General features: G+C 64.4%; 2 protein-coding genes and 1 long non-coding RNA gene across 7 annotated transcripts; 2 read left to right on the top strand and 1 right to left on the bottom strand.

Moving 5' to 3' along the window:
* Positions 1-3,779: 3,779 nt before the first annotated feature.
* QSOX2 (quiescin sulfhydryl oxidase 2) lies at positions 3,780-28,760 on the top strand. 2 transcript variants are annotated; one of them, XM_021081048.2, is made up of 12 exons: positions 3,780-4,127; positions 14,074-14,174; positions 15,087-15,135; positions 15,878-15,983; positions 16,138-16,198; positions 17,376-17,521; positions 18,086-18,220; positions 18,398-18,527; positions 20,343-20,465; positions 21,317-21,467; positions 23,688-23,876; positions 26,220-28,760. In XM_021081048.2, the coding sequence occupies exons 1-12, from the start codon at positions 3,797-3,799 to the stop codon at positions 26,771-26,773; spliced, it is 2,076 nt and encodes a 691-aa protein (XP_020936707.1). In that variant the 5' UTR covers positions 3,780-3,796; the 3' UTR covers positions 26,774-28,760. The 2 variants fall into 2 exon arrangements, with proteins under 2 accessions (XP_020936707.1, XP_020936706.1); XM_021081047.2 differs by having other exon boundaries at positions 16,108-16,198.
* An 847-nt stretch (positions 28,761-29,607) lies between these two features.
* Positions 29,608-31,601, bottom strand: LOC146407342 (uncharacterized). The gene is made up of 3 exons (XR_014842668.1): positions 31,465-31,601; positions 30,543-30,646; positions 29,608-29,733 (listed from the first exon to the last, which is right to left on the bottom strand). It is a non-coding gene; the product is annotated as an uncharacterized LOC146407342 (long non-coding RNA).
* Positions 30,174-38,270, top strand: LHX3 (LIM homeobox 3). 4 transcript variants are annotated; one of them, XM_021081033.2, is made up of 6 exons: positions 30,174-30,394; positions 34,548-34,719; positions 35,354-35,556; positions 36,268-36,419; positions 36,503-36,674; positions 37,395-38,234. In XM_021081033.2, exons 1-6 carry the CDS (start codon positions 30,307-30,309, stop codon positions 37,811-37,813), a joined length of 1,206 nt encoding a protein of 401 aa, XP_020936692.1. In that variant the 5' UTR covers positions 30,174-30,306; the 3' UTR covers positions 37,814-38,234.
* The last annotated feature ends 25,858 nt before the right edge of the window (positions 38,271-64,128 follow it).

The raw sequence follows: 64,128 nt of genomic DNA, 5'->3' as shown, positions 1-64,128 counted from the left end.
CTGGGTGTTGGGGGCACCCGAGTTTGATAGCCCATCTGCCACACGTGCCGAGTGTCCTTAACCACAGGCCTTGGCCCTCCGAGGCTCGGTTTTCCCTTCTGTAAAATGGGTGTACCCGTAGCTCATGTCATCAGCCATCAGATGTGAGCTTCCCAATGTCTTAATCCCTGCAGCGTCAGAGGTGGATCTTAGTGCCCAGAGGTCCAGAAGTGCAGGCGCCCCCCTCTCCTGCAGGGAGACAGGGCAAGTAGGAGGAGGGCACCGGGGGTTGGGGGCTTCAGGCAGGAAGCAGGGCCTGGCTAATCCACTCTCAGACACAACTCACTCCCTGGTTTTAACGTTTCTGCATTTGGCCGCATTTTACAATCCATGGGTGCCTTTTTTTCATTAAGTCGATGTGTGCCATAGGCCAGTGGCCCTTGGATTTGAGAAACCGTGGCATTGTTTTTCGGGTGCAGCCTCCCCGTACTGGGCTAAGGCAGCACATCCCTGCCAGAGAGCGGGGATCCCAGAGCCCTCCCCTCCCACCCCTCAGCCCCTGGACAGGGAACACACAAGCCCTAAAAGAAGAGCCGTGAGTGACTGTGAGACTTGATGGGGAGAGACCGCGTGGCCCTTCCAAGCGGCTCTGGGTCTGTGCGCCCCTAGAACTCCTGTGTTGAAGCCTTAAGCCTGGATGTGATGGTGTTAGGAGGCACCTTGGGAGGTGGTCGGGGTTTGACGCGGGTGGGGCCCCAGGATGGGGTGAGTGACCTCAGGAGAGGAGACACGCCCCTCTCCATGCGCGAACTCGGTGCCCCCCCCAGTCTGCATCCAGGAAGTGAGTCTCACCAGAAACTGACCCTGCCTGCACCCAGATCTCGGACGTCCAGCCTCCAGAACTGTGAGAAATAAATAAGGTCTGTCGTTTAAGTCACCTGGTCTGTGGTGTTTCGCTGTGGCAGCCGAGCAGACTAAGACAGCGTTCCAAAGCTAAGTCCCTCCGGAGGAGTGAAGCAGGTGTGGGCGTGGTCTGCAGGGTGCCGGCGTCCTTCCCACAGCCAAGGGCACCCCACCAGGCAGGAGGCCTCAGGCAGCACTGGGCCCCAGGGCTCCGGAGGGCAGGCTGGAGGGCCCCACAGTGGAGAGAGAGGGAGGGAGCTGCGCCAGGCAGGTGAGGGGTGTGGGACCCCTTTGCTGTCCATCACCCCTGTTAGCTGGGGTCCTGGCAGGCTGGATTTCTTCTTCCCTCCTCCGGGTCCCCCTCCCCCGCCCTCGCCATCCTGGCCTGCAGCTCCCGGCTCATCCCTTTGCTCCCCGTTCCAGCGCCATTCCCGGGAAGCGTCACTGGTCCCTCATTGCCTCTTCGTTCTGGCCTCTCTTTCGCCAAACACATCCGGTCACCCTTTGCCCCCTGCATCTACTCAGGGCCGTTGTCTGGCCACCAGGGAGCCAACCTGCCAGGCCAAATCCACTCGCTCTGGATTCCCAGCCTTGATCTCCACGCAGCCATCTGCCTGCTCCCATGGCCCTCCCGCTGCTGCCCCTTTTCGTCCCCTCCTCTCCTCAGCCTGCAGCTGCAGGCCCAGGGTTCAGCGTGTGGACGGCTCCCTCCAGTCCCCGCTGCCTCCCGTGAGGACCTCAGCCAGCCCGACTTACCCTCTGAGCCCTAGACTCACACGACGAACCTGTGGCCTGATGCCAACTGCAGATGCCACGAGGTCTCTGGAATTGAACAAGCCCGGGCCGAGACCTCCACGCTCACCCCCACACTGCTCTCACCTCCTTCCCTGCAGCCATTCCTCCCAGCCAAGAGCAGCTCCAATCTTTCGGCGGCTGCTGCCAAAGCCCTGCAGGCAGACGTGACCTCTCTGTCACAACCCTGGGTTTAATCCACGCATCCTACCCTCACACCACAACCAAAGTCTAACCCTGCTCATCAGCACCCCTTGCCTGAGCCCCCCCCGTCTCTTCCAGGGGCTGTGATGGCCCCTGCTTCCCCTCCAGCTGCTTCCATCGGCAGCCAGAAAGGCAGAACCAAAACCTTCCTCTGCGCCTGGCGAGCGAGGCCCCTCGCTGTCCTGCTCTTGGCTGCTCTTCCAGCTCCCCCTCTTCCCCAGTTCCCCGCGCTTCCAACACGCTCCACGCCTCTGCTCAGGGCCTTTGCACATGCAGGTCCTCTGCCTGGGCTGCCTGCCACTCTTCTCACCTCCTTCACCCACAGGGTCTCTTTCTCAGAGAGACCCTCCCCCTCCCCCGCCACCAGCTCCGCTGCTTTTTATAGCACTTATCTCCAGCTTCCTTGCTAGTTTGTTTTGGTCCCTCTCCTGGAATGCAGACGCAGTGGCTAGTCTCCAGGGATGGGTGCAGAGCAGAAGTCCGGCAAAGGTTAGAGAAGGAAGGTGGCAGCAGTGAATGGGCAGAGGGCACCGGTGCCTCGTCCAGGGCCCCCTTGGTTTGGATCATCGCATCCAGGGCTTTCCAACCTTTGTCCGAAACGGAAACAAAACCCTTTTCAGACAAAGTCTTACACAGAACCCTACAATGTAATGAGCAGGGAGACAATTGCTTTAGTATAAATGAAGTCTAGGAGTTCCTGCTGTGGCTCAGCGGTAATGAGTCCAACTAGTATCCATGAGGACGTGGGTTCAATCCCTGGCCTCTCTCAGTGGGTTCAGGATCTGGTGTTTCCGAGAGCTGTGGTGTAGGTCACTTGGATCTGGGGTGTCTGTGGCTGTGGCTGGTGGCTACAGCTCCGATTTGACCCCCAGCCCGGGAACGTCCACACCATAGGAACACGGACTAAAAAAAATGTAGTCTATGTTCACATCATATCATGTACTTAATTTAACAGCCAATCACCCATAATTGCAAAGTGGCCTGGAACATGAGAACTTGAACTTCCAGGCCAATGGATGGCGGATGCTGACTCATGTCCGCTCCCTAGTCCACTTCCTTTCTTTTCTGCTTTGGTCACACAGTGCAGAGAAAATCTTGACAAGCCTAACAGTTAGGAATAGCAATTGAAAAGGACAGGTATCCTAGTAAATTAAGCAAATAAATCATGGGAGGCTTATCTAGGTTTGCAGAGGAATCAACCGTGCAACTTGTAAAATTTGGCTCTGTAACATCTGAGTTTGCGCAGCTGTTTTGCTACATGTTCTAAGAGTTAGTCTCATACTAAAAAGTCAAGGTCAGGGCTGCACACTTCTGAAACCCCAGGTAGGGCTGCCAGATAGAACAGAGGCCACCCAGGAAATGAGAATTTCAGTTAAACAGCGGATCCCCGTTAAGTCTAAGTATATCCCGTTAAATTTGCATTTCAGGTATGGGACTTACGTAGACTTCAAAAACAAGTCGCTGCTTCTCTGAAACTCACTTTTAACTGGATGTCCGGTACTTTCCTTTGCTATATCTGTCGAACCTACCCCAGGCTCGCGGGGAGGGTGGGTCCACTGAAGCGGGGAAAGGAGTGGGGCGGGGCCTGGAGGGGCGGGACCGGGCCTCGGGGGCGGGCCGACGAGGGGCGGGGCCTGGAGCAGAACGTGGGGGCCGGGGCGGAGCGAGCGGGGTGCTGAGGCGTGACCAGGCGCTCGGGGCGGGGCAGGAGGCGGGACCAGGCGCTCGGGGCGGGGCGAGGAGGTGCCTGGCCTTCCAAGGTCGGGACAGGCGGGGGGCCTAGGAGGCGGGGCTGGGGGCGGGCGGGCGGGGCCGGGGCGGGGCCTGGCCTCGGCGGCAGGGGCGGGGCCGGGCGCGCGCGGCGCACGTGACGGCGGTTGCCAGGGTGAAAGGTCAGGCGCGGCGCGGCACTCCCAACATGGCGGCGGCCGGGACGGCGGCGTCGGCGGCGCGCAGCCCGGGAGCCCCGGCGGGGATGGCGGCTCGAGTCCGGCGCCCGCCCGCGGCGCGGCCCGCGCGGCTGCCCGCCCTGCTCGTGCTGCTGGCGGCGGCGGCGGGGCCGGGAGCGGGCGGCGCGGCGCGGCTGTACCGCGCGGGCGAGGACGCCGTGTGGGTGCTGGACAGCGGCAGCTTGCGCGGCGCCACGGCCAACAGCTCAGCCGCGTGGCTCGTGCAGTTCTACTCCTCGTGGTGCGGCCACTGCATCGGCTACGCGCCCACCTGGCGGGCCCTGGCCGACGACGTGCGAGGTGAGGCGCACCCCCGCGCGGGTCCGACCCCGGCCTCTCGGCCTGGCTCCCGCGACCCCCGGATTCGCCCCTCCGGCCCGCGGCAGCCTCTCAGCCCCCTTTCCGCGTGGCTCTACTCAGGGACCCCTGTCGGCCGCCGCTGGCCTGCACCCCGGGGACCCCGTACGACCCCCGTGCGCTCCTGGGACGTCGGCCGTCTCAAGTCGGAAAGACAGCCCTTCTCAGTCCACAGCTGGGGGCCGGGAGGTCGTCCCATGCGTCCTAGCTCCCCAGACCCCTTGTTTTGAGTCCCTAAGAGCTTCGGCGAGCGCCCAGGCCTTTGTCGTAGCTGCGCCCTCTTCCATCCTGCGTCCCATCGCTGGAGTGGCTCGAGTTCTCACTCTCTGGGGATCCCCACTCCTGTCCCAGGCCCCCTCCCCTTTAAGCCCTCTTCCTCCTCTGCTGGTTTGCTTGGCCGAGCATATGGTGGCTACTCGAAGTATCCACACCTCAGGCGTCCAGCTGCGCTGAGACTTCTCCGTAGAAGCAGAAGAAAACCCTCAAAGCGTTTCATTGGTTGGTTGCTGGTACACAGCCGCGCAGCCTTTGATAAATCTGTCATCCACCCAACTTCTGCTGGTGTTCCCACGCGGTCTTGATACCGGCACTTCCCCGGCCTTGCGAATTGCGAATCAGTCCCCAAGCGAGCGGCCGGCTCTGAGTGGCAGAGGTGGAGGGCGGGGGGTTCGGGGCGCTGGCGCTGAATGGGGTGCGCGCCCCGTCTCTCAGGCGGGAAGCTGGTCCCCAGCGAGAGGCGGCTTGGCAGGCCGCTTGCTGGGGCGGAGCTGACCTCTAATTATGTATTTGAGCGGCTGAGAGGCTGAGAGTAACAAGTTGCAGGGCTGCTTCCTGCACCTGGGCGTCACAGCCAGTCTTGCGACTTTCTCACTTCTGGACAGATGCGGAAACGAACCTGAAAAAAGGGCTTCTGCGCCTGGTTGTAAATGACTATCTTTAGATGCTTTGCGTCTTGCCTTGGGGGTTGGGGCCCCTTGATCCGAAAGGGTTCGTTTTTTGGTCTCATGTTTTCTTTAGTCCCTCGTGTTCCGACCCTGGTCACAGCAGAAATCAGAGGCAAAGTGGACAGTCCGCTCCTTAGTAGGTTTTTTTTTATTTTTCCTAAGCCTTTGCTTTGATACCAGGCAAATACTTTAATAATACAGACGACTTTTCAGTTCTCTCTCGTTATTTGGTGGCGGAAACAAAGATATGTAAATTAAAAAGCAGGTAGATTTGGCAAGATGTTTGGCTCCTATTTTGTGCGTGTTCCGAGTTTTTCAGTGTAGTGGCTGAAAAAGGTAAAAGCTGTAAACTAGGTTTGACTCTGCAAACCCAACAAGGCGGGAGCCTTGAAATTTGTCCCCGGGACTCAGAAGGTAATTTATTTTTGAAACTGGAACTGGCCAAATCCATACCTAATGGTGTGATTAATTTAACTCGTAGTTAAATAAGGTTCTCTTCAGAGAGCTGGACGTCCTCCAAGTCAGAGCAGGAAGTACAGGCCTGAGAGAAAAGGGAGAAGTGGCTGAAAGTGAGAAACAGCTGTGGCCCCAGAGACGGGAGGAGAGCCGGGGGTCCTGAGAGCCCAGCTGCCCCGGGGAGGGGCCCCAGCACCAGTGCTGACCGAAAGCAGAGCCCTTGGCTCTGGGGAGTGTCCCCCCCTCAGGGACCTTGTGGGCCCAGCCCGAACCTGCTGGATCAGAAGCTGGGGCCGTGGGGCCCAGCCTCCTGTCGGCACAGGCCCCAGGGGTGGAGGATCCCTGCTCTTGGGGACAGTAACCCTGCAGGACACCCGCGGGAAAGGGCCCATGGCCGGCGGGGCTGCGAAGCGTGGCATCTAAACTCCCCTGGCGATGGGGTGCACGGGAGCGCCCCAGGGAAGGGCCCGTCACTCGGGCCCTCGCCTCCACGCGACTGACCCCGGGCCCTTTCTGTGCCTCATTTCAGCGAACCCCTGGGGAGCACACTGGGGACTGCCCCCGCCCCCGAGGAGGTCAGGGTCAGGGTCAGGGTCAGGAAGTCGGCGCAGCCCCTCTGCTCTGCCTTGCTTCCCGCCTGGCCCTCCCCCAGGGGACAGGTGCCCCGCGCCCACGTCGTCCGGTGTAAGAGTGGTCCTTGCTCCCGTTACCACCGCTTCGGCTGGTCAGTCCCTCGTGACTCGGGGTGTCCCCTGAGCCCCCAGGGCGCGCAGACTTCGGACCAGGCCTGTCGCTGGGGGCCTCTTCCGACCCCTCCTGAAGCACAGTGATGAGCCAGCGGAGGCAGGCGCGCCTCTAACCCCCCTGCTCCCTGCTGTCCGCCCTCCCCCGGCTGACTGGCCTCTGCCACTTGCTCTGAAGGGGCTCCCGGCCCGGGCCCGAGGGAGGGGGTCCCCTTCCGCTCGCTTGGGGGTACCTTTGTTTTCCTGAAAGATTTGGATTGAATTTTAGCTCTTTGCTGACGTTTTCAGGATTTTGAAAATAATCGTTTTTTCCTCATTAGAAGGTGGCTTAACAAACAAAAGGTCTGCTGTTGGCGGCTTGCAGTGTTTGTGTGGATCCGGCTTGGGCCTGTCTCTTCTGAGTCCTTTTCAAAGCCGAGCCGCCGCTGTGCTCCTGGAGATCCCTTTGCCCGGAGCTGTGGTGTCGGCTGGGTCTGTGGTGCGGCCTCCTCCTGTGCCAGGAGCCGAGGTGCCCAGCAGGCGGCCCCCACCCCTGCCAAGGCTCTGGCACACTTAGGAGAGCTCCTCGGGGCAAGGTGTGTCCCGCCGGAGGCCCCGGGGCCTGTTCGCCTCCGGGAAGAGCGCCAGGGAAGCAGGCAGGTGTTCCGTCACTGCCCCAGGATTCTGGGTGAGAGACGCGGGGGGCCCGGGAGCTGGTAGGAGGCGCCCCTCCTCTCGCCATCCGCGCGTGGCGCGTGGTCACGGCGTCGGGTGACAGGCCAGGTGGGCCGATGGCCCGCTCCCGGGGTCTGCGGAGGGCGGCCGGCCCGTTCTCGCTGCCGGTGGTGTCGACTCAGTCTCGCCTCCCGTCCGGCTCTTCCTCACCACGTGGCGTCCTGGTCAGCGTGGCCGCGGGGCTCGTGGACGTGAACTAGACCCCGGGTGGTTCCCTGTTCCCTGGAAGGAGGAGGGGCCTGAGGGCGAGGTGCTGATGGCAGCGGGAGCTCAGCCGGACGCGGGAGAGGCGAGACGAGGCTGTGAGGCAGGCCGGGTGCGTCCCCGTTACGGGCTCACGGGAGCCTGCTGGGGGCCGACTGACCCCCCTGCCCCCCACGACTTGTCCGTGAGACCCAGGCTCCAGAGGGACCCCACTGCCGAGGAGAGCTCGGCCAGCTCGCGTGGGGAGCCCGGCTTGTGAGGGCCGCCAGCCCCGCCGGCCTCGTGCCCTCGCGCCGTGATGCTCGGCCTCCAGCCCGTGAGAGACGGTTCGTGTCCAGCTTGCTGCTTACCAGTCAGCCTGCAGAGCCCACGGGACCACACACCGTGTCGGTTTAAGCCCATGGGGTGGACGTGGGGGTGGAAGGATCCTTGAAACCCAGTCCTGGGCCCTCTGCCCACGACGAGGCCAAGGCAGAAAACCCCTGCCCTGGCAGCCCGGGGGACTCGTGGAGACGTGTGCTGACCTCTGCTCATTAGCATGTGGCTTGGGTTCTGCCCAGGCCCCTGTATCCTAAACTGGCTTGAACCTGGAGCTTATCTAGAAAGATCTTTGCTCAGCCAGGCAGGGGCCTGCATGGGGCTGGCATGTGGGATCCGAGACGCCAGCCTCCCCCGACCTCCGGAGGGTGAGGAGGCGAAGCGGGGCTCGGTGCCTTAAACCAGCACCCGCTGGCGTTCTCGTAACCCTGAGTGGTTCGTTCAGCTGTCCTGTGAGCATTTTCTAGAACCGATGGATGCTTGACCGTAAACCAGCCGTTTTGAGAGGTTTTATTAGAACTGGACAGGTAATGGTGAAACGTTTCATCCTGTTAGGTTGAGATCAGGAGACTTGAAATAAATTTCAGCCCGCTGTGTGTGGAAGCTTAATTCCTCCCAAGTGTTGTTTAAGCCCGTGGCACTGAGACGAGGCGTGTGAGCGGTGAGGCGTGGGCGCAGGCCTGACCTCTGCTCCTGCCATGCCCCGCGGCCGCGCTGCCTCCCAGCTGGCCCTCCGCACCCCTCCCTGCCGTTTGGTGAGGGGAGCGGATGGCCGAGGCCGTGCCTGTCCTGAAAGCAGGCCGTTGGCACTCAGCTCAGCGCACCTCTCTGCTTTGGGTGGGGGGGGGTCCTGGCAGGGGGGAGACGGGGGTGGGGAGGGAGGGGCACCCGTTGAAGGCGCGGATCCCCTGAAGCTAAAGCTTTGACACGTTTGCATTTGATGCCGTGAAATCGACGTTTCCCTTTTGTGTCGCGGTGAATGCCGTCCATCTGCCAGGGCGCAGGGTGACTGCTGGCGCCCCAGAACCCAGGGCTCCCTCAGCTGCGCGGGAGGCGTCACGTGCCCTGCACCAGGCGGGCCGCTTCGCGGGCCCTGCTGCTGGAGCCGAGCCCCGGGCCGGGCAGGGGCTGCCTCCGCACGCACTGGCCGCCTCGCTGTCCTCTCCCGGCAGCGTGCGCCCCAAGGAAGCGGTTAACACGTTCTGAGTGCGCTACCTGCCCCCGGCCCCGTGACCGAGGCGGGCACGGTCCCTGTGCCCCCTCACCCCCCGAGCCTGTACATCAGAGGGGAGCCCCGGACAATAAACAGAACCAAGCACGTGAGCAGGTGAATTGCCGCTGACGCGTCCAGGAAGGGGACCAGGATGCTTGGCTTGCACGGGGCGGTGCCAGAAGGGTTCGGAGCAGCTGAGTGAGGGGCCTGCCACGTGGAGGGGACAGTGAGTGTGAAGGCCTGAGCCGAGCAGGACTGTTTCATGTCCAGAGGGCCCACGTCTGCTAGGGGCCACCGTCGCTCCCGCGCTGTCCTCAGGCTTGACCAGCAGGGAGAAGGGCGGCCTTTGGCAGGTGTTGGGAGAACCGAGGGCCGCAGGCTCCCAGGGGCCAGCGCGGGGTGCTTCTGGGAGGGGCTGTCGGGCTGGGGGCGGGTTTGGGTGGGCAGAGATGGTAGAGGTGGTAGCAGTTGTTCCCCAGAGAAGTCACGGGTGCAGGACTTGGCTTCAGGTTCACCGCCAGGAAGAAGGCCGCCTTGCAGGTGCTTCTGCGCAGGTGGTTTTGGCACAGCCTTCGCAAGTGCCGTGCCTCGGCTCCAGGGCCTCAGCACGCAGTCGCATTTGTCCCTGTGCTTGGCCAGTCACTGTCCAGTTGGGCTGGTTTTCTTTTCTGTTCCGTTGTTAAGAAACGTTATTGCGGAGTTCCCGTCGTGGCGCAGCGGGAATGACTCTGACGAGTATCCATGAGGACGTGGGTTTGATCCCTGGCCTTATTCAGTGGGCTCAGGATCCCGTGTTGCTGTGAGCTGTGGCGTAGGTCGCAGACGCGGCTCGGATCGGCTGTGGCTGTGGCTGTGGCTGTGGTGTGGGCCGGTGGCTACAGCTCCGATTCCCCTGACCCCCCAGCCTGGGACCCTCCATATGCCGCAGGTGTGGCCCTAAAAAAAAAAGGCACTGTTATTTCAGACTTGGACATGTGACGGGAAGGCGGGGCTCGTGTCCTCTCAGTGTCAGATTTGGGCTTCATTTCACAGGCTCCCGCGGGCTGGCTCTCAGGGGCCGTCCCGTGTGTGGCCTTGTTAACTGCTCTTCGTCAGGGGCTCAGGCCGAGGCTGCCGAGAGCTCACAGACCTCGACGGCAGAGGGAGGGTGGCTTCCGTCCAGTGGGAACAGGCAGCGGAGGGTAGGCGTCCCCGGCCCTGGCGGCCGTGTCCTCTCACTCCCCTGGCCAGGCCCTTTGGTGTGACCCCTGTTCCTTCTGCACGTGTGTGGGTAGTGCCCCGGGCGTCTTGAAGAGTAGTCCCCACTGTCGGCTTGGGGTGGACGCGGTGGAGGAAGCCTCATGCTGGTGAGCCTACCAGGTCTTTGTGTATCACAGGCGTCCGAGGACCTGTCGGCCCCGCGCAAGTTTTCTTCAGCCCCCGCAAAGCTCCTCCCCAGCGGTCAGACTGCTGAGCCGCCGCTGCTCTTTGGCAGGTGACGGCCCGACTCTCCGTCACCACGCGGGATAAGCCACTGGTGAAAACCTGAGGGAGACCAAGGTTTTTCTTTTTCTCTTTCATTTTTAAGCCACCAGCAGGTGTGCCCTGTGTGTGTGTGTGTGTTTATGCTACACCCACGGCATGTGGAAGTTCTGGGCCCGGGATCGCATCTGAGCCACAGCTGCCACCTGAGTCACAGCTGCGGCAACACCGGCTCCTTTACCTCGTTGCACTGGCTGGGATCCAACCCGCACCGCCACGGAGGTGACGTCGGATCCTTAACCTGCTGCGCCACAGCGGGAACTCCAGCTGTGCCCTCTTTTGAAGGGTAGGGTCCCCCTCGCCCCCAGTTCTGAGGGCGAGGTGGGCGCAGGGAGGCAGGGAGCCCGTGTCCTCCTGGGCCGTGATTTGGGTGGCGTGCCCGTGGCTCTTGGGACAGACCCCTCCGGGGTCTCCGCCCTGCCAGCCACTCCCGTCCCCCTCCTTCCTCGGGCTGCGCTCAGTGGGACACAGCCGAAAAGGATTTCCACGGCTGCCCTGGGCAGGGCCCCGTGTGACCTGCCCCGCGCGCAGACCACTTAGGAAAGAGGGCTCCCTTTCAGCACATCCTATAACCGGAGGCGAGGCCATTACCTACCTGGTCCCCGGGGCCTCCCCGACTGCTGCCCGAAGTGCCAGCACAGCTCCTGGCAGCACGCCGGCCCTCGGCCCCGGGGACCCTGAGCTGCTTCCTCGCGGGCTCAGGGCCCGTGGCCAGGGTCCTGCGTGGAGGGTGGGGCGCGCGCTCACGAGCGGGCTGCCGCCTGGGGATGGGCCCCGGCCTTGGGGGAAGGTGTGAAAGATGCTGGGGGCGTGAGGGCAGCGCGTTCCCCGAAGACCCTCTGTTCTCTGTGTTGGGCGCATGTCACGCAGAGGCTTTTTCGGGACGTCGCGTGATGAAGTGGCTGCTTTACTCTACGTGTGACCATCAGGGTTTGGGGGACAAACGTTCACCTGCACTGAGTTTGGGGTGACCTGGTGAGACTCAGCCCTTGGATGGCAGTGGCGCCCGGCGCCTGCCGGCGCCTGCTCTGAGGGCCTGGATGCAGGCCACGGTCGGCTTTCTGCCCTGCCAGCTCTGCTGCTCCTCTGTCCTCGTGTCCAGCAGTCCCCCAGGCAGGTGGCCTGTGAGCGAGCTCGTAACCCTGCTTCGCTTTGGAAGCGAGGTGGGCAGGGGTGGCCCTTGCCGTGGGGGCTGCGCCTGGGCAGGTCAGGGAGGCCCCCCGGGATGCGGTGTTTGTGTGAGACTGGAGAAGGCAGCCCCGCGCAGGCCAAAGGAGAGTGTCTGTCCACCCAGGGAGTGGGCTCGTCGTGGGGCCAGTGTCATCCATGCTGACCATCTCGGTGGCCAGGGTGGCTGGGGCAGGGGCCCGGTCCCAGGGGCAGATCTGAGCCCTCGCCCCGGTCTTGGCCCTTGGAGCGGGGGAGCGCCAGAGCCCGTGGTTCCCCTGGACCTGGCTCTTCAGCTCTGCGCCCGTGCGGGGAGCTGCAGAGCCAGGGCAGATGCCCTGGCTGCGGCCTGTGGCCCGGCGCTGTCTGGGAGTCCGGAGTGTGGCTACGCAGCCGGGGTCGGCTCTGTCCAGCCGCATATTCGCTGCAGCCTGGTGTCCACACGGAGCTGTGCTGGCACCTCCGGGAAGGTAGACCGAGAATCAGGACCCGAGGCCCGGGGTGCTCGCGCGCAGCACGCATCCCCGCGAGCGGGCTGAGGCTGCTGGGAACGTCTTTGTTGTCTTGCATCACTTTCCGTTTCGGGCCGGCTCCCCTGACGCCGTGTCCCACTCTCCGGGGCAGTGGGGCCCTCTGGACATCCTCGCTGAGCCTCGGAGCCTGCGGTTGTGAGCCAGGGAAGAGGTGGGCGAGATGGAAGGGCCGAGAAGCTGCGATGGGGCCTGGGGGCGTGGGGGGCGCCGTGCAGCCAGGCCGCCGGGCGGAGGGGCCCCCCTCAGCACAGGACCTGCTCCCTGCTCGCCCCGCGGGCGCTGCCTCTGCTGCACTAACTGGATGAGGGTATTAACTGTGCTTCCGTGGTTCCCGTGATTGGAGACGCCCGAAAGGAGTGACCCACGATGGGGAGGGTTCTGTGATTTTTTCCCATCCTCTTAAAGTGGCCTCAAGACAGGAGTCACAGACTCGCTGAGGCCGCGCAAGGGGCCCTGTTCAGTCATTGGTTGTGAAAGGTGCAGCTCGGCTTTTTTTCTTTGCCTTAATCCTTTGCCTTATATCAACGTTGGTCAATCGTTTTTATAATTACTGAAGAAAAAGACACTTTCTTTTGGTCTTTTTAGGGCTGCCCCTGCAGCATTTGGAAATTCCCAGGCTAGGGGTTGAATCGGAGCTGTAGCGAAAGGCATGTATTTTTAAGCAAAGGTGTCAGAGGTGTTACGTTAGTTGGGGAAAAACCAATTATTGAATTGCTAATGGACACAGGCCTTTACGCTGTGTAGTACTTAGTGGTGGTCAGTTTCTCCGTCCAGTCAGGTTGGTTGGTTTGGTTTGGTTTTGTTACTTAGGGCCGCACCTGCAGCATATGGAGGTTCCCAGGCGAGGGCTCGAATTGGAGCTACAGCTGCCGGCCTCCACCACAGCCGCGGCAGCATGGGATCCAAGCCACATCTCTGACCTACACCACAGCCCATGGCAATGCCGGAGCCTTAACCCACTGAGTGAGGCCAGGGATCACACCCGCAACCTCGTGGATGCGAGTTGGATGCGTCACCGCTGGCCGTGGTGGGAGCTCCAGGCAGGTCTAGAACACAAGCTCTGCAGTCTTCGAGCCCAGCAGTGCGCAGAGTGACCGCGCGGAGCCGTGGTGTCTGCAGTGTCTCGGGGACGCCGGTTGTGGGGTCCCCTCTGAGGTCACGTGGCTGTAGAGGACGGAGCCGGATTCCCCGTCCCCTCGGGCCGCCTCAGCGAGCCTGCAGAGGCCGCCAGCTCGGCCCCTTGCCCTGGGAGATGAGGGTGGGGCGCCGGGGTCTTACCACCTGGGAGAAGCGGGTAGAGCTTGTGAGGAGCAAGCCTCACTTGTCACTGCGGGGGCGTCACGCTGGTGACGGGAAGGGCCGGGCCGAGCCCTCACCCGAGCCCGCTGCGCCTCCTGCAGCCTGGGGAGCGGGGGTTCAGAAGGAAGGGAGGCTCGGCCGCCCCACCCGGGAGCCAGGCTCCCTGCGCGTTTACAGAAAAGCCCGGGCTGGTGCAGTCACGGGGCTGCGGGGTGGAAGCCCCCCGGCGGCGTGGACCGGGCCGTGTTTGGACCCGAGTCAAACTGAGGAAGAAGTGGACGCCTGGGAGGTTGGACCCCCGACCGGATCCTGTTGCTGTCGTCGGGTGTCTGCCTGGCCCCGCGTGCTCGCGGTGGTGACCTGGCTGGAGAAAGGGTGCCCAGGGCATGTGCTGGTAGCTGGCGGGCTGGCCCGGCGCCAGCGGCCGTGGCCGAGGACTCGATGAGCCAGGGATGGCTGCGAGCCGGCAAGTGTCCCTTTAAGGCAGGGAAGCCTGCGCAGTTCCGGCTGCCCCTTTTCACACGTGTTTGCGGCGTGGGAGGGGCCTTGGGGACGCCCTGGGGTCACCCCCCCCCCCCGGGTTCTCCCTCGGCCGTGTCCCTGACCCAAGAGACCAGCGGCCAGACGCTGCCGGCACCTCCCCGCCCGACCGAGAGCCTGGGGACGTGCCGGCCCAGCAGCCGCACCGCGTGGGAACGCTTCTGGGCAGACGCCGCGCTCGGGGCCACCATCCTGCTGGCCGGGGCGGCGGGGCTCACGGGCTGCTCCCCGTTCCAGATTGGGCCGCCGCCGTCCGGGTCGCCGCGCTGGACTGCGCCGAGGAGAAGAACCACGAGGTGTGCCGCGCCTACGACGTCCGCTTCTACCCCACCTTCCGGGTGAGCGCGCCCCCCGCCCCCCCCCCCGCCTCCGCCTCCCCGGGGTCGCACGTGCCACGGTGGGGCCGTGTGCCCATGGGTGTGCCGGGCTGGGCTCTGAGAAGCTCGGGGCTGCCCTGCCCCAGCCCCAGCCCCGGGCCCCGGCTCCGAGGAGGCTGCCCTGGCCGCCCCCACGCCCCCTGGCGGCCCACGTGACCTGGATTGGCCACGTCGAGGGCGCTCGGCCCTGCGGCTCCAGCCCCCCTGTGTCCTCTTCCACTACAGAGGGCGGCGGCGCAGGTCACCTGTGGGTTGGCGCGGCTGGGGTCCCAGCGCGTGCCCGGGTGCCGGCAGCGGGGTGTGCCAACCCCTGCTGCTGGGGGCATTGTCGTGTGTGTCGCCCCCTCTGCCCGTGTCACTTGCTGTTTTCCCCCCGGCTCGTTTGTGCTTTTCTGACGATTTACCGAAGTCCTGGGTATGCGCCCTGCTCAGTCCCTCCGTAGTGAGACGGGGGTGTCTTCAGCCCGATGGCCGCTTTCTCCCCGACTTTAATGTGTCTTTAGTGGGGAAGGGGTGTAACTGTCATGTAGAAGCCTTTCCTTCTGCCCAGAGACACACGTAACACCCGTCTTCCTGCCGGACGTCGTGTGGGTCGAGCTGACGCTCCAGAAGCACCGTCAGCGCCGTCGGGAGGCGCCGTCCGCTCTTTCGGGCCCTGCGGGCTCAGGGTTCGGGTTGGCCCTGGGCGCCTCCCAGAAGCTGCTGGGAAGCAGGAAGACCCACAGAGACACACAGGCACGGGCTCGGCGTCAGGGCCGTGAGCTTCCCGGAGAAAGTCGGCCGCGGCTCTAAGACGACGAGCGCCCTGCCGCCTGGAGAGTCAGCATTCACACGGATACCAGCTGCTTATTTAGTCTCTGTTGCTCTTCCTAGTATTTTAAAGCATTTACGAAGGACTTCACAACTGGAGAGAATTACAAAGGTAAGGCCGTAGGCCTGCGTGGCCCCCTCTCAGATTCCGCCCTCCCGGAGAGGCCTGGGACAGTGAGGGTGGAGGCCCCCGGCAGCACCAGCATCCCTGCCTCTCCTTTAAGCAGCTGTGGCTCCAGCAAGGATTTGTTATTTTGTGCTTTGCCTGCCTTGGCAAACATGGCGGTGAGATTTCTCGTTTCTTCTTTTTTAACGGCTGTACCCGCGGCCTGTGGAAGTTCCCAGGCGAGGGGTCGAATCGAAGCTGCAGCTCCGGCCTACACCGCAGCCACGGCCACATCAGATCCAAACCCACTGAGCGAGACCAGGGGTCGAACCCGTGTCCTCACAGACACTTGTCAGGGTCTTAACCCCTGAGCCACAGCAGGAGCTCTGAGGTTTCTTTTTTAAAGTAAACTTTTTTGTCGGAAGAAAACCTTTGGAGACGTGCACACGGCACAAGTGCACCCATGGGTGTTTGTGAACGAGCCACCCCCCCCCAGCCCAGCCCCCAGGTGAGGTTGGCCCGCCTGTCTCTGACGGGTCTCGATGGACCCGTGCGGGTGGCCTCCGTCTCCATGATGTGTGTGCAGCCGGCCCAGGGCTCCCGTGTCCCCGGGTCCCCACGCTGGCCGCCGCGAGGCCTCCCGGCCCACAGACCAGTGCCGCGTGTGCCCTGCGTTGTGGGCGGGCCGCTCGGCTGGGGCTCCCCGGCGCCCGGTCGGCCTGGGCTGTGACCGGGTGCTTCCCCGCAGGGCCCGACCGAGAGCTGCGGACGGTGAGGCAGGCGATGATCGACTTCCTGCAGAACCACACGGACGAGAGCAGGCCTCCCGCCTGCCCGCCTCTGGACCCCATTCGGTGCGTGGCTCGGGGAGAAAGCCGCAGGGGGCGAGGGCGCTGCGTCGTGCCGGTAGCGGCCAGCGTCGTGGGTGCTGGCGGGGACGGCCGGGACCGCGCTGAACGCCGCCTCTCGTCCTCAAAGGCCCAGCGACCTTCTCTCCCTCATCGACAGCCCTGCTGGCCGCTATGTGGCGGTGCTGTTTGAAAGCGACGGCTCCTACCTGGGACGTGAGGTACTGTCTCGTCGTCGCCCGGCCTGTTGGGTTCCCATGTTCCAGTCTCACTGGTTCTGGGGACGGTGGCCTGGACTCGGCATCCCCCGGTTTACAGGCGGCTGTGGGGACAGGGAGGGCCTGGGGGCGGGGAGGCCCAGAGGGTCCCTCAGGCCTCGCCGGCAAGGCTTGTTGGGTGCCCTCTTCTGAGCTCCCGGCTTTTGTGCCACGTCCACAGTCCTGTCAAACCTCGTTTCTGCTGTGAAGCCTGTTTCGCTGTCATTTCACGCATGTGGGACCGATGCCCTGGCCTTTGGCTTCAAGCGGGCAGGAGAACAGGGCTCTGTGCCCCCGCGTCTTCCAGGGACGCCAGGGCGCACCTGCCTCCAGAACTCGGGCGTCCGTTGCGCTCTCTCTGCCCTGACCCCGACTGCTTTTCTGCTCCCGGGCGCTCCGGGATGGAGCAGGCCTGTGCTGGGCTCTGGCCCCCGCCCCTAGGGTCCTGCGTTGGGGGCCAGAGGCGTCCCGGCCACGGGCTGTCCCTTGCCCCCACGCCCTCCCCCCGCAGACCCGTGCCGGGCATGGCACGGCAGCGGCACCCTCGGCTCACAGGGCCCTTCCAACCCGGCGCCTTAGTGAGGCCCGTTCGGTACCCACGCCATCCCTTCTGAGAGGTGGTTCTGCGCCTGGCCGTGCGGGGCCCCATGGGCCTGCCGCTCTCCTTTCACACCATCCTAGCTCCCAGATGCCACCCTGGCATCCCCTGGCGCCGCGACCCCACTGCTGCGCCCTCAGCCTCCGCGGCACTGGGCGGGGCCGCTCCGGGAGAGGGGACGGCCAGCTCCGAGCCCATGGCCCTTGGGCTGGCCGCCGGGGAGCCTGGTCGCCGGCGGTGCCGTCAGCCTCCCAGACACAGGCCGCGGGGGTCGAGGGGAAGCGGAGGCTGGGACGCACCCCACATGCGGTGGCGAGCGGCCCTGCTCGGGGTGTGGACGCTGCGGGACGCCAAGGCGTGCAGGTCAGGGCCCGCTGTGGCCGCCTGCGGGAGCCCAGGGAGGGTCCCCGGCGCTGGCGGGCGAGCAGGCCGAGGGCAGGGTGGGCTCCGGCGGCGTTCGGGCCGCCCCTCGGGGCTCTTTGTGCCGTTGCCTGGGGACACGGCCGTCCGCGGGGCGGGTGACGGCCCTTCCCCGCTGTCCAGGTGATCTTAGACCTGATCCCGTACGAGGCCGTCTCGGTGAGGAGGGCGCTGGGTTCCGACGCGGCGCTCCTGGCGAAGCTCGGCCTTTCTTCTCTGCCCTCCTGCTACCTCATCTACCCCAACGGCTCCCACGGACCCGTCACTGTGTAGGTTGGGTTTGGCGGGAGGAACGTTCCCCACGGCCCCTGGCAGCCCCGGGCCCTGCGAGCGCGGGAGCTCGCTCGGTCCGGCTCCAGGCCCCACGCTGGCTGCCTGCTCCCCCTGGAGGAGCCCTGCCCAGGCGGGAGGTGGCACGCGGCACCGCGGCCTGGCTGCCCGGCGGCCTTTGCTCCCTCCCGGGTGCCGTTGGCACCTCATCCACCCCGTGCTGCCTCGGGTTCTAGTACTTGCAGGTGATGTTACCTTAAAACCCAGACAGGGATCAGTGCTCAGCACACCTGCCCCTCGGGGCTGTGGGTGGGTTCGCCTAACGTTCTCAGAGGGCCCAGCTCCCCGGGGCGCGGGCTTTGGCACCGTGCTGCTCCCCAGCCGCACATTCCTGGGCCGGAGGTCCCCGTCACCGCCCAGTGATGGAGGGGGGCTTGTGCTGGACCTCGAGACCCAAGGCAGCCCCGGTGCCGGGCGCCTGGTCCAGGCTCCTGCAGGCGCGGGCCGGCCGTCCAAGCCCCGGCTCTGAGCCCGCGCCCCGCCCCCCCCCCCCTTTCTCACAGCGGGAAACCTCTCCGGTCCTTTTTTTCCTCTTATTTGAAGTCGCTGCCAGGTGTGAGGAAGAAATCGCTTTTGTCGCCCGAGAAGCCAGACAGGGAAGAAGACTCTGGGACCGTGGCTTGGAGGGAGTTTGACAGGCAAGTGTTCCCCCGGCAGTAAGGGGCTGCGGGTGCAGGACGGGCCACCACCCCACCGCCCGTCCCCCAGGAACCCTCCCTGAGGTCTCGGGGGGTGGGGGGGGAGCCCCGCGGGGTGTGGGAGTCAGAGCGCGGCTTTGGAAGGGGGGTGTCCGCCTGACTGTGGCGCCCACCCAGGTCAAAGCTCTACACGGCGGACCTGGAGTCCGCGCTGCACCAGCTGCTGAGGGTGGAGCTGGCCGCCCACAAGGCCCTGGCCGGGGCCGAGCTGCAGACACTCAAGGACTTCGCCACCGTCCTCGCCAAGGTGCCGGGCCTGGGCCGCGGGGTGCCAAGGGTGGCGGCTGGGGGTGTTTGCTCCGCTGGCTGTGGGGACACAGGCCGCCTGGGCTGACGGGGGCCCCCTGCTCCCATCACTTGGCCCGACCGGCCACGCACAAGTCACCGGGGTCACCTGTGCAGGGCGGGGGCGGGAGGCAGTGCCGTCCTCAGGACGAGCAGGGGCTTCTGGGGCCTCTGGGGCTGGGGGGGGCCTCTGGGGCCGGGCGGGGTCTGCGGGGGCTGGTGCCTCGCAGGTGAGTGGGAGGCTAAGGGGAGGCCTGGCGGGATGAGAAGAGGGCAGGGGGCTGGGGGAGGGGAGGGAGGGAGGGCAAGGCTGCTGTGCTGGGACCTGGGGGCTCCCGCCCTAGCGGCCTGTGGAGCAGTGGGGGCTGGCGTGGGGAAGTTAGGGGTCACCACAGTCTCCTCCTGCCGAGCCCGCTCAGCCCCAGAGCCGAAAATCCAGGGCTTGTGGCTGTCTTGGCCCGGGGCTCCTACGGTGGCCGGCTGGGCTTCAGGGAGGGGTCCTGCCCTTCCCGGGGGTGGGCCCGAGCCCCAGTGCCCTTGGCCCAGCAACCCCTCTGCCCACTGACCTCTGAGACGGCCCAGGCCACCTGCTGGTCGGCTGTGCTCCGGTGTCCCCGGGAGAGATCTGTTCCCCAAGGGCAACCCTGAGTGGCCTGTTATGCAGGAGACAGGAGACCTGATGTGAGAAGGTCCGTTTGTCACACGTTCCTCTCTGACCCAGTGACTCATCACACTTGGGCTGGTCTGGCTTTACTCACCAGGAGTGAAAAATGAAGGACATAGGATTTAGGTTTAAAAGAATAAAGGGCCCCACGATAGGTTTCACATGAACGAGCGCCGCCTCTTCAGACGGTTCCCCGAGCCCCTCAGAGCTCGGGGCCCTCCCGCTGCTCCCGCTCCTGTGGGCGCGCGCCTGCCCGCTGCCCATCATGTGACCCTCGGGCCGTGGCCACCCCTGCACCCCGGCGCCAGCCGTTAGCGCGCCGCGTGGGCTCTCTCCGAGCCCCGAGGCCTTTGTCCTGCAGAGCCCGAGTCAGATCACACGACCAATAACTTTTCTCAGGTTTGCCTAGATGTCAGCTTCTGGGTGGTGGGTACTGGCGCCCTGGGACCACGCAGGGAAAACCCAGATGGTGCCGAGCGGGACGTGGGTCGCTTCTGCTCCATCCGTTTGTCTCAGCAGCTGCTTTCACGGGTTTTCAGCCTCAGCGACCCTCACCTGCGCGTTTAACGGGCCCCATCGAGTGGAGGGCGCCCCAGAGAAGGACCGCGGCTCCTTGAGCCGAGGCCCCTCCTGCGCCCGGCTGACACAGCAGCCGTGTCCACACGCAGCCAGGCAGCAGGCTGCCCTTTGCGCGGGCACCTCCGTGGCATCCCCCCTGTCCCGGGTGGGGACACAGTCAGAGACGGCCGAGGGGGCGGGACCAGCGAGGGATGAGGTTCTGGAGGGACCGCAGAGCCCGAGACAAGGTGACAGAAGAGGCCCAGGGTGGCCGTGTCGTCTGTCGTTGTGAACCGGCTGCCAGGCACGAGGACCAGTGGCCGTGGGCTCGGGGGAGGCAGAGGGCGGGGCACCGCGCGGGCTTTCCCCGCAAGGACCCCTGTCCTGCCCAGGTCCCCTGTCTGTTGGGGGAGACTCTGGTTCCTCCAGAGACCCCCACCCCGCTCTCCGTTAGCGCCACTGCGTTCGAGGGGTGGGTCCAGCCGGGAGGCTGTCCGGGCCCCGCGCGGTCGGGCCCTCTCCCGAGCAGCCCCTGAGTGGGCTCCCTCTGCTTAGCTCTTCCCCGGGCGGCCGCCGGTCCGGAAGCTGCTGGAGACGCTGCAGGAGTGGCTGGCCAGCCTTCCGCTGGACAGGATCCCCTACAACGCCGTCCTCGACCTGGTCAACAACAAGATGCGGGTGAGGCTCTGCTCCGGGGGGCCCGGGGGGCGCTCGGCCCTGACCCGCCTTCTCTGTGGTGTCCCCGCTCCCGCGCCGCCCCCGGCGCCGCCCCTGCCCCCAGCTGTCCCGCGCAGGGTCGGGGCCTCAGGCGGCGCGGCGCTGGGGCGTTCTGGGCTGTGGTTTCTGTTTTCAATTTCTAGCGTCTAGCGACCCCTTCTCAATTTCCCACCGAGAGACCCGGCAGGGACAGACGGGTTCCAGGAGAAGCGGGCGAGGGTCGAGCTGCCACGCAGGCCGTGCCAGCGGCGAGGGTCGCGGGCTTGGCACCTGAGGCTGCGGGCTCAACAGCCGGGCTGCCTAGCGTCTCGCGTGTTCCACCAGCTCCGGCCTTGCCCTCTCCTCCCCGGGACCTGAGCCGTGGGGCAGGAAGGTGGGCCCGTGTGGCCCCTCCTGGGCTGTCCTCGCCGCGTCAGGCCATCAGCTCACTGGCGACGTCAGGATCCTGCTTGTTGTGCCAACAGCCGTCAGGCGGTTGGCTCTCTCGGTCGTGAGTCTCGTAGGGTCGTGACCGAGGGGGGGCGGCCGTCCCTCACGCTGACCCCTGCCGACGCATCGAGGGCACAGGCGAGCCCCTCTCCTCCCAGACCGAGAAGAGCAGGGCGTCGCGGGTGTTGGGCGCCCTTCCTGAGACAGACTTTTCCCTCTCGTTTGTTCACTGGATGTGACCTCACATGTGGCGACATGTGTGGCGCTTGGAAGATGTGCTTCCTGTGCAGCCGCCACCCCCGCGGCCCGGACAGGGGTGGTGACCAGCTGTTTTTCTTTCAACGATCCCGTGATCTGTGCCTCCCTCTTTCTTCGTTTTTCAGATTTCTGGCCTGTACCTCACTCGCCGCGTCCAGTGGGTCGGATGTCAGGGAAGCCGAGCGGAGCTGAGGGGCTACCCGTGCTCCCTCTGGAAGCTCTTCCACACTCTGACTGTCCGAGCCGGGACCCACCCGGACGCGCTGGACGGCACAGGTGAGCCGCCCCGGAGCGGGGCCTGGGTGCCCGGGCCGCCTGGCGCCGGGAGGTGGGGGGGGGTGCGCCAGAGGTCGAGGGGCCCCCGGGCCCGCCTGGGGGTGGAGGCCCCGAGCGCAGACGCCTGCCCGCTCAGCTCTGCGCCCGCCAGTCTGCGGGAGGCCGAGGCCGCGCTCGGCCGGGAAGGCGTGCGAGCGGGTAGGAGGCACCGGGAGGGCGTCTCTGATGAGCCCCTGCCCCGGCGGCCTCTCCACCAGCCCCTTCCCCGGGTGGGGATCCGTCCTTCGGCCGCAGACTGTCCATCGCTCGCCCAGGAGCCGCCAGGGCCGCGCAGAACAGACAGTAAAACGCGCGCCGGGCTTGTGATCCTCTCTGAACTGGGAGGCGTGTGCACGTCCCGGTGAGGCGGCCCCCGGCAGCGCCGGCCTGTCTTTGAGTTTTGTGTCTGAAGCCGCATGGGGTCCCGAAGGCTGCACTGGTCCGAGCGGACTCTGGACGCCCACGGTCCGGTGCTCTTGCTGGTAAAGTCGCGCAGCTCTTCCCCGGGACCTTGTGCTGTGTGACGGCCTGGGGCAGACGCCCTGGCGCGGGACACCCTGCTCGGGTTTGGGCAGGCGGGTCGGCTTCCGCAGGTCGGGCTCACGGCGGCCCAGCTCCCCCACAGTAACCCTGGGGCCTCGGCCGAAGGGCCTGGCTGCGCTTCGGCCGCATCCCGCTGCTCACACAGGGCCCGTCGGTAGGTCTCGTCCAGCCCCGATCCGGGCGGAGGTAGCAGCAGAGCTCGGCCGGGCCACGCGGCCGCGTCGGCATTGCCGCCCCCGGCTCTGCCCAAGGTGATGCTGGGTTCCTGCTCCCGGGGTCTGTGGACAGAGGTGGCCTTCAACAGAAGAGTCCCTTAGGAGTCCCAGGACAGGGGAGTGCGTTTTCGGGGGAGAGCCCGGGGCTCCCACTAGCATGTGGAGCCAGCAGCTCCGCGCTGCCTGACCGACCGCCAGCCAGACCACCGGCACCCACTTCCGAGACGGGCACCTCAGCGGTGGGGACCCCGAGCACACGCGGGGGGCGTGGTGACGGCGGGATGGAGGCCGCCAGCCGGCCGTCGGCGGCGCAAATGGGAGCAGCCCCGAGGCGTCTGTCTCCCGCCCGGAACTGGGTCAGGCTGGGGCCCGGATTATGTCTTGGAAGGTTTTGCCTCCTTAGCACTCGCTAAACCCCGCCGCCCGCAAAGCCGGCCCGTCCCCTAATCCCTCAGGTGGAGTTTGTGCCCCTTGTCCACTTTAAAGATTAGGGCGCCCGCGGGAAGGGAAGGAGGATTACCCAGCGCGCGGGCAGATGTCGGCCGGGCCTGTCCCCAGCCTGGGCGCCGGGCAAGGCGGCGCCTGCTGGGTCCGCGGGAAGCCGCCCGGGGTGGGGACGAGCCGTAGGGCCGCCTGGTTTCAGAGGAAGATCCCGCTAGGGCTGCTGTCACCGCGGGTTCGGGTTCAGAACGATGTCTTTTGTTTTTTTTCTAATTATTTTGCTGCCTTTCTTTTAATGCCGACGTTTAATCTGTCTTAATCTCGCGGTCTCGTTTGTTCACTCAATCCCCGTATTAGTTGTCTGAACAGGACTCGGGCCCCGCCCTGTGCCGCTGCCCCGTTTCCTCAGGGGTCCTCCTTTGAGCGGAATGCTGGCTGCGTCCTGCTGGGGGCAGGGGGGTCACTTTCTTCAGCCACCTGCTCCTCACTCCTGGGTCCCGTCAGGGTCTGTGCGCCTGGTACATGCCAGAGGGTTTCTCCCCACGGAGAGGCTGCGTTTTCTTTAAAAGGGTGCAGGGGTGCAGGCCTAGGAGGGGCCTGTGGCCTCATGGTTCAGGATCCAGCGTTGTCCCTGCTCTGGTGCAGGTTCAATCCCTGGCCCGGGAAGCTCTGCGTGCCGCGGGCACGTGCAGGCCTTCACCAGCCTTGCCGCCCTGCTGTTCCCAGAAGGAGCCTGGCTCCTGATGGGCCGTGACTGTCGCAGCCCCTCCTGGAGGAGCAGCCGCAGCGAGGGGCTGGCCGCAGGCCCAGAGGCGCATCTCGAGGCCACGTTCATGCTGCAGCTTGGGCTTGGGGAGGGTCTCCGGGTAGAACCACCGCAACATTCCGCATGCGTGGCGGCCCTGGCACCAGCCGTTCCTGGCTCCCCCGCTGCCATGCCAGCGCCGCGGTTCCGGTCCGACCCGCCATGGTCCCTCCGCAGGCTTTGCAGGCGACCCCCAGGCCGTTCTGCAGGTCATCAGGCGGTACGTCCGCGTCTTCTTTGGGTGTAAGGAGTGCGCCGAGCATTTTGAGGAGATGGCCGAAGAATCGATGGACTCCGTGAGAACCGCAGACCAGGCAGTTCTCTGGCTCTGGAGGAAGCATAACGTGGTCAACGGCCGCTTGGCAGGTGAGCGAAGCCACGTCCGGCGCCCGCGCTGGCGCGGTGGGGACTGCACCTGCTCTTCGCTGACACACTGCCCACCACGCGCCAGGCTGCCTGCCCGCGAGGCCCGCCGCCCGGTCACCTGCCGGGAGCAGGGGTCGTTTCACGGGGACCCTGGCCGGGGAGCTGCCGGCCTCGGCTTCCTAGCGTCGTCGCTCGCTTTAGGGCTCCTGGGCTGCGTGGAAACGGAGGCGTCTCTTTCCACCCACCAGGTCCCCGAGAGCATTTGGCAGCGGAAGGGTGGGAGTGTCATTACTTGTCAGTGAGGAATCCTAGGGTCCTTAAAACCTGCTCTCAGACCGCAAACCAAACCTCTCAGAGTGGTTTTGTTTAAAAAACAAAAAACAAACTAGGGCGCGTGCGCTTTCTCAGCGTTAAGTAATTCAAACTGTTCCTGAATCAGTGGCAGATTAAAATTAGGCTTAAAAATAATCCACTGAGGAAGAAATCTTAATAGAGATGAATAGAAAATACCACTAAACTGCTGGTTTTATTTAATCCACTGCGGCGTAAAGACCTAGCACAACTAAGGCACTAAAGGGAATTGGTTTTTCTCCGCTCCTGGAGCTGATGGCTCCAGCTCGGGTCACGGGGCCGCGGTGCCTTGTGTCTGCGGGATTTGTCCTCTGCCTTAGGCTGCAGGTTAAGGCGCTTCCGCTGTGGCCTTGGCACAGACATCTCCAGAGGCAGGTGTCAGCCCCTCACAGGTCCCCGAGGTTGCCCTGCCCGGCAGCCCTGAAGCCGCGGGGGAGACGCGCTGGCCTGGGGGCCGCTGGGGCTGGGGCCTGCAGCTCTGTGACCGCCCTCCCTGGACGCCATCCCCCGCCCCCCAGGCACACCTCTGGCCTCTGGATTGGGGCCCAAGCTCCTTGGAGGCCCTGAGACCTGGCCCGGATGCTGCCCGTCCCGCCAGACCACAGGGTGCTGCACGGGGATGGCCTCTGGCCTCGCTTCTTGGTCTGGGTGTGCGTGTCCAAACCCCCCCACGAGACACGACCCCCAGGGGTGCACCCGGGCAGTGAGTGGCCGCACCGCCCTCCCACCCCGCCCGGGACGCGGCCTGCAGTGCACAGGCGGCGGCGGGGAGGTCGGAGGAGAGCGTCTCTGCTGAGTTCAGGCCTGCAGCCAAGGCGCTCTCCTCCCGTTGCTCCCAGGAGCACTCCCTGGGGGTGCGGCACCCCCAGTCCGATGGGGAGTTCCAGGGCCCCGGGCCCCATGGCCGCATTTGCTGGGGCAGGGCCTTCACGAATGGAAGGGAGACGGGTGCTCGGAAGTGCAGCTGTGGAGCTCCCTGGCGGCTCAGCCGGCTGAGGGACAGTGTTGTCACTGCTCTGGTTCGGGTTGCTGCTGTGGCATGGGTTCGATCCCTGGCCCAGAACTTGTGCGTGCTGGGGGTGTGGCCAAAAAAAGTGCAGCCGCGCGCCTGGGGGAGCTCCCTGGCTCTGGCTCAAGGTCTTGCCCCTCATGGCTGAGGGCCCAGCGTGCGTGGCCAGGGAGCGCCCCGGGGGTCAGTGGGGGTGGGGGCAGGCGGGGGACTGTGGCCTGTCAGGCGTGCTGAGGCGAGCGACGGCTGAGCTCTGTCGCCGAGCGGTCGGGGTCAGGAACCTCAGATTGGATTGTCTGAATCGCATCCCCCACTCCGAGGTCCTCCGGCAGGTGTGCAGGGCCTGGGCCCCGACCCGCTGCAGAGTGACACCTGTAAGGTGGGTCCCGGGTGGCGGGTTGACGCTGTCACCAGGGCAGTGCCACCAGCTGCCGAGCGAGCCGGGCAGAGCTGTGGTGCGTTTGTGAGCGTGGGGCGGCCGGCAGGATGCAGGCCGAGGTCTGCACGGGGGACGTGCTTGGCTTTCCCTGGGTGACCGGGTTCTGTCCTGGAGTGTCTTCCAGGGTCCCCTGGGGGTCCTGAGGAAACGCCTGGACAGCGCGTGTCCGGGGCGGTGCTCCTGGTGCTTTGTGGGGCTGGGGGCTTGGGCGGACGCCCTGAGCGGGCCGCGAGGTCAAAGGTGCAGAGCCGGGGGCTTGGCCTGGCCCAGGGGGGTGGCTCGGAACGAGGTCTGGCTGGGGGAGTGGCCATGTCCGAGTGTGACGTCCCCGTGCTGCGGGGAGGGGCACGGCCAGTGCGGGCTGAGCAAGCAAAGGGAAGGCGGGACCCCACCCGGAGGTCGGGGGCCAGGAGCGGGGTGTGGAGGGGGTGGGGGGTGCGGGCAGGAGGGATGCCGGGTAGACTGGGGCCGGTGCTGGCCTGCGGCGCCAGGAGAGGGCCGTCAGCCGCCGGAAGGGCCCTCACGGCAGCCCCCCTCCTCCCAGGCCATCCGAGTGAGGACCCCAAGTTTCCCAAGGTCCCGTGGCCCACTCCGGACCTCTGCCCCGCCTGCCACGAGGAAATCAGGGGCCTGCCCAGCTGGAACGAAGGCCAGGTGCTCCTGTTCTTGAAGCGGCACTACGGCAGCGACAACCTCGTGGACACGTACTCCGAGGACCTGGGAGGCGCCGGCGAGGGCGCCCCGGCCGAGGGCGAGGGGCCGGAGCGGGGCCGCACTTCCCCAGAGCAGCCCCGCGGAGCCCTGGGCGCCGAGGGCCTCCGCGTGCCCAGCGAGCTGCCGCCCGGGCCTCACCTGTCAGAGCGGTGGCGCCAGGGCCCGGCCGCGGACCTCGGGAGTCTGAGCGGCGCCGAGGGCCGCAGGGGGGCCGAGGCGGCCGCCGCCGCCGCCGCCTTCCTGGGGCTGGGCTTCTCCAGCCTGGACATGAGCCTCTGCGTCCTGCTCTACGTGGCCTCGTCCTTGTTCCTGATGGGAATGTGCTGCTTCTTCCGGCTGCGGTCCAAGCGCTGGAAGGTCAGGCTCCACCACCCGTCCGTGTAGACGTCTCGAGACCATGGACGCGCCTTCGGGGGAGCCCGCGGCTTCCGTCTTGAGAGCAGGGATCTGTCCGCGCACCAGCCCTGAGGGCCCTCCGCCGTGCCTGCCTCTGCCTCTGCCCGCAGGGCTCACGCCCGCACCTGGCGAGGGACTGTTGGCCTTGCTGGCCCCTCGGTGGCCACCTTGCCCAGACCCGGGAGCGGGGGCTTCTGTTTTCTCTCTTCCAGGTCTCAGAGCGGGCGGGGGGCCCTTCCCCCGGCTCTCGCAGCCTCGCTGCCCTGGGACCTGAGAGCAGCCCCCCGCCCCCCAGGCCCCCAGTCGCCTCCCCGGCCCGCCTGCTCCCCGAAGCCAGTGGTTCTCAGTGGTTCACCTGTGTTCGTGCTTCTCCACTGTGTGGTTATTTCTGCTCGAAGCAGGAGAAATCTCCCTGGACGTCGAGGCAGCTCAGGACCAGAGAAGGGACGCCCCTCCCCGCCCTGCTCTCCGCAGGCGCTTCCCCTCCAAAGGCGGATGGGGGGCGGGGGGGCTGCGGGCCGGGGTGCTGCCCCTCGGGCTCCAGAGGCGTTCTCCTTGTTCCCGTGGTGACAGGCGGCTCCGAGTCCCCTCTGCCTGCCTGTGGGCTGGGCAGACCTGCTGGAGGCCCTGAGAGATGGGGTCCCCCACGTGAGGGGCTGGCAGGGGCCTCCGAGGGGGCCCGTGTCTTCCCCCTCCAGCACCCACGCGGCACAGCAGGAGCCCAGGGCTCAGCGGCAGGGCGGCGGTGGCGCCCTAAGGCCAAACCGCATTTGCCTGAAGCTGTTCCACCAGGTGTCCTGGTTCCAGGCCAGGTCCTCAGGCTTCAAGGATTGGTTTTCTAACATTTAATGGTTTTAACACATCATTTGTAAAACCCAAAACATTTAGAAGTAAATTCGCCCCTGAAAATGTAAACAAAGACAGACACTGTGGCAGGGACACTTCCTGAGATCCTTTGTGGCTGTTGGTTTGTCTCACAAGCTCAGACGTACGTGTGTGAGTGTGTGTGTGGGGGAGACCACGATGCTGTACCTGTGCGTGCGTGTGTGTGCGCGTGTGTGTGAGTGTGTGCGTGCGTGTGTGCGCGTGTGTGTGTGAGTGTGTGTGTGAGGGAGACCGCGATGCTGTACCAGTCTTTCCACTCTGCCTCTTTCTCTTCCACCCACTTAGGGTGTTTACTAAGTGCAGCCGACCACGTGGTGTGTCCTACGACACGGATGCTGGTGTGACACCAGCAGCGTGGGGGGGACTGTCAGCTTCTGGTCACTGTCCGTGGGGGGCGCGGGCCGCAGGCCCTCAGAGCAGGGACTGGCTCCTGAGCTGCTCCCAGAGGTTTCTTGTTTGACGCTTTCTCAGCCCTGGAAGCCTTTGTGTTTTAAAGCCGGCTTGTCTTCCTGGGCGTGTGCCTGCGTTACTGAGGTCCCTGGGCAGCCTGACGCAGGATCCAAAGGGAAATACTTCGGACCAGTCCTTAAACGGCCTTTTGGTTCACAGCCAGTGTCTTTTTCTCCCCAGAAGTAAGTTTCTTTGGGCGGAACTGGGATGGCGCCTTGCTTACTTTCTAGAACCCGCCTGAGGGTGATGGTGGCATTCAGGGTCATAGCAATGTTGCAGTTGGAGGGACAAGGTGTGCACAGGCCTGTCGTGGTCGGGGGAGGATGTGCCAAGGTGGCCCGGGGCCCTGCGGCCCGTGTGCCAAAGCGGGAACTCAGCCTCACGTGCTGCTCAGAACCAGACGCTCCCTTTAGGCAGAGGTTCAATTCTCTTTCCTAAAGTTGTGAATATTGAGACTAATGAACATAGTAGCTCGATAATTTAAATGTATATTTATTTTTAATGGAAGGATTTTGATTAGAAAGAAGCTACTTGACGTGGGAATGTCAGTGAAATTTCCTACTTGCCAGGGACACAAACATTTTGTATGTATGTAAAACTCTAATGTGCACATTTTAAAAATAAATCTGATGTTTGAAAACATTGTGATTCTTTTGGAATAAGAGCTGGCGTTACCAGCGACGGGTGTTGGGCAGGCTGCTGGCCAGGGTCTCCTCCAGTGTAGGGACTGGACATCCGAAATGGTAGGCTTGCTTGCTTTTTTTTTTCTTAATCTTATGGCCCCACCACGACATGTGGAAGTTCCCGGGGCCAGGGATTCAATCCAAGCTGCAGCTGTGGCAACACCAGATCCTTTGACCCATTGCGCCGGGCCGAGGATCGAACCCACCCCTCTGCAGCACCCTGACCTGTTGCAGTCAAATTCTTAACCCACTGCACCACAGCAGGAACTCCTGAAATTCTAGTTTCTTATGAACCACAGGCCAAGAGTCAGTGGGAAGTGAAAGGTGGGCAGTGAGGGAGCGGATCTGGGGCTGAGCTGGACTGAGCGCCGGGACAGCAGCCTCGGTTCCCCGCACGGAAGCGGGCAGGTGGTGGGGCTCAGATGATGCACGTGAATCTCCCCAAAAGGGCACCTCTGAGGACCCCAGGTGAAGGGTGCCACCAGCCTCCGCTCTCACTGGGCACAGCTCTCCCAGGCTGCCCCTCTGCCGCCAGACCTGAATGGCGTGCCTCGTGCCCACGGCTTTGCCCTGACACGTGCGCCACCTCGGGTTCTGGACTAGGGTCATTTCTCCTCCCCCCGCCCTCCCCTGTTGTGCAGTGGGGGACCTCCAGTAGTCGTGTGTGTGGCTTTTAGGGAGACCGCTTGGCTGCCCTTTTGCCTTCCCAGGCGGCCGCTGGGCGTGCCAACCAGCCGGGGTGTGAGTGATCAGTGGGCGCCCTGCCTGCCAGCCTGGGTCTGTGTGGGGCTGGTGTAGGCTTACCATCCGGTAGCCGGTCATCCAGGGTCTTGGCCCTCACAGCCCTTGGGTCCTTCTGAGGAGTTCTGTTGGGGGCGCCCGGGTGCACTTCCTCCTGGCTGTCCTGGGGGAGTGGGCCTGGGGCTGGGCCTGGAGGGCATTGTGGGTTGGGGGTGGAGGGCAGAAAGTTTCTTAGGCCTAAAGCAGCAGTTGAACCGGGCAGCACCTGGAGCCCGAGCCTCAGCAGAAGCCTGGGCCGGAGGCCACTGGGGCCAGAGGACCTGCAGCCTGGGCGCTGCCCTTGCAGGAGGCCGTGAGCGGGAAGGAGCGGGAGCGGCGGGGTGGAACACCCGCTTGGGGCGAATCCCCAGCATTGGGAGCTCAGGGCGGAGCCGGCTGGCGCCGCCCGCCCAGGCGTGGGGGCGAGGGGCGGGGGAGGGGGCGGCGGGCGGCGGGACGTGGGGACGCCGGCCCCGGGGAGCCCGGGCGGCGGGCGGGGTCGGGCGAGGAGGAGGTGGGCAGCCGCGCGCCTCCATCAGCACCGCGGACAGCGCCGGGCACAGAGGCTCCCGCCTCTGACCACGCAGCGCGGACCCCGACGCGCGCGGCTCCGACGCGCCCAGGGCCTCGGGGAGCGCCGAGCCCTCCCGGGGGTCGCAGAGGAGGAGGGAGGAGCGCTGCCCGTGCCACTTGGGCCCGGCCCGGCCCGGCCCCGCCGCCGCGATGCTGCTGGAAACGGAGCTGGCGGGCGACCGAGATCGGCCCGGGGCCCCCGCAGCCGCCGCTGTCTGCACCTTACGCGGGACTCGGGGTAAGAGCCCTCACGTGCCCCGCAGCCTCCAGCCTGGGCAGGAGGAGCCAGAGGGGAAAAACGGCAGCGGCGGCAGAGGTGAAGGGAGGGACAGCGGGAAGGAGGGGGCTGCACACCCAGGGCACGGAGGGAAGGGGTCTGGAAAGACCTGAGAGACGGAACCCGCGGTGGGCAGAGGGCCTGGAGCTCCATGCGATGTTTTGGGAAGCCTGAACCCTCGCTTGAGGGCCCGTGGCTTTCTGTTTCCGTGCCCTGAGAACAGAAGGCACCGTGAAGGGGGCGGGTAGAGAAAGAGCCGCCTAAATCCAGAGACCCCACGCCTCTCAGCTCCCACACACAGCCCAGGCCTCCTTCCGCAACCCTAATGCCAGCTCAGAGATGCAGCACAGAGGCCCCTGGGTCGAGTCTCCTGCCTAAACCGCCCTCCCCAGGGGCCATTCCATCGATGGCAAAGACGTTGGGAGATAATGGAGGCATTGTTGGCGGGCCGGCCAGATGCCCAGCGCATGGGCCCGCCCGCCCCTGCTCCAGTCAGACCACACATGGCTCGTCCCAGGCAGGCCTCTGCAGCAGCTGACACTCAACGGCCGCCGACGGCCCAGCATACCCAGCACCCTCTCAGCTCCCTGGCTCAGACCCTCTCGCCCTGTCCTTCTGGGGAGCAAGCTTAGGGCAAAGCGAGGGGGCAGGCACATGCTCCTGCTCAAACTGAGCCGCAGGGTGGCTCAGAGCAAAGAGGAGCTGTGCTTTTCCTGCCGAGATCCTTCCAGGCCGGCCTGCAAGTTCGTGTACAGACCAGGCGACTGGAGGCCAGGAGGGGGCAGGGTGATGCTGGGGCATCACTGGACTCCAGGCGGAGCTTCCCGTCGGGGCGGGGGGGGGGGGTGGCACCAACCTCTGGTCCCCAACACTTCCTGAGGTCCCTTGCCCTCACCACGCCCTGCGCTGCCAGGGTCCACACTGCCGTGTCCTGACGGTGGGTGGCTGCGGGGGGCTGGCCTGGCCTGGGCCTGCCCTCTGGGGTAGGCGAGCATCTCACATGATGAGGACGGTGGGTCCTGCAAGCTCACCTGTTTGGACTGGGGGCAGGGTGTGGGAGAATCGGGCACTGAGCCTTCCTCCTGTGCTGCGGTGGAGGGGAGTCAGAGTGGCTCCTGGCTTTCCCAGCTTCGTCCCTCCTGACCTGGAGTCCATCTTGGCCGCATCCCGGAGGAGTCGGAGCGAAGGACGCTGGGTTTCCCCTCCGGAGACTCACCCTCCCTCCCTGCGCCCACTCTGGGCTGTAGTTTCCAGGGGGAGGCCCAGAAGCTGCTCAGAGCTGGCAGGTCCCAGCTCGGGTCTGGCTCCTGGTGGCTTCGCTGAGTCCTAGGGCGGCACACTCACCCTCTTTGGGTCGGGGTGCGCTCGGGCGGCTCGACATTGTGACCAAGCCTCCCAGCTCCGGCTCGCTCTCGAGTCCGAGCCTCAGTGGCGGTAGGACCCGGCTCCCTCCCCTCCGTCCCCGCCCCGCTTGGGCCCCCAGCCTACCCGGGCGAGCCCGGGCCCAGGCCGCAGCCCAACGCCGGCGCCGGGGCTGGAACTTGCACGGCCCGGGGAAGCGCCCTCGGGCAGCCCCGGCCCGGCTCCTCCCCTGCGGCTCCGGGCCCTCGGGGCCGCGCCAGAGCCCCGCGGTCCTCCGCGCCGAGGCGCGCAAAGCCAGCGGACGCCCCCGACGCGTCCCCGCGACCCCGGCCCCGCCCCGCGCCTCGGCCCCGCCCCCCGGCCGCTCCGCCTCCGCGCGGCCCGTGGCTCCGGGCCCCTGGGCGGCCGGCGGGCGCAGCGCCCAGCAGCGCCGGGAGACGTTGGCACGCCGGCCCGGGGCCATCGAAGCCGTGGTCGCACCGGGCCCCCGGCAAGTCCAGGGACCGAGAGCCGCGGCGCCAGGCGGCGGGACCCATGGAAGCGCGCGGGGAGCTGGGCCCCAGCCGGGAGTCGGCGGGCGGCGACCTGCTGCTGGCGCTGCTGGCGCGGAGGGAGGACCTGCGCCGAGGTGGGTGCCCGGCCGAGCGGCTGCGCCTGGGAGGGCGGACCCCGAGGAGACCTGGAGGTCCTCGCTCCTCTCCCGGCCTGGCCACGGAAGCTGCGGGAGCCGGGGATCGCGGGCCGGACCGGGTGTCAGGGCCCTAGCACAGCTCGTCCCTGCCTGAGCCCCTGGAGCTGTGCTGTCGGGCGTTTGGTCGTGGCGCTGGTGCTGCTCGGGCCAGGGAGCGCTCTGGGTCCCAGGACCGATTTCGGACACCCTCTCCCTGATGGGGAGAGTGTGCAGAGAGCAAACGTGGGTCCCAGTGACCACGGGGAGGAAGGTCCCCACGAAGGCTGCTGGTGCCCAGACCGTTCACCCTTTCCAGGGGAAGAGAGTCAGATGAAAGGGCCAGCGTGGAGCTGCGTCCTGGCCGTGGAGGGTCCCCAGCTGGGGTTTCGGGGTCCGCACGCACAGGCACCTGCTGTGTTGGCCCACTCAGGGCAGTCCTCCTACAGGCAAGCCCTCAGCTTGCGGGTGGCAGCAGCCTCGCTCCCACCGCCTTGGCGCTCTCGAACTGGGGCGGTTCGCTGCAGGCTTCCAAGCAGGCGGGACCCACAGGACTGGGAAGGAGGTGGCCCGGGGGTGGGAGCAGGGGGCGGGGGCAGGTGGGAAAGGGGTTGCATCCAGGCTGAGGGGTCTCATCCTGCTCCTGCTTATTTATTTATTTTCCGACGGTTCCTGGGAGGGGCGGCCACAGGAGCTGGGAGGAAAAGGTGGGAGGGCCGAGAGAGAGGGAGGGAGGGGCGCGGGCTCGGAGCGCCACGGCGCGCAAGGTTCTGTTGGGCCCCGCCAGCGCTGACGGTAGGAGACCCCGCCAAGGCTGGAGTCGCCATGCAGCGTAAGACCCGGGCCGCCGGCGCTTCGCGAGAGCGCGAGGGGCGCGGCGGGAGCGGCTTTTGCCGGCCGCGGGCTCCAGGGGTAGCACGGTCGGGGCGCTGTCCGGGCCGCGGTGCTGAATCTGCGCCGCGCCGGCCTGTCCAGCCACCAGCCGGTGCCGGGGGTCCTCGCCGTCCTGCCATCGCCAGCCCGGATGGGGGGCCAGGGTGGGCAGCATATTCCCCAGGCTCTGCTCCCAGGGCCGCGGTTTTGTCCGACGCGGGACCCTGTCCTTCGCGGGTTTCCTGGGCTGTGGGAGGGAGATTGATCCACTTTCTCTCAGCCTGGAGCAGAGGTCGAGCCCTCTCTGGCCCTTCCACCCCCTGCCGGGCCGGCCTAGGGCTGGAGGGGTGTCCCGCAGCGAGGTAGCGAGGTGAGCTCGCGTGATGTTTGAGTGGTTCCAATTCCTGCTCATGGCTCTCTCCTCTCCGGAGACCTTTTCCAAATTAACGGGGAGTCCTCACCCCATGGACACCCTGAAAGCCGCTCATGAGCCTGTGGCTCCGGAAGGCAACCCCTGCCTTTCCCCAGCCTGGTTTCCCTGGCGGCCCGTAGTCCCCGGGAGCAGAATTAGCAGGAACCCAAGTGTCTCTGTGTTGGGGTGGGGGGCAAACCACCTACTGTGTGCTCGTGAGTCCAGTCCACTCAAGTGCCAGCAGGGCCTCCCAAAGACGGGACGCCAGTTTTTACTTTGGTGGCCTGCAGACAGGACCCCGGGGCTGAGCAGCCACACCTGCAAGGTGTCTCTAGGTACCACGACGCCTAATTGTGCAGGTAGTGAGGGCGCTTGGATGGTGAATGCCCCGTGACCCCCACATGCCTGGCCTCTGGGGATGCTGAGGGCCCGACGTCCAGCCCAGCCTCTGAGAGAGCCCTCGGGTCGGGGTTTTTGCTTGAGCTCAGCGTGCCCCTCTGTGCCCTGGAAACATTTTACAGTTGATGAGCTCAGGCCTGTGGGGTGGCCTGGGCACCTTCCTGCCCAGGGGCCTGTTTCTAAACCTAGTTCATCTGTCCTGAATTTTAGCTGTGGGCCAGGCTGAGGACTTCCACGCCCCGCACTCGCACTCCCTGAACCTGAGCTCAAGCCGGCCGGGGACGAGGGTGTGCAGGGAAGGCAGTCCCCTCCGCGGCCCTGGTCCTGGGGGCGGGGGTGGGATGGTGCCTTCGAGGCCCCCCGATCTGTGCCCACGACCACGGGGGCTCCTCTGCCTGCAGAGATCCCACTGTGTGCCGGCTGCGACCAGCACATCCTGGACCGCTTCATCCTCAAGGCTCTGGACCGCCACTGGCACAGCAAGTGCCTCAAGTGCAGTGACTGCCACACGCCGCTGGCCGAGCGCTGCTTCAGCCGCGGAGAGAGCCTCTACTGCAAGGACGACTTCTTCAAGTGAGACTGGCTGCCGCTGGGCGGAGGGGTTGCTACGGTCTGCCCCGGGGAAGGGGGCCACCCCGAGGACCCCCCTGGACCCCCACGATAACCAAGGCCGGAGCCCTGAAAGCGCCTCTCTCCAGACCCCTTCCTGCTCCCCAGGCTGGGTGTCCTGGGGCTTCTCGGTTGGCGGCTGGGCTGGCACATTAGCAATTTTTCAAAGTAATGAATTTTACGAATTGTTGAAGCGGTTGTTCAAAAGAGGCCCCCAAGTTTGTAGAACTCTGCTGGGCTCACTCTCTCTTCATTTTGGGCTTGTTTTTGTCCTTAAATGATGGGGATGGGGCATCCACCGGACACAGACCTCGGAATCCAAAGGACCTGCCGCCCGCCGGCCCTGCCCCTTCCAATGCCCCTTCCTGATCCAGCGCCGAGGCCGGCCGTGCTCCCCGGGGCCTCCGGATCCCCTTCCCCGAGTCCGTGCGGCTCTGCCGCGCTGCCGGGGCTGCGGGCAGGCGACCAGGGGCAGGGCCGGGCGAGGCTCCCCTCCAGGACCCGCCCTGCGCGGCGCCGCGCGAGCTGCTTGCTCTCCGACCCGCTCGGGGCGAAGGAGCCGCCCGCCGCGCTGAGCCGCGCCTTGTGCGTCCCGCAGGCGCTTCGGGACCAAGTGCGCCGCGTGCCAGCTGGGCATCCCGCCCACGCAGGTGGTGCGCCGCGCCCAGGACTTCGTGTACCACCTGCACTGCTTCGCCTGCGTCGTGTGCAAGCGGCAGCTGGCCACGGGCGACGAGTTCTACCTCATGGAGGACAGCCGGCTCGTGTGCAAGGCCGACTACGAGACCGCCAAGCAGCGAGGTCAGTGGCCGGCGGGCGGCGGGCACCGGGGGCGGCCGGCGCGGGGCCCGCCCTCTCCCTGCCCGTTTGCGAAATGGGGCGGAGGCCAGGCCTGGTCGCCGCGGAGGGATCCTGCCCCCCGGCGCCCTTGGCGAAGCGCTCCCGGAGCGGGAGCGGGTCAGCGTCTTCCCACCCGGCCGGGGCGCAGGGCGCGCGCCCGCCCGCAGACCCCCGAGCCCGCGTGCCTGGGGACCCGGAGCAGGGCCGCTCCGGGGGAGCCGGGGCCTGCGGTCTTAGGGGGCCGCCTCTCTCGCTCGGGTGCGCCGGGCGGGGCGCCGGGGGGGGCGCCGGGGGGGGGCTGAATTGTGCGCAGGAACCCCGCGGGTCTGAATGATCCCCCCAAATCCTGGCGGGGACGAGCCGGCGCTCCCCCCGCCCTCGGAACCGAGAGGAGCCCGCGGGGGGCGGACGGGAGGTGGCTCCAGGGCCTCAGGTCTCTAACCAAGGCCGCCGCAGCCACCACCCCACCCCCCGCCGCCCCCGACGGCGTTTTCGAGGTTTTTCTCCACGGCTCCCAGCGTCCGCGTCCCGAGAAACCCTCTGGTCGCAGCGGCCGAGGCAGGCGGTCGCGGCGGGGGCGGCATCGGAGGCCCGGGCGGGCGTCCGCGCGCCGGGAGGAGGGTGGGACCGCGGGGCGGGAGCAGGCCCAGCTCACGGCTCCCCGCCGTGCAGAGGCCGAGGCCACGGCCAAGCGGCCGCGCACGACCATCACGGCCAAGCAGCTGGAGACGCTGAAGAGCGCCTACAACACGTCGCCCAAGCCCGCGCGCCACGTGCGCGAGCAGCTCTCCTCCGAGACCGGCCTGGACATGCGCGTCGTGCAGGTCAGCGCCCCGCCGCCCCGGAGGGCAGCCCCCCCCCAATCGGGCCCCAGACCCGCGGCCGCTCACCCACCCCCGCCCCGCAGGTGTGGTTCCAGAACCGCCGGGCCAAGGAAAAGCGGCTCAAGAAGGACGCCGGCCGGCAGCGCTGGGGCCAGTACTTTCGTAACATGAAGCGCGCCCGCGGTGGCTCCAAGTCGGACAAGGACAGCGTCCAGGAGGAGGGGCAGGACAGTGACGCCGAGGTCTCCTTCACAGGTACGCAGGCCGAGCGGCCCCTCACCCGCAGCGCCCACAGCAGCCCCCCCAGAGTCGGGAACAGCGCTGGGGTGATTGGCTGCAGGGAGCCTGGACATCTGAACGTCTCACTTAGAAAACACGCGCTTATAGACGCTGGTCCCCCATCGGCAAGCCCTGTGGTTTGGCCTCTCAGGCCCGCCGCTTTCCCCCTGTGACCCGAGGGAGGGAGGGGCGTCTGGACGACGGCGTCTTTGCCCTCCCCGGGCACTTGCCGTGACTTTTAGGAACGTGGCCGCAGCAATGTTGGGGTGATGAAAAGTTGGGGGGAGGGTCCGCCCTCCTCTCCGGAAGCTGATCATCTCCTTTTCCCAGCCCGGGGAGACCCCCCACTCCTTACGGTCCATCCTCAGAGAGTTGGCCCCGTGGCGTGACCTTAGGTCGCTTACCCAGCCTCTCTGGGCCTCGCTTAACTTGTTTGCAACAGCAGGATGGCAGCATGGGTCACCCCTCCCCAGGCAGCCTTGGGGTCTCACTGGAACCTTGGGCGCTGGGTGGACTGTTCCTGGCCCCCTCCCGCCCTGCAAGCCCCCTGTTTCTTAGGCATCGCGTGGGACTGAGCCGAACAGGTGCAGAGGCGGAGGGCTGAGAGCCTTGGGGAGACCTCACGCCTGCGGGGAGCACTGAGGGGGCCAGACGTGGCGGGGGGGCCCTGATCAGTGTCCTCTGCTTCCACTGCAGACGAGCCATCCATGGCCGAAATGGGCCCTGCCAACGGCCTCTACGGCGGCCTGGGGGAGCCTGCCCCTGCCTTGGGCCGGCCCTCGGGGGCCCCGGGCAGCTTCCCGCTGGAGCACGGAGGCCTGGCGGGCCCGGAGCAGTATGGAGAGCTGCGCCCCAGCAGCCCCTACGGTGTCCCCTCGTCGCCCGCCGCCCTGCAGAGCCTCCCTGGCCCCCAGCCCCTCCTCTCCAGCTTGGTGTACCCGGAGGCTGGCTTGGGGCTTGTGCCCGCGGGAGCCCCAGGTGGGCCCCCACCCATGAGGGTGCTGGCAGGGAACGGACCCAGCTCCGACCTATCCACGGGGAGCAGTGGGGGCTACCCCGACTTCCCTGCCAGTCCCGCCTCCTGGCTGGACGAGGTGGATCACGCTCAGTTCTGACTGAGGCCCCAGCTCCGTGGAGCACCAGACACGAGCACTGCCCCTGGCTGGGTGGTCGGGAGCCGCGCTCTCCTTTCCCGAAGCCCTGGGCCTCTAAAGGACACAGGGTCACCGGCGGGGCACAGGCTGAGGACTGTCCAGCCCGGCGGCCCTGGCCCCGGGCAGAGGGACTTTCTCCCGGTCTCGAGGCTCCTTCTGGGACAAGGGGCGGAGCCCACCTGGTGGCTGCTCAGCAAGCCTTGTTTTGTAAGCAGATTCCTCCCTTTATCAACCAAAATTAACTGAGTGCTTGCTGCTCTTTCTAGACCGGAGTGGTCAGCCCCCGAAGCCGGGGAGGGGGGCTCTCCCCAGCCCAGAGCAGCACAGCCCTCAGACTGGAAGATGCTTTAATTTTTAAAATTAAAAAATAATACGAACTGTGCTTCCATTTCCCAGCTTCCTCTGTCTGAGTTCTGCCGCCCCCCGGCCCTCCCACTTTAGTTCGGAGCGAGGCCTTGTCTGTCCAGGCGGCCGGGGGGCGGGGGGGGGGCGGCAGTGGGGAGGCCACGCCTGCGTCCTTCCTGGTCCCTCTGGGGACCTCGCCGCCACCAACCTCTGCCTTCCCCGGGATCCGCCTCACTCCTCTCCCCTGGGACACCTGGCTCCAGATCTTTCTGTCTTTCTGACTCCACGCCCCCGGGGGAGAGACAGGCTCTAGGCCACGAGGAGCCCTTGCAGCCCAGACTCGGTGTTCGCCGCTGCCTGCGCCCAGTCTCAGCCGCCCTCGGGCCCTCAGCGTCCAGGCTAAGCCCAGCCCTCCGACGTCCGATTCCGTTGCCAAACAGCTCCAGCTCCCCCCTCTAGCGAGCGGGCTCCAGCTGCCGGAGGATGGGACGCCCCGCTGGAGAGGGCTGGGGGGCCCTCCCCCTGCCAGATGCTCGGCCGCGGACACAAAGGCTGGCCGCGCGTGAACTCAAAGGTATTCCTCCAGCCCGCGTCCCAAGCTACCTGTTGGTTCTGTGAAGGTCCCCTGGCTTTTATTTATTCTCTGACCATCAGTTCTTCAATAAATTTGTCAGTTTCAGTCGCCGGAAGGTTCATATCCTTGGCAGGGAATGGGGTGCAGGCCGGGGGTGGGGCACGGGAGGGGGGACGGTTCTTCGAAAGCGGGGAGCCCCCTTGGAGTAGCTCTTGGCTCCTGGCCAGGGATGGCACCTGGTGTGAATGGGGGCCCCTTTGTTTCTGGATCTTGGCTAGACATCTGAGCATGGGAAGGAATGGGGGAGGACAGACCGTCCCACCGTGGGCGGAGGTGCTGGGCTCCCCTCTCTGTCCCCAGGAGGGGCAGGCGCTGGGGCGGCCGGGTGAGCTGATGGCTCCGGGTTTGGAGCTGGCTTCCGCTGGGGGAGGGGCACTGCCCTAGTCAACTTGTCAGGAGAGCTGTGGCCATGGGGGTCTCTCCAACTTGGGTTCCAGCCCTAGCCACCTGCTAACTTGCTGTGTGACCCTGGGGAAGTGACCTGCTCCCCCACCCTGCTTTCCTCCTGTCAAGGGGAGACAGGTGACAACCCCTCCACGGGGAGACATAAGATGGTCAGTGACCCCCGCCCCCCCGCTGTGGGTGCTCACTCCAGGGCAGAGCCCTGGCTCTGTGTCCTTCACTGCACCCTGGGCACTGAGGTGGGGGGGGGCGGAGAACAGGCCCCCAGTTATGCACCAGATCAGACAGAGCATGAGGGATCAACCGAGGGTCCCCCACGTGGGAAAGGGTGGGGGGAACTCCCCAGATGTCCCCTTGGCCAGGCAGTCCAAGAAGCTTTGGTCAAGTCACCCCCAGCCCCAGCCACCTCAGCAGGGCCAGCTCCCAGGCCAGGGCCTGCTGCTGCCTCGAGGACTGGAGTTTGTGGCCCCTCTGGGAAGAAGGCTGCTGGCAGCCCCCCCACCCCCCCGCACATGTGGGCGGGGGTATCTAGGGACAGAGGCGTTCCAGGGAGTGGGGAGGCCCTTAGGAGAAACTCGGGGGAGGGAAGAAGAGGGTTGCATGGCCATTCAGCCTGGAGGTGGCCCCAGGGAAGAGCTGCAGGTGCTCTGAGCAGAGGTGGGGGTGGGAAGCGCATTAGCCCCCGGGATCCATGGAGAGCAGAGGTGTCCCAGGCTGGCCCTGGACAGGTGGCCAAAGGGACATGGCCCAGCCGCAGGCGGGGCCGGTCCCCGGGGGAACCACTTTGGACTTTTTCCCCGCCAAGGGAGTCCCTCGAGGGGAAAGGGGCTGAATTTGGGGAGGGGGCCCGGCTGCCAAGGGGCGGACCCTGCCTCCCCTGGCAGCGCCCCCTGGGGCATATAAATCCTCCAGTCACGCCCCCCACCCCGCAGCCTGGAGACCTCCCCTAGGCCAATGGGGACCTTTCAGGGGCTGACAGGTTAATAAAGTGCTAAGCGTCCCCACGGGGCTCTCTGCCGGTTTGCTCACTCCAGCTGGTGGACGTCGGGACGGCGTCAGGGCCCCAGACCCAACCCCCAGGGCTCGGGGAGGAGACCGCCCAGGCTGCCTCCGCAGGAGGAGAGCGCGCGCCTGGCGGGTGGGGGCTCAGCTGTGTCGGACCCTCGGTGACCCTGACAGCGCTCGTTTGCACACCTCGCGGGTCTGGTCCCCCCTCTGAGAAGGGCACCTGCCCTCCTGCTCTCCCTTTCAGCTCTCCACCTGGGCAGCCACCTATTCCCATCTGCATCCCCGCTCAGCCCACAGACGTGAGCCCAGACTGGACACCCCCAGAGGGGAGGTGGGGCGTGGGCAGACCTCAGGCTGCGGGCGCTCTGCAGGGAAAGGCGGCCGCTCCATCTTTCTGGAACTGTCTGCGGGGTCACCTGGAGACCTCAACTGACCTCCCGAGATGGATCCTGCTAACCGGGCGGAGCATCTAGGTGCTGGCGGGTGTCCGGCCAGAATGCGGGTGACGGGCACCCCATCTTCTTAGGGAGCCAGGCGGGTGGCTCCCAACCCTGAGTCCTAGATCCAGCCCTGGGGTCTCGGAGGGGACCCGCCCACAAGAGGCCAGCCCGCTGCTGGTCCAGGCCGCTCCTGCCAGCAACCGGCCCGGGGCACCTCCAGCGAGAACTGGAGCAGGAAAGGGCGCTACGAAGCCGGTGGGCGCAGGGCAGGGGCGGGAGTGGGGGGTGGATGGGGGGGTGGCTCTGGGGCGGGAAACCCATGCATGTTTGGGGGAGGGGCGGCACCGCATCCGCCCAGGACCGGGACAGAACGCCTCAGGCAGGAAGCATCCTGGCGGGGAAGTAGGATCCGCTCAAGCGTTTCTCCTGGGGGGCAGGGCTTGTTCGCTTTTAAAAAACAATAAGCTCTGTAGCACCGTAATTAGAACAGCCACTGTTAACCCAGGCAGGACCCTCATGTTGGCACATCAGCACATTCTTGTTAACTTTTGAACCTGGCGACGTGTGTACCTGGTCAAAGGTAAGACCTGAATGATAGAAATGATAAAATCAGCCAGTACATAAAAGGACCTCTTTCCTTTTAAATATAAAACGTGCACAGGGGAGGAAAGCTCAAAGGACCCTCTCTCTCCTGGGGACCAGGGGACACACCGGCTCCCCTTCCAGCCTCAGCTCCTCCTCCCGCCTGCCTGCAGAAAGGGTGGGTTTATTTCGGGGACTGCCCCCCCCAGGGGGGCAGGAGTGGGCTGGGGGTCCAACCCCCTGGGGGTTGCCTGGCTGAGTAGCAGGACGATAAATCAGTGGGTTTTCAAAGGAATCAGTCTGGAGCGCTGCCTCTCCGGGCCTGTAATGATCAATTCTTTAAGCCCATAATTGTTTAAATTACTCTGAGCAACATAAAACATTAATTTTAAGAAATTTAATAGAAAAAAGCTCTTTAAATCCGCAACGAGATAAATGGCACCCGGCATTTCGACCTTTTTCCCACCTTGGTGGCATTGAATAATCTGAAAGTTATTTACATTTTCATTCTTTGTGGGAAGTGTTGACAAGCTTTTGGCCGTGGGCGAGGTGTGCGGTGGCACGGAGCGCCCCCCTCCCCCCTAATTAATGGGGGAGCAGCGACTTCATAAGCAGAATTTTCATCCGTCTGCCTGGGCGACCTGTGGTGACGGCTCCCGCCCCGCCCCCCCCGTAGCTGATGCAACACGACTCATTTTTTACCATAAAAATATTCGCTCCAGACCAGCAGAGCCCCTCTTCCAAAAATAGATGCGGACTAGGAAGCCGCTGTCACGGGCATCGCACGGATGGAGTCCAAGGCCAAACCTGGGAGGGAAATACAGATTCTGCAGAACCCACAGTCCGCGAGGCACCTGCGTGCTGCGTGTTCGCGAGTGTGTGGAGCGGGTGTGAGTGTGTCTCAGGGGGCGTGGAGGAGTGGCCACCAGCCCCCCTGGACACCCCCTCAAACCCTCAGTCCCACGTGTTCCCAAGAGCCTGGCCAAGCTCTTGGGGCTCCACCCTGCCCACACCGCAGAGCCAGGGCAAGGCTAGGTCCAGGGAGCCAAGAGCCACAGCCTGCAGAAGTCCTGGGTTGCCCGCTGAGTCGCACCTGTCTGTCAAGGACCCCCATAGAGCACAGGCTGGGGTAACTGACCCTGGGACCTTCCCGGCTGTGCGGCTGCCTCGTGGCAGCTCTGTGACGGTGGGTGAGCTGCTCAGCCTCTCTGAACCACCAAGAGCAGCAAGTACAGCCTCCTTGCCAGGCTAAACAGGCTTATCAAGGCGGTGCCGGCAACAGGCTCGGGGGGTGCCTGGCCACCCTCGGGGCGGCACCTAAGCCACTTTCTCAGGTTCCGAAGGCGAACCCCATAGACCTGGAGGAGGCGGAACCCCAGCAGACCCGCCCCACCTGCCTGCCCAGGCCTCGGCCTCGGGGTTTCACGCAGCAGACATACTCCAGCGACACACACACTTAACGCGTTGCCCACCCCTGCTCCCCGAGTGCAAGGACGGGTGAACCGGGGGCGGCACCTCCAGCACCTGCTCTCAGAGGTCAAGGTGCCCTGGCCGGGTTGGATCAGAGCTGCCATGAGACTGGGTAGCCCAGGATGTTTTTCCTAACTTGTGGGTCCCAGTTGCCGCCAGGGAAACAGCTTCTGTGTTGAGGTTCTGGGCCCTGGTGTGCCCCGTGCTTCTGCCGGGAGCGTTTCCAAATCTAGGCTGGGGGGGGGGAGCCCAGAGGGGTCAGAGGCAGCTCAGGTCCCAGTGCCCTGCTGCAGCCCGTGTCTGCCCCAGGAGATGCTTCTACACACCCTCAGGACAGCGGGGGTGGGGGGGGGGGAGAAACTGGAGCCCGGGCAGGGCTGGTGGGACTGTTCAGGGTAACGCCACTGTGGAAGATGCCTGGGGGTTCCAAGATGCAAACACAGGGAGCTCCCGTCATGGCTCAGCGCTAAGGCACCCAACTAGTATCCATGAGGACGCAGGTCCGATCCCTGGCCTTGCTCAGTGGGTTAAGGATCTGGCATTGCTGGGAGCTGTGGTGTAGGTCACAGATGTGGCTCGGATCTGGCATGGCTGTGGCTGTGGTGTAGGGAGGCAGCTGCAGCACTGATTCAGTCCCTAGCCTGGGAACTTCTGTGTGGCGTGGGTACAGCCCTAAAAAGAAAAAAAAAATGTAAACACAGGATCAGGAAGCAAGCCCCTGCACGCCTACATCAAACCCAAAGGACCTGGAAATGGACGCAAAGACACCTGCACAAGCATGTTTGCAGCAGCCAAAAGGAGAAACGGCCCAATGTCCTCAGTACGAACTTTAACTTGAAAACGTGCGTCACACCATGGGATGGAGTTTAGCCACAGGAAGGAAGGGCGTGGACACGCTGCGAGGCAGGCGATCCTTGGAAACAAGGTGCTGGGTGAAGGAAGCCAGACGCAAAAGGCCACATGCCATATAATTCAGATTCTATTCAATGTCCAGAGCAGGTGAGTCCCGAGACAGAGAGCGGACTAGTGGTGATGGGTGGGCGGGGTAAGGAGTGACTTCTAAAGGGTTCCAGGTTCTATTTGGGGTGATGGAATGTTTCTGGACTAGATCTAAGTGGTGGGCACCTCGTATGCTTTAAAAAGGTTAATGTGGGAGTTCCCTGGTGGCTCAGCTAGTTAAGGACCTGACATAGTGTCTGTGAGGATGCGGGTTTGATCCTTGGCAGTGGGTTAAGGACCTGGTGTTGCCAAAAGCTTCTGCAGAGGTTGCAGATGTGACTTGGATCCTATGTTGCTGTGGCTCTGGCATGGGCCAGCAGCTGCAGCGCTGATGCAACCCCTAGCCTGGGAACCTCCATATGCCACGGGTGCGGCCCTAAGAAGAAAAAAAAATTTTTTTTTTGTCTTTTCTAGGGTCTTACCCATGTCATATGGAGGTTCCCAGGCTAGGGATCTAATTGGAGCTGTGGCCATCTGCCTATGCTAGAGCCACAGCAATGCAGGATCCAAACCGCATCTGCAGCCTACACCACAGCTCATGGCATCCTTAACCCACTGAGGAAGGCCAGGGGTCGAACCTGCAATCTAGTCGGATTCGTTCACCACTGAGCCACAACAGGAACTCCAAAAAAATTTTTTTTTATTTTTTCATTATATTTTATTTTTTTAATTTTGTCTTTTTGCCGTTTCTTGGGCCGCTCCCGCAGCATATGGAGGTTCCCAGGCTAGGGGTCTAATCGGAGCTGTAGCCACCGGCCTACGCCAGAGCCACCGCAACGCAGGATTTGAGCCGCATCTGCAACCTACACCACAGCTCACGGCAACACCAGATCCTTAACTCACTGAGCAAGGGCAGGAATGGAACCCGCAACCTCATGGTTCCTAGTCGGATTCGTTAACTACTGCGCCACGACGGGAACTCCAAAAAATTTTTTAAATTAAATGGTTACTGTGGAGTTTCCTGGTGGCTCAGTGGGTTAAGGATCTGGCATGGTCACTGCCAAGGTGTGGGTTCGATCCCTGGCCCAGGAACTTCTACATGCTGTGGGTGCAGCCAAATGGAAAAACTAAAGAAAGAGAAAAATAAATAAATATGTAACTTCTTGTTATGTGAGTTTCACCTCGATTTTTAAAAGGGGGCACCACTCACCCCTCCCGGCCGGGCCGGCCCACAGGCTGTTGGCAGAACCGAAATGCTGTGGTTACTAAGGACAGCCTCCCCCACAGCCCCTCCTGGCGCCGGGTCACGGGCCGGCCGCCCCTCTGCCAGAGGCTTCCCTCTCCCCGATGGGTCCCTGGACACCCCTCCCAGAGACCCTCGCCTCCGCTCCCCTCCCGCCCAGGGTCTGCACACAGGCTGCCGCTTCCCCAGGGGCAGGGGGACAGGGCACTGTGCTTGGTGTCCAGGTCCCCACGTGCAGGTCAGCGGGACCCTCCTGAGCTGGGTACAGCTGCCTGGTGACAGCGGCTTCCAGCGAAGACAGGAATGGAACTCAAGGCCCCGCTCCCTTTGCAGGAAGGGGCTTGTCCGGAGCGGGAGTGCCTTTCCAGCCCCAGCCAGGGCCTGGCGGTCCTTCGCGGAATGGCTCTGTTCCTGGCCCCCTGTCCAAAGCGCCCCAGGAGGCCGCTGGCTGTTGTCCTCAGGCCAGCCGGGCCACCAGCCTGTTTGACCTCCAGAAAGGTCAGAGGTCGAGACCTGTGATGTTCCGAGTGCTGTGGGGACATGGGACACACCCTCTCTTCACACGCTGTGCCCCCGCCCAGGTTCTTTCTTTGCTGCGGGAACAATGCCGGCTGCAGGCAGGCCAGGGGTCCGGCGCTGGGGCAGCCACTGCGGCCTCTGCCCTCTGGAGGGCAAGCCAGTCACCACCAGCCCTGAGCTTGGGGACAGGTCCCCAGGTGACGGTAGGTGAGTGACGGGAGAGAAAAGGAAGGGCCCTGGAGCCCCTGCCGTGCACCACCTCACGTGACACCTCCCTCCTGAAAACCTGCGGCCAGCGTGCTGGCCCTTAGGAGGGAGCCCCCAGCCCCGCGCCCGCCTGGTGCCTGGCATCCGGGGTGGGGTACAGTGACAGCTGCCCTCGCCGTCTCCCCTGGCAGTGGCCCCAAGAGCCAGGCTTGTCCTGGGGCCATGCGTCTCCTGCACTTTCTGGAAGATTCCTTTTCGGCTGGTCGGCCAGAGACCTGGCAGTAGTTTGCTCCCAAGCTCCCCCCGCCCCGCCCGAGGGCCTTTCCTTGGGGTGGTGCGGCTTTGGCTCCCTGACCAGTGCTTTGTTCAGAGCTAATCTTTAGAATGACAAGGTTTAAAATTTAATTAGCAGCTTCCACTTATGCAAACTCTCCTCATTAAACTAAGTGTCCTATTAGTTAAAATGAAGCCCGGTGGGGGTGGGAGCTGGACGCATGGCCCCGGGCAGAGACGGATAACGACGCAGGAAATTTTACGGTGGCCTTGGCTGCTGCAAGTCGGGTCATCACTTAGGTGGGCGGAGTTCTTTCCTAGTCCTTCAGGTGACATGGACGGCAGGACTGGGCGGGGGGAGCTGGCCGGCGGGGGCTGAGGCGGTCAGGCTGTGAAATACAGGGGTTAGGGACACACTTGGCGGGGGGCTGGGAGAGTTGACGTCCCTGGGGAGGCCACCGGGCCCGCCAGGTGTGTGAAAGACGGGCGGGTGGAGGTGGGAGCTGTGGGGGCCCTCCTGGGGGTCCCCCCGGGGGTCCCTGGCCTCCTGTCCCATCTCTGGGGCTCTGGAACAGGCCTGCTGACCCCAGAAGCGGACGGGGGAGGCCACCTCCACCTTGCGTGTATAAACAAACGCGAACGGCTTCTGTTTCGCTTATAAACGGAATGCATGCCATCTTGCCAAATTCGGAAAAAACAAGGAAAGACCCCCCCCCCAGCGGGTGTCGCTCCTTCTAGGCTTTGCTCGCTGCCCTGCGTGCGTGTGTCTTGCACGCATGTCGACTCTACACAGCCGCTTTGTGTCCTGCTTCTTCTCTTGAGTGTCACCCTTGGCTGTTCCCTGGGCCACCAAATGTCCCTCTGAGATGTGTCTGCTGGCTGTCCAGTCCCCTTCCTCTGTTCGCACTGGGCTCCTAGGGCTGCTGGCTCCTCAGCCTGTGTGGGAGGGGGCAGCTGGCCAGGCTGACCGCTTCACGTGCACAGCCTGCCCCTCCCCGGTGCCCCACAGTCCGAAGCTGCTGGCTGGGGACGCGCTGGGGGCGGGGCAGCATCTTCCTTCTCCAGGGCCGCCTCCTGACCTTGGGGACACCTGCGTGCAGCCACCCACCCTCTTCTTTCCTGGCAGGCTCGCACCCCCCTGCACACTCTGAGTGTCTCTGCTGGGGCTCTGTGCAGTTGGGGTCACCCACCATCACGTCCCTGGCTCCCACCCTGCCCCGAGCGCTCCCCTCCCTGGGTCCCTGGCTGGGTCATGTGGAATTTCTCCAACTTCAGCCCAGGGGCTTCTGTTCCCAGAGGCTCCCGGGCGCTCTGGCCAAACCCTTAACCTACCGAGCCCATGTGGCAGCCTGGGTAGGGGCAGGAAAATGGGGTTAGAGGCTTGGGCAGGACTGGGGACCCCGAGAGGGACAAGGGATCTCCCCGGGAGCAGCTGGGTGGAAGCACCTCGGCTGGGTGACGGCTGGGCAAGCCTGGAGGGGACGTACCAGGGAGCAACCGGTGGACGGGGCGGGAGGGTGGATCCAAGCCGAGAGGCAGGACCACAACCCTTTCCTGTGTCGTGTCCTTGTCACCCCTCACTCAGGGATGGCACCTGACTTCCCCCTGCAGTCCTGTCTCACGCCCAGGTTTTGGGGGCCCTTTGCGGGTCCCCCACCTCCGTGCTGCTCTTAAGCTGACGACTTTTGCGCCCTTCCTGTGGCCCCAGGGCAGGTCTGCGCCCCCCCACCCCCACTGATGAGTTGGAGGGTCCCCTGCGGGTCTGGGGGCTGACAGGTGAGCTGGCCCCATACCCCCCCGCACCCCCTCCTCGGCAGCCTGCACCCTCCACCCCTGCATCTGGCCGTCCAGCACGTCCATCTGGCCCTTTGTGCGTGGGCTGCAGCCAGCCGGTGGGTGGGCAGGCGGCCCACGAGGGTCTGGGCAGGCGGGAGCCCCGACCCCAGGAGGCCTGGCCGCCCCGCCTCCTGTCACTGTCCTTTAACTAACACTCTGAAGGATTTTTCAATGGAAGCATCTCCAGACCGCATGCCCCCTCCCCCTCCCCAACCGCCAGTCACTGACAATGATGAGAGGGGTTAAAGGGCGGGGGTCAGGGGTTGGGGTGGGTGTGGGGGGGTAGGGCTGCTCCCTTCTTCCTGTGCCCCAGCGGGAGTTTGTGCCCTCGGCCCCCTACTGTCTTGGCCCATTGGGGGCGGGGGCAGGGCAGTGGCCTGAGCAAAGGGGCCCGCAGAGCCCGTGGCCCCTCCTCCTGTGTCTGCAAGAGGAAGCACATTTAGCTCAGGCAAACGCAGAATTAAGTCTGGGAACGTTTCCTGTTTGGGGTTTAAGGAACCTGCCTATTTGCTGTTTTCTGGTTTTGTCTTGACTTATTAGTGATTAGCCACCTTGTAATTCCAACAACTTTTTTTTTTCAAGGTCCTTAACCCTCTAGGCCACCAGGGAACTCAACGGCTAGAATTTGAAGTTAATTGAATATTAAAAAAAAATTGTACCGAATAATCTTTTCTATGGGGAAAAGCACACATTCTAAAGCACAGAATAAATATGAGATTCATTGCCACACTTCGCACTGGGGTGTTTCACCCCGGGAGTTCTCTGGGGCTGAGACGACAGGCCTGTCCCCTCCCCTGGGCGGGCGCTGAATCACAACGCCCACGTGTTCAAGCCCTCGCCTCCAGTACCTGCGGAGGGAGCCTTCCGTGGAAATGGGTCTTTGCAGGTGTAGTCAAGTTAGGAGGTGGCCGGGGGGGTCGGGTGGACCCTGATCCTGACGCGTGTCCGTCCGAGAAGAGGGGCTCCGGGACGGGGGGGGAGGATGGTTCTTGATGACAGAGGCGGAGGTGGCGCGATGCTTCTGGAGACAAGGGGCGCCAGGGATCTTGGGCGCCACCGGAAGCAGGAGAGGGGCCTGGGACGGAGGAACCAGCTGTGCAGACTGTGGGCTTCCGAGCTGGGAGGGGTCTGTGTCTGCCCTGATGTCACCCGTCGCCCGGGGCATGTGGCTTTGTCACCGCGGCCCCCTGGGGAAAGATGCTTGGCTCCGCCCCAGGCCAGCGCCAGCCAGCGCTAACTGGTGCCCAGGAGGTCTGTTCAGGACCCTGCTTCGCCCTGGGGGCCGAGCTAGTCAGCTGGGAGTAGGGTCAGGCCGGGGACACTCGCAGGAGGTGCCGTCTTCCCCCGCCCGGGGTGCACCTGATGCCCACCTCCCTACCACACCCGCCGGCCCAAGCCCCTGGCCGCACCGCCAGGTGCGAGCACGGGCAACTTTGGCGCCAGCCCCCGTCTCCTTCTCGTAGGCAGAGAGGGTGGAAAGGGGCCCGCCAGCTGCCCCCTCCCCAGAGGCCCCAGCAACCCTGCCCGGCCCCCGAAAGCCGCCAATATTAGAAAGGATTTGTGTCCCCGATAAATAATGCAAAGTTAAATTACATCCGCTCCGGCTTAAATTTTCATATTCCTACTTCTCAGCTCCATAAAGAAATTCTGTCCGCGGGCCTCACGGGGTGGCCTCTGCCAGCTGCCGGGGCTCCTAATGAAATTACTTCGGCGGGCGGGGCGCCGAGGGGCGTGGGGGCGGCGCACCCGCTGGGGGAAAAGGTAAAAGGCCAGAGTGCAAATTATTTATCTCCCTAATAACCAGGCGGAGCGCGGTTCAGCCGCAGAGGCCGGCCAGAGCCCCGGGGTGGGCTGGGCCGTGATGTATGAGGAGGCAGGAGGCGTGGGGTTCTTACGACGGTGACCCCGCCCCAAGGGCACAGCAAGGACGCGTTTCTTAATCGTCTGCAGAGCAGGGAAGCCCCCACTTCCAGGGAGAGGAGGGGGTCAGCCTGGCCCTCCCGGGGCTCAGCGAGCAGGCGCTGACCCCGCCTGCCCTTCAGGAAATGCGCAATCGGGGCCAGGCTCTCCCGGGCCCTGCCAGGGTCAGGGCTGGCTTTTGCAGAACTGCCGGAGGTTTTTCCTGGCCAGGGACACCGTGGGCTCTCAGGGTACGATGTGACCAGACCCAGGGCCTCAGGGAGGAGGGAGGGCCTGGGACTGCCTCCAGGGGTCAGGGGCCCACGCAGAATGGACTAGCATCCCGAGCAGGCCGGGAGAGGCCGGATGGCTGGTGGCCGTGGGAGCGACCGGCAGGGGGGCGGCCCTCATGCCGAGAAAGTGGCCAATTCTAAGGGCAGGCCTGGGAAGAGGGACATGGCCAAAATGTGGGAAGGGAGTGGCTGGACAGACCCCAGGGCAGCCTCGGAGGCCCCCAAACCAGGACAAAGAGCTGCAGCTAGAATCTGACTCCCTTGTTACCATCAAAAACAGGGATGCCCCCATCGGCCCCAGAGCGTGCTTCGCAAAGGCAGGCTCCGCTGGCGAGGGGCTGGCTGGGCCCCGGCTCTGCAGACAGTCTCCGGGCGGGACCGGGGTCTCTGCTGTTGTCCAGGTCCCCAGGCCCCGGTGGCCACCCCCACCTCAAGGTGGGCCCGTCGGCGCCCCACCTGCCGAGTCCACAGCTCCCGTCCCGCATCTCAGTGCTGCACCCACTTTCCCTCCCTCCTGGGTCTAGGACCCCTGGGGACCCCGCGCCATCAGGAGCCCCCCCAGAACTCCAGGCCTGGCCGGACAGGCAGTGTGGCCCCCTCCTTCTCCTCCAGCCCCCACCCCCCCTCCTATTTACGGCCACTTAATCTGTGTGAGCAGCCAGCCCCCCATATATCTCCAGGTATTGATCAGCTTTAGGCTGATAGAAGTTCAAGCTCATGGGGTCCCGCTCTTTGACCCCCAAATAGGGTATGAATCTCAATCGAATAGACTGATATTCGCACGTGGCTTCTCCCCGGGCTGGACGCTGCGGGAAAATCAATGCGGCCTGCTAATGTCTGACGATTTATAGAACACCTGCCATTTTAATATTAGAATAAATGCTATACGGCTGAGGGAGGGGGTGCAGGGGGTCTCTAGGAAAATATTTCTTAGAGAGCCTTTTCTGCTGGAAAATGATGTGCGTGGAATTTTATGAAGTCAAATTTATAGACCACATTGAGGCTTATAATTTAAAACTCCTTATGCGAAAGGCATTAAGTAGAGTGCCGGGGGTGGGGGAGGCCGCGCTGGACAAGTGGGTGGTCCCGGGGCTGGAGGGAGAAGCCTGGAGAGGGTGCCGAGCCTGAACAGCTGGGCCGCCGGCACAGGAGGCGTGGGCTGGCCTGGACGCCAGCGGGGCGCCCGGCCAGGGGCCCGTGTCACCCCACCCCAGGGTCTCAGGGCTCTGGAATCCAGGGCATCAGGCCTGGGGAAGAGAGGGGTGTCCCGGAGGTGAGCCCCCTGGGGCTCCGTGCGTGCCCCAGGCTCGCACACACGGCCGTGTCGTGCCCGTTCATGCCCGGACTGTGCGTGTGTGTGCCTGCAGCCCCCCGCACGCGTGTGCGCACACGCATAGGCACACGCACACCTGCTCCCCCGCAGCCTCTGGCCAGCCCCCTGCTCCTAAGCCACCTCTCGGATCTCGCTGCTGGCGGATGTTGTCAGCACGGAGCGTCCCATCCCCCGAGGAGCCCAGAGTCACAGGTGTCCCTGGTCCGGCAGAGGCAAAGGCACTCCGTAGGCGTTGTCGTTTATTCATCCGGCCGCTCCCGCAGCCACAGCAGTGACAACACCAGAACCTTAGCAGCTGGGCCACCAGGGAGCTCCAGCAGATGTTGTTTGGATAGACGTGCAGAAGACACTGCCGGGTGAGGGGCGGGGGCACCATTCCAGTGGGTGGAATTGGGCTCCGGCCAAGGAAGCAAACAGCAGACGGGGGGCCCTCCCAAGCAGCCTGAGTGCCAGGCAGAGACAGGCCCTGTGTGCACATGGGGGCCAGGGCCTCGGAGGGTCCCGGGGGACCCTTGGCCCGTCGCAGCCGGCAAATGCCCTCTCAGGGGCTCTGTGTCTGTGGACACCGCAGGGGGCCTGGTGGGCTCGCCTTCCCCTGAGGCCGAGCCATCCTCTCCGCTCTGAGCCTCAGTTCCTGCTGCCGGAACTGCAGAGGTTGCTGGCCGGACAGTCTGAGAGCCCTTGAGCCCAGGTCCCAGTCTGGTCCCCCGTACCCCCCGCGCCGAGGGGCCAGTTCAGAACCCACGCTGTCCCTGCCAGGAAACCCACCCGAGCCCTTGGAGGCCTAGCTGTGGGCAACGGGCGCTTCCTGCGGGCGGATTAAGGATGGATGGGGCAGGGGCATCCCTTCCCCAGACGGGAGACCTGCCCAGTCTGGGATCTCCCCTGAGGGCTGGGGGCTTATTTCCAGGGACAGCAGAGGGGGCTCGAGGCCTGGGGGACCCCGGCCTCCTCCCGACCGGGACTGCACCTTCCCTGCCTCGGCTCTGGGCTGCGGTCGCCTGGACGTGGCCCGGGAGGTCCCCACCGCATCCCTCTGTCCCTGCAGCACGCGGCGGCCGGCGGTCACGGGCGCTTCCCTCCAGGAGCTCCCGGGCCTCTGCCCACGGCGCCCGGGGCGGGACGGGCGTATTTTACATTTTCCACTTTATTAAGCGAGAGCGTGGAGCTTGGGGATGTTGCCTCTTCTCTGTGGTCAATTCCACTCCTGGAGCCGATAAATCTCCAGGCCCGTGATTTGTGGCTCCGCACTCCCAATAAATCCAATCTTTCTTGATGAAAAGGTTGGTGCTCCTGGCTCTGCTTTAGGTCACGGGGTTTGTCCAGAGTCCGCGGCTGAGAAGAGGCACCTGGCCGGGCGCCCTGGGGCAGGGGTGGGGGGCCAGGCGGGCGCCACCCGACCGTGACAGAGAGGAGAGCCAGGCCCCCCCTCAGTGCCCTGCTCCTGACTTGTGGCCAATTCCCCCGAGGCTCCACCACCAGGGCACATTTGGACTCTTTTTTTTTTTTTTTTTTTGTCTTTTTTTTTTGTTGTTGTTGTTGTTGCTATTTCTTGGGCCGCTTCCGCGGCATATGGAGGTTCCCAGGCTAGGGGTCGAATCAGAGCTGTAGCCACCGGCCTACGCCAGAGCCACAGCAACGCGGGACCCGAGCCGCGTCTGCAACCTACACCACAGCTCACGGCAACGCCGGATCGTTAACCCACTGAGCAAGGCCAGGGACCGAACCCGCAACCTCATGGTTCCTAGTCGGATTCGCCAACCACTGCGCCACGACGGGAACTCCACATATGGACTCTTGGTCTAAAATTCTAGAAATCTCTGCAGTAATGAAGAGAGGGTTGTTGCCCTTCTCAGAGGCGGGGTTGCCGGTGGACAGGGGCCGAGCTCAGAGCGCTGTCCCTGCCACGCTCCGTGCGGTGGCCTCGGGACTGTGCCGGGTGTGACCTTCCAGGGGGCCTCTGCGGCCAGTGGGGACCGTCTAGGGCAGCAGGTCCGACAGAGGTATTGGGGTCGGCCTGCTGGGCCCCCGTGGCCGCCCTGGCCACTCTCGAGCCTCACCCCTAATCTGTGGGCTGGAAGCAGGGCCGCCTGAGAGAGGCCACGCAGCCCGGCAGGCAGCGAGCACCCGGCTAGCCAACCTGCTTTCCGCGAGGACTTCAGGCGGCCCTGACTTTCCAGCAGAAAAGGCTGATGATGGTGAAAGCCAAACCCTGCCCGGCAGCTCCTCGAACCAGCGAGGAGAGTGGTTTTCACAGCAGCCCTCGCGGGTCAGGGTGGCAGCGGCCCCAAGGACACGGGCCTTGGACAGAGGGGCGTGGTGCCCTCTTGGACAAGAGGGTGGAGCCCGGCGGGGTGCGTGGCGGCCTTGGTGCCACCCGAGGGGGGCGGCCTCGCCCTGAAGGCGACTCACGACATCCTCTAGGACTTTAAACCCCTGCTCATCTGACGCGCTGCCCATCTGCGTCGGAAACGAAGAGGGACGAAGGTTTGCGGCGGGTGAGAGCGGATCCCGGGAAAGGGACGGAGGAAGGGCTCGGCCGCAGAGAAGCAGAGGCTCTGCCGAGCCGGCGTCAGCGGGCGCCTCGGGTTTAAGGGCGCGACCAGGCCGCCAGGGGCCTGCATTCCTGCCCGGGCAGGGGCTTAGTTGCTGGCACCTGAGACAAAAGCCCTAACCCCCCACTTCCTCAGACTCGGGGCTGCTGAGCCATTATGCTGATGAATCAAATGTTTCCCAAGCACTCAGGCCTTTTCGGCTGATTGCATTTGGAGAGCCCGCTCCCCCATGGCCCCGCGGAAGTCCCGTCTATTTATTTTATTTAGTTTTTTTGGGGGAGGGGCCATGCCTGGGTCACCAGGGGCGGTGGGGGGATGCCGTGGCCTGGCAGGAGATGGGCCTGCCCTTCTTCAAGGGCTAAACAGCAGCGTCCGTGTGGAGCCCAGGGAGGAGGAGACAGGAAGTGGCCTGGCCGAGGGCCAAGGGCCAGGAGGCCCGTTGCGTCCACAGCCCTGGGGACTCAGTCCCCTCCCCATCGCAGAGGGGACCCCAGGCCCGGGGGCATGTCTGCCTCACCAGACAGGCTGGGTGAACCCGGGTGGGCAGGAAGTCTGGACCAGCTGCCAGGTAGCCCGTGGCGCCTCCTGACCGGGACTTCAGGCCGTCCGGGGCTGCCCAGAGAGGTGACCGTAAGAGCCCCTCCTGTCCCCTGTTCACACCTGTTACCTCGCCCCATGGGCCCGCAGGCCTGGCCTGCCCTCAGCTGAGAGCTGGTGTACCGGCCATGGGCAGCCATAGTGTCCTTGCGACCACCACATGAGAGAGAGGGCTGGGCACTCTTGGGGACAGGCTAACCCACCCTGGCGACAGCGCCCCCCCGCCTCTCCACTCCACACCCCCCTTCCCCGTGACTCGGCTCCTTTCTGAGTCTTGGACTCAGGACCTTTGCACCTGCTCTGTCCTCTGCCTGGTGCCCTCTCCACCTGCCCCAGGACTCCATCCCAGGCTGATGAGACATCAGCTCAGCTGCCCACACGGAGCTCCCTGGCCCCTTCCAGGTGGCTCCCCCGACTTGGAATCACCGGAGCACAGCCCGGGCTTGTGCCGGGGAGGCTTGTCCCCTTTGGGCCACAGTGGACGTGTCTGAGGCCAGGGAAGGCGGAGGGACAGAACGGGAGGTTGTGATGGGGCTCAGGACACGCTACCTCAGTACGGCGCCTGGGCATAATGCATCTTTTAAGCTGAAGGAGTTTGAGAAAAGTGTGGAAACAGGGAGTTCCCTGGTGGCCTAGCAGTTAAGGACCTGGTCTCGTCACCGCGGTGGTGCTGGTTTAATCCCTGGCCGCGGAACTTTCACATACGGCAGGCACCGTCCAAAAAGAAAGAGAATTATGTTTTAAAAGAAAGGCTGGGAGCAGGAAGGTCCGTCTCAGTCTCCCCACCTTCTCCGAAGGCAGGGGACCCGGCGGGAGCCTGCCTGCCGGCCTCGCTGAGCTCCCTGTGCGCCCGGCGTGGCAGGGCCGCCCTCCCTCCGGAGGCTCCAGGGGCCGGTCCCTCCTGCCTCTTCCAGCCCCTGGTGGCCCCGACGTCTGGGCTTGCGGGCCCCTCGCTGCGGTCTCAGCTCCACCCCATCCTCACGCGGCTTCGCCGCCGGGCTCGTCCGTGTCCCAGATCGGCTTTTCTCTTCAAGGACACTGGCCCGTGGACGCAGGGCCACGCTCACCCTAACCGCACCTGCCCAGACCCTGGGCCTGCTGCTCACTGGCTGACGGGGGCATGGCCAGCCTCCCGGCCTCTGGTGCCCTCCTGCAAGATGGGCATGCTGTCCCCTCTCAGAGGGCCGTGGGGGGGGGGGCAAACCCCCTGGCCTCTCACGGGCTCGCTGCCCACCTGCTTGAACGCTGGACCCAGGGCAATGCCCCAGGGGACCTAGGACTCAGAGCCGAGCTGAAGGCAGTAGTTTCCGCTTTCCCGCGGGAAGGATTCCGGCCTCAAGGATGTGTCCAGACGGCCACTGGGCCTGGGGGTTTGCACTTTGAGGCAGCTGTCGGGGGAAGGCTGACTTGGCGTCCTTGACAGTGAGTCCAGGAGTTCCTGCTGGAGCACAATGGGATCGGACCGTCTCGGGACGGTGGGACGCAGGTTCGATCCCCAGCCCGGCTCACTGTGTCGAGGACCCGGTGCTGCCGCAACGGCCACTTTGATCACAGCTGTGGCTTGGATCTGCTCCCTGGCCTGGGAACTCCATGGGCTGCAGGGCGGCCCGAAAAACCAAGAAAAAGTGAGGAACTGGCTTGGGGGGGACCCTCTCCAGGTCATTAGAGGGGCTCAGGCAGCCTCTGTCTTCGGAAGCCCAGGGGTTCTGACTCTGGGGGCTCTGACTGCTGGGTTTGGACAGGGGACCAAAGCTGTGCTCAGTCCCTGCCCTGGGCCCACCGCTTTGGGACGGGCACCTCGTGCCCAGGCCTGGTGCTTCTGAGCCCCATGGGCCCACCTCGCGCACTGGGCCCGTCCAGGACCTGAAGCCCCAAGGACGTCGCTATGGAGCACGGTCCCCCAGGGTCGGGTGGGGGCCCCCTCCCTAAGCCGCACCTGCACATGAGGGGTTCCCACCCCCGGCACTCTGATCGTCACCACCTGGCACAGCTTCCGGCCACGCGCCAGGCTCAGGGCGAAGACCCTGGGCATCTTGGGGGATCCCGGTAAGACTCGGGCTGGGGACCATCCACCCTGTTACGGACACATCAGCCGAGCCTCCCAGAGGCACGGCCACGCACTCGAGTTCACAAGCAGCTTCTGGGCTGGGGGTCGGGGGCCCAGGGCCAAGGCCATGACCAGCTGACCTCAAAGACTTGCTGCTCCCTTGCTACTGTGCCCTCCAGCTGAGAGGGAGCCCCCAGGGTGGCCAGCACCTCCCCCGCTAGCTTCCCCTCTGAGGCTTTGGCCCAGCGGACAGGCTCCAGGGCACAGCCTGGGGAGCAGATTCCAGAGGCCCCCTGAGCACTGCGTGCGGAAGGCAGGGACCTTCCACAGCCCAGAGCCCACCTGCCCAGGGCTCCACTCCCCCTGCATCCCGCCCCTTGTCGGACCACCCAGTGCCTGCAGGTAAGTGAGGGTGCTGGGTGGGGTGGGGGCTGCAGTGTCCCATCAGGGGAGCCCTGCCAACTCTGCCAAGGCCCTTTGGTGCTGTGGGGGAGGGGAGGGCCGTCCACAGGCCCCTGGGGTGGCATTGAATTGCACTGGACAGAAATCAGACTCCACAGAGGCGACATCTGAGAAGGGGACCTTCTTTGTTTGCTCCTGGGGCTAAAGTCCAGCCTCCAGCCTCCTCCCTGCAATTCTGTCCTCTTCACTTGGCTTTTGTCTGGGTGGCCTCCAGAGGGGATTACCTGGGGGTCCTCTTACAGTTCCCAGGTCTTGCCCCGCTAATGAGTTCGGGGGCGGGCGGCAGAGGTGAGCTCGTGGCCTGCTTCCGTGTCGTCCTGGTAACGACCGACCGGCCGCGGCCGCTCTCAGGCTGGGGAGGCCTCTGGGCACCGCTTCCCCGGCAGGGAGGGCGGTCAGCGCGGGTGTGGCTGTGCCTGTGGGACTGACTGTCCAGCAGAGAGCCGGGAAGGCAGGCCCCACACCAGGAGACCTTCCAAACGGTGACAGGTGCTTAGAACAAAACCAAGGGTGGGCTGAGTGTCCCAGGAGCGGGGAGGGGGACCTGGACGGAGCTGAGCGCCAGGAGGGAAGTCAGAGATGAGACAGTGAGACCCATTTTACAGAGGAGGAAGCTGAGGGCCAGAGAGGCTCATAAGCAGGGCCCTGGTGACAAGCTGATGGGAGCTGAACCGGCATCTGATCCTGGCCTGGGGATGTCAGCCTGCTTTCACGGCCACTCTGGCCCAGCCCCCCTCTTCTGGGGGTCCCTGACCCCAGTGGGTGAGCCCTTCGCAGCTGGGCTTCCAGCCTGGTAGACGCTTCCTCCCAAGGCCGTGAGTTACCCCGCAGGTGGGCACAGAGGGGTCCCTGTCCACCCGCCTGGCCCGGCCCCCCGGTGGCTGGCTGGCCTCTGCTGCCCCCTGGCTGCCACCCTGGTCTGGGCCCAGCCATCCTGCCATGTGTTACCCCGAGGCTCTGTCTGGGGCCCAACCTGGGATCCTGCAAACAGGTTCACCAAATTGTCAATTAAGTGAAAATCAATCCTGAGTCATTCATCACAGGCTGCTCGGCCGCGCACGGGCCTCCATCGATCGGGGCCCCCGGGGAGCGATTGAGGCCAAGTGCAGCCCGCATCTGCTGCATCGGGGCAGCCTCTGCGATCCATCATCTGGAATGGCCATTGCCCACCCCCGCGGGACGCCCAGGGCCTGCCTGGGAGGTGGGTGAATATGGGCACAGGACCCAGGACCGGGAGGCCCCCTCCCCACCAGCCCCCGCTGCCTTGGCCGGCTCCCACAGGCCAGCCTTCCCCGGGGACCAGGCCCCCAGGGACGCGGCTCCAGGAGGACTCCCCTCTCCCTCCCCACAGCCCCCATGGCCCGGCCGCCCCCCACTCCCAGCACCTGGGGACACTTGGGAGTCTCTTCCCCTCGAGGCGCTGTAGCCCTGACGTCATGTCCAGGCCAGAGGAACTACATGAAAGAGGGGCCCCCCCATCTCTGCTCCCTCTCGTCCCACCTCCCCACGCTGGGCGCCCTGACCAGCCGTCACTGGTCATGGCCCTCACCCCCAGTGATGGTGACCCAGCAGGAACCTGCAATGTGCTGAGCTGGGCTCCGGGCCCCCTATAGGGACCGAGTCCAGTGAGGCCGCCTCTGGGGGCCAGTCCTCAGACAGCAGGCTGGGCTGCTGCCCCAGAGACCAGAGCCTCTGCCGTCCCCTACTCCCTGCGCTCAGCCGGGGAACCTGTGGGCCTGGAAGAGCCCGAGCTGTAATTCCTTTATAATGCAGCACTCAGGCCGTCATTTTTATGCCAGGAGGAAATAAACCATCTCCACCCGCCTGCAAACCGCCCGTCCCCAGGCCCTTCACTGAAAGCCGCACCAGCCCAGGCTGCGGGGTCGGGGGTGAGGAGCCAGGCCTGGGACCCCACGCATGTGGGCAGCCCAAAGGGGCTGTACATCCTGCCCTAAGAGCCAGGGTGCCCCCGGAGGGGGGGTTCCCCCTGGGACAGGCGAGCCCTCGATGGGGCGAGCTCCCAGCCCCTCTTCCTGGGTTCGAGGGGGAACTGACAAGGGCTAACCGCCTCCCAGAGCGCCCTCCCCTCCGCGGCTCCCCTTGAGCACAGGAGTCCAGACAGCACTTGGGGATTGTTCCATGAGGACTCGGGAGGAAACTGGCCACGTGGGTCAAGGTCCACACCCTTGGCCTTCCGGACACACGGGTCCACTCACAGCCAGCATCCCCGCCGCCTGAGGGTCAGATGCTGCAACAGAGGCCAACAGGACCCCCCCGGCCCTGGTGGAGCCGAGGCGAAAGCAATCAGCCTAAGTAGGAGGACGGCTTTGCGCGCGAGGGCGAGCTTGCCGCGTTCCTCGAGCACTCACTCACCTCGAAATATTTATTAAGCCTTCGGGGGACTTTTGCTTCGAACCATAAGGGAGTAACAGGGACTGAAATGTCCCTCGTGCTGGGGAAAAAAAAAACCCAGCGAAATAGCTAAAACATGTGGAATCACGGTGGTCCGACACGGGGAGGCGGGCAGCAGAAAACGATCCTCGGCAGATGGGCAGAGAGCAGAGTGACCCCTCGGTGGCCTCCGCCCATGGCCGGGCCCAGCCCAGGAGGGACACCGCACAGGACCAGCGGTCTCGGTCTCCGCGCTGAGGACGCAGAGGTGGAGCGGCAGGGACCGGGGCTGCGCGGAGAGCAGGGGAGCTCCGGACTGCCGCAGAGTCCCCTCGAGTCCCGGCAAAGCGGAACGGCCCACGTGTGCCAGGGTGGCACCCGACGTGGGACAGAACCACAGAAAGGAACCCACAGGGCAGTCCTCGGACCACCCGCCTGGGAGCGGCTCCTGTTCCAGCAACTAGAGGGGAAGGTAGAGACAACACTGAAGCATGTTACGTTTCTTTCTTTTTCTCTTTTTTGTCATTTTAGGACCGCACCTACGGCATATGGAAATTCCCAGGCTAGGGGTTGAATCAGAGCTGCAGCCAATGGCCTCCGCCACAGCCACAGCCACTCTGGATCCTTAACCCACTGAGCGAGGCCAGGAATCGAACCCGCATCCTCATGGATGCTAGTGGGGTTTGTTAATTACTGAGCCACAAGGGGAACTCTGCATATTACGTTTCCTTAAACCAGCGATGGCGAGTACATTTCAAGAGTAGCCGTGTGGGAGTTCCCACTGTAGCTCAGTGGTAATGAACCCGACTGGTATCCATGAGGACGCAGGTTTGATCCCTGGCCTCATTCAGTGGGTTGGGGATCCAGTGTTGCCGTGAGCTGTGGTGTAGGTCACAGACATGGCTCAGATCCTGTGTTGCTGTGGCTGTGGCGTAGCCAGCGGCTACAGCGCTGATTGGTCCCCTAGTCTGGGAACTTCCATGTGCCATGGGTTTGGCCCTAAAAAAAAGACCAAAAAAAAAAAAAAAAAGGGAGCAATGATTCAATGATTGTGCTATTGGGCTATAAAGGGGAATACCATTCTGACACCTGCTGCAAGGTGTTTGAACCTTTAAAACATCATGCTAAGTGAAATAAGCAGATAACAAGGCCCTATACTGTAGAATTCCATTTCTATGTTATACCAAGACGAGCCAAAGGCATAGCAACAGAAAGTAGCCACAGTTATGAGGGGCTGGGCACTGGGAATGGGGAGCGAGTCTTTAATGGGGGCAGACTTTCAGGTTAGAGTGATGAAAAACATTTTTTTTTTTCTTTTGTGGCCGCCCGGCAGCATGCGGAGTTCCCAGGCCAGGAGTCAGAGCCGAGCTGGAGCCACAACTGTGGCAATGCCAGCTCCTTAAGCCACAGTGCCAGGGTGGGGATTGAACCTGCATCCTGGTGCTCCAGAGCCACCGCCAATCCTGTTGCACCACAGTGGGAGCTCTGGAAAGGTTTTGGAAGAATAGTGATGGCTGCGCAACATAGCGAATGTAATTGATGCCTCGGATTGTGCGCTAAAGACGGTTGAATTGGTGGATTTTGTTACCTATGTTTTACCGCATAAATTAAAAAATTAGTACACCATTCAAGTGCACCATTTAAATGGGTGAATTGTGCAGTAGGTAAACCGCACCTCAATGCTTAGGAGAAAAAGGCAACGGTCGTCAGATTCCCTTTTCTCACCGTTCTTTTTTCTTTGCTTTTTAGGGCTGTACCTGCGGCATATAGCGGTTCCCGGGCTAGGGGTCGAATTGGCTCTGCCGCTGCCGGCCTCCACCTCCAGCCACGCCAGATCCGAGCTGTGTCTGTGACCTACACCACAGCTCAGGGCAACTCCACATCCTTAACCCACCGAGTGAGGCCAGGGATCGAACCTGCATCCTCTTGGATATTAGTGGGGTTTGTCACCGCTGAGCCGCAGCAGGAAGTCCTATCCCTGACCTTAACGGCGGTGGTGGAGCAAGTACAGACCCAGCCTGGGCCCTGCCGAGCTCACCTTCTCGGAGAGACAGACGGGAAAGAGAAGCTGTAAGAGAATTATTCAGAAGAGGAGAGGGGCGTGAAAGAAGGAGGCTTCCCGGGGACTGTGGGGGGCAGCTGGGCGGGCCTGGGGGGGACGAGGGCAGCAGGCTGCGGGAAGCAGCACTCGCGTGGCCAGTTTTAGCACCGGTATTTCTAAGAGCAATGACACTGAATCTTCCCAAATGTCTCAATGTCAGGGAAACTATTAAGGGTTTTACGCCACAACCAATCCATTGAGGATTTTGCAGCCCTTAAAAAAATATCTTTCAAAAAGAGCATTGAATAACTTGGGAAAATGTCTGTTGCAATTGGGTGAAAAACAGAAACAAAAGTCGACCACGTGATAGAATTACAACAGGGCCTGGGCAGTGCGCGCACGCACACACACACACACTCACACACGCCCCACATCTGGCGTCTTCCCTGCTGTTGCAGATGAGGAGTTAAGCCCCAGGGTGGTGACACCGCTGGCCCAGGGCTGGCGGGAGCTGTGAGTCGGCTGTGGCTTATTTCCTCCCGTCCAGGCTGCCTCCTGATGGCTTCTCCCGAGGCCAGCCCCACTCCACATGGTGACACCACCCCACCTGGTGACACCGGCCGGGCTCCACGCCCGCAGCCCCTGCCTGTGGCCCCGTGTTAGGGCACGGCAACAAGGACTCTGCTGTGCCCTCGAGGCACCGATCCCGGGTCCCGGGACAAATGAGAATCACACTTGAATCCTCATAAATCTTCCATTCCTGACAAACCGGAGGAAGACGAGGGCAGGGGAGATGGGGGAGGGGAGAGAGCCCGTCCCCTGCTAATTCTTTCCAACTGCTGTTTATTGAAATGAGGCACCAGGGATAAACCGGAGCCGGATCGATAACAGTCTGTCTAATACGATCAGGCCGTCAGCCAGGGGCCGCCAGCCCCCGCCCCGCCCTCGGCCCTCCCTCCAGGTGATGGCCCAGGGGCCCTGGGAGCCACCGCCCGCCTCAGCCCTCCTGACCCCGGGGGAAGCTGCCTACAAGGCACGGGGTCCGCCTGTGGACACAGCCAGCCTGCTCTCTGCCGGCTCTGGGCCGACCTGGGCCCCCTGGTTCTCCGCCTTCCTGCAGGGTCACCCTGCGAGGTGAGCATGTGCCCAGCCACAGGCCCTCTGGCTCCAGCAGCTCCAACTGCCCCGGGGGCCCAACCCAGCACCTTTTCCTGCCCTGTTCCCCACGCCCCAGCCCCGGCCCTGGGTAACCGGGGCCCCTGTGACCTGGTATCTGTGCGTCCCGCTCTGGCTCCTGGGGGCATCTTTCTTCTCTACTGAGTGACCAGAGGCTGACACAGGTCTCAGCCCCGCTGCAGGGGACCCTACAAACAGGGTGCCCTAGAGACTGACAACCCTGGGAAACCTCCCCCGCAGGGGCTGAACTGGGGCCGTGCTCTGGGGAGGGGGCCATGGGATGGGCTAACTCAGGCCCCCGCTGGGCTGTGCCTCCATGAAGCGGATCTCACGGAGGTGGCACAGGTGCCCACGTACCGCGCCCCCATCCAATGTCTGCAGCTCCAGTGAGGGACCAGGCGACTCTCCCGCCCCAGCCTCCTCCTCTTGGACCTGGAGACCCCGGGGTGGTGCTCCTGGGCCCCAAAGAGGCCCGGAGACGTGGGGAGACGTGGGCTTATCGAGGGACCAGCTTTGGGGACTGGAGTCACTGTGCCCCCCGCCAGCTCCCAGCTTCCCGCGGACGAGCCTGCTTTCTGAGTCGGCATCTGAACCCACCAGGGATCGGAGACCTCGGCCAAGTGGCGGATGAGTCTTTGCGAGCCCTCCACCCCGGTTCCCCCCATCAGGCCAGGAACGTTAAAGGCGGGAGGAGCGTGACAGAGCCGCGTGGGGCAGCCACCAGGAGACGGACGGCGAGAAATAGGCCTGAGGGTGTGTGGCCGGGTATAGACTGGCCCAGGCACCGTCCACTGCCCAGACCTCTGCATGGGGGTCTTTATCATGTCTGGCTCCAGGCAGCTTCGCTCAGTCAATCAAGATGCCCCCAGCCGGGCCTCGCCCGCCCCCGACCTTGGGGTTCAGGTTTTGGCTGACACGCGACCTTGGCAGTGAGCAACCTGGAAGCTTTGAAGCCACCGCCTCTGTCCTGAGACAACGTCCTGCCTTCAGCTGGGCGGGACCCGGCCCTGCTTCTTGGCTGCAGAAGCAAACAGGGGAACAGACAGCATGCCCTGGGGTTTCACTTCTGCAGACACAACCCTTCCTGGAGCCGATGGACCCGGAGCAGATCGGCCACAGAGGCACGAGGCCTGGCCTTTGCGGGGTCACAAGGCAGCCCCCCAGGAGCCACCCCCCACCCGCCCTGGCTATTCCTCTTTCTCTTCCTCCAGGGCCGCCTTCTCCATGAATTGTCACAATGCTTTCCCACCAGAGGAAAGTCACAGGACAATGGCTCTGGCCAGACCCTGTGCTGAAGGAGGGAAAGCCACTCGGGCCACCTGCTCACCCGATCAGCCACCTCTAGGCGCTGCTTCCGGAAGCCCGGGCTCCCGTGCCCCAGACTCGGAGCACCTGTGTCCCCCAACAGGCAGAGGCCACCTCAGGCAGTGCCCCTGCAGGCCTGGTTCCTGTAGCCCCTCAGCCAGGGCTCTGGCCCCAGTCCCACGTCTGCAGGTCCCGAGAGTCGGCCAGCGGAGAGGGGTCATCGGACCCACAAAACACGCTGGGCAGGAGGGGAGAGGGCGGGCCGCCGCCTCACCCACC

The sequence above is a fragment of the Sus scrofa genome, chromosome 1 (genome assembly GCF_054392235.1).
Source record: "Sus scrofa isolate SSC_HxYL_T2T_F1_AM1 chromosome 1, Sscrofa_HxYL_maternal_Yorkshire_Landrace_v2.0, whole genome shotgun sequence".
Lineage (NCBI taxonomy): Eukaryota > Metazoa > Chordata > Mammalia > Artiodactyla > Suidae > Sus > Sus scrofa.
The sequence above is the reverse complement of the archived record's forward strand: the minus strand, read 5'-3'. Positions and strand labels throughout refer to the sequence as shown.

Bases quoted from the DNA above. Each gene is read 5' to 3' on its own strand.
- LHX3 (XM_021081033.2), top strand. From the start codon at position 30,307: ATGCTGCTGGAAACGGAGCTGGCGGGCGACCGAGATCGGCCCGGGGCC. The intron at 30,395-34,547 runs GTAAGAGCCCTC...CTCTGCCTGCAG, and splicing joins CACCTTACGCGGGACTCGGG to AGATCCCACTGTGTGCCGGC. The intron at 35,557-36,267 runs GTCAGTGGCCGG...CCCGCCGTGCAG, and splicing joins CGAGACCGCCAAGCAGCGAG to AGGCCGAGGCCACGGCCAAG.
- QSOX2 (XM_021081047.2), top strand. From the start codon at position 3,797: ATGGCGGCGGCCGGGACGGCGGCGTCGGCGGCGCGCAGCCCGGGAGCC. The intron at 4,128-14,073 runs GTGAGGCGCACC...TCCCCGTTCCAG, and splicing joins CCTGGCCGACGACGTGCGAG to ATTGGGCCGCCGCCGTCCGG. The intron at 21,468-23,687 runs GTGAGCCGCCCC...GTCCCTCCGCAG, and splicing joins GGACGCGCTGGACGGCACAG to GCTTTGCAGGCGACCCCCAG.